General features: G+C 47.5%; 1 protein-coding gene across 1 annotated transcript; it reads left to right on the top strand.

The window, feature by feature from the left end:
• Positions 1–23,103: 23,103 nt before the first annotated feature.
• Positions 23,104–64,569, top strand: LOC144768204 (uncharacterized). The gene is given in 5 exon segments (XM_078651689.1): positions 23,104–24,145; positions 24,148–24,921; positions 61,954–62,643; positions 62,783–63,034; positions 63,113–64,569. Coding segments are annotated over 5 exon segments (3,060 nt in total). The 3' UTR covers positions 63,415–64,569.
• The last annotated feature ends 3,184 nt before the right edge of the window (positions 64,570–67,753 follow it).

The raw sequence follows: 67,753 nt of genomic DNA, 5'->3' as shown, positions 1-67,753 counted from the left end.
CCTTGAGAAAGTGGTTTTGCTACAAACCTTTACACCAGCTAAGAGCAAAAGAAAGTAACGATATTGGTAATAACTTTTTTTAAACCAAGGAATCTGCTCCTGGCTTCCAGAACAAGGGATTCGATGTGGTGTCTTTAAGAGGGGCAGGAACCATACCACTAACAACTAAGTGGGGAGTAATGGCAGAGGCACTGGACCAACTTAGAGATTCAGATGTTTGACATTTGTTACAGGATTGACGTTGTTCAGCTAACCAGATCTAGCCACCTCAAAAGGAAGTTGCAGAAGTCTCAGGGTATAAAGTGGAGAGCTCCCTGTGTCAAATAATACTAGGTGCTGAAGTGGTCTCTACCGGGGGAAGGCACGTGAATCAATCTCCCCATTAAGTTTTTATTTTGTTGTGTCGCACAGTTGGTGCAACAGTGTGAGAGTGAATTATAAATTGAAAGTTTCTGTGAAGCTGACATACAAAGGGACACAGATGAGTTGGAAAACTAGATGAAGTCTTGTAGGAGGTGACAAACAAACAGATTCTCTGAGCAAGAGCAATAACCCCGCCACATAACTTAGTTGGGGAAAATGAATATAATATTTCAGTAAAGGAGGAGGACTTAGAGAAGAGGTCCTGAAGGAATAACATCAGGATCGAGGAGTATATATGCGCGAAGCAGGGGAATACAAGTAAACATGTTAGAGAAATGTTGCATACAATCCTCGACCAGAGATGAAAAGGCTTGGGAATGACGAGGCTATGACACTATGAACGTTTGGAGACATCTGCTTATCACCTACCCTCCCCCCCTGGACTCACCTCCTCTCCACCCCCTGGACTCACCTCCTCTCTACACCCCTGGACTCGCCTCCCCCCTCCCCCAGGACTCACCTCCCCTTTACACCCCTGGACTCACCTCCCCTCTACACCCCTGGGCTCACCTCCTCTCTACACCCCTGGACTCGCCTCCTCTCTACACACCTGGACTCACCTCCCCTCCCCCCGGGACTCACCTCCCCTCTACACCCCTGGACTCACCTCCCCTCTACACCCCTGGACTCACCTCCTCTCTACACCCCTGGACTCACCTCCCCCCTCCCCCCAGACTCACCCCCCTCCCCCTGGACTCACCTCCCCTCTAAACCCCTGGACTCACCTCCCCTCTTCACTCCTGGACTCACTTCCCCTCTTCACCCCTGGACTCACCTCCCCTCTTCACCCCTGGACTCACCTCCCCTCCCCCCCTGCCTCACCTCCCCTCTACACCCCTGAACTCACCTCCTCTCTACACCCCTGGACTCACCTCCTCTCTACACCCCTGGACTCACCTCCCCCCTCCCCCCAGACTCACCCCCCTCCCCCTGGACTCACCTCCCCTCTAAACCCCTGGACTCACCTCCCCTCTTCACTCCTGGACTCACTTCCCCTCTTCACCCCTGGACTCACCTCCCCTCTTCACCCCTGGACTCACCTCCCCTCCCCCCCTGCCTCACCTCCCCTCTACACCCCTGAACTCACCTCCTCTCTACACCCCTGGACTCACCTCCTCTCTACACCCCTGGACTCACCTCCCATCTACACCCCTGGACTCACCCCCCTCCCCTGGACTCACCTCCCCTCTAAACCCCTGGACTCACCTCCCCTCTTCACTCCTGGACTCACTTCCCCTCTTCACCCCTGGACTCACCTCCCCTCTTCACCCCTGGACTCACCTCCCCTCCCCCCCTGCCTCACCTCCCCTCTACACCCCTGAACTCACCTCCTCTCTACACCCCTGGACTCACCTCCTCTCTACACCCCTGGACTCACCTCCCATCTACACCCCTGGACTCACCTCCTCTCTATACCCCTGGACTCACCTCCTCTCTACACCCCTGGACTCACCTCCTCTCTACACCCCTGGACTCACCTCCTCTCTACACCCCTGGACTCACCTCCTCTCTACACCCCTGGACTCACCTCCCCTCTACACCCCTGGACTCACCTCCCCTCTACACCCCTGGACTCACCTCCCCTCTACACCCCTGGACTCACCTCTTCTCTACAAACCTGGACTCACCTCCCCTCTACACCCCCGGACTCACCTCCTCTCTACATCCCTGGACTCACCTCCCCTCTCCCCCTGGACTCACCTGACCTCACACCATCATCAGGGGGTGCAGGGGGCAGGTGTACTGGACTCACCTCCCCACTATACCCTTGGACTCACCTCCTCTCTACACCCCTTGACTCACCTCCTCTCTACACCCCTGGACTCACCTCCCCTATAAAACCCTGGAGTCACCTCCTCTCTATACCCCTGGACTCCCCGCCTCTCTACACCCTGGACTCCCCTCCCCTCTCACCCCTGGACTCACCTCCCCCCCTGGACTCACCTCCCCTCTACACTACCTGGACTCACCTCCTCTCTACACCCCTGGACTCACCTCCCCTTTAAACCCCTGGAGTCACCTCCTCTCTATACCCCTGGACTCCCCGCCTCTCTACCCCCTGGACTCACCTCCCCTCTACACCCCTGGACTCACCTCCCCTCTACACCCCTGGACTCACCTCCCCTATAAACCCCTGGAGTCACATCCTCTCTATACCCCTGGACTCCCCGCCTCTCTACACCCCTGAACTCACCTCCCCCCCTGGACTCACCTCCCCTCTACACACCTGGACTCACCTCCTCTCTACACCCCTGGACTCACCTCCCCTCTACACCCCTAGACTCCCCTCCCCTCTCACCCCTGGACTCACCTCCCCCCTGAACTAACCTCACCTCTACACACCTGGACTCACCTCCTCTCTACACCCCTGGACTCACCTCCCCTCTACACCCCTAGACTCCCATCCCCTCTCACCCCTGGACTCACCTCCCCCCATGGACTCACCTCCCCTCTACACCCCTGGACTCACCTCCTCTCTACACCCCTGAACTCACCTCCCCCCCTGGACTCACCTCCCCTCTACACACCTGGACTCACCTCCTCTCTACACCCCTGGACTCACCTCCTCTCTACACCCCTGGACTCACCTCCCCTCTACACCCCTAGACTCCCCTCCCCTCTCACCCCTGGACTCACCTCCCCCCTGAACTAACCTCGCCTCTACACCCCTGGAGTCACTTCCCCTCTATAGTTAAACATGCAAGTACATTTTTTAAGTGGTGGATATGTTAGTCAGTTATTTGGATTCGGAAGAATAGTAGAAGGATAGAGGAGGAAAAAAGGTTTGTGTTTAGATAACACTTGTTACCCCTAATGGGGTGTTGAAGCACGCTACTCCGGAAGCCCATAAAGGACTAGTGGTGAATTAATATGGTGAAATGTGAAAGTAATCTGAGTGGTGGATATTAGTCAGTTATTTGGAGTGATGGGAAGAAAGGTTTGCATTCATATAGCACTTGTTACCCCTGATGGGTTTAACGCATTGGAGCCAGAACCATAACTGAACTTTTAACTGTGTCCCTGGGGACTCACATTGATACTAGACAAGGTGTGTCTTGGCTGTACAGCACTTCACAATTCTGTGGTCTTGGGTCCTCCGCCAATGATTAGCATTGTGCTGCTCTGATGCACGCGCGCTCATTTGTCACTGGACTGTCTGGCCACTGTGATAGGCGCACAGCACGTCCTCATCGTGGTCGGCGCACGCCCAAGCCAGAAAAAAGCGCACACACGCTTAATAGCAGCCCAAAAATGTGCCCCCCGCCAGGCATGGGTTTTTCCCGCACAAGTGGAAAAAATGTCACCCAATCTGGCAACACTGTCTGTATCTCTTGAACAGATTCACTTCCGGGTGACCAGAGGCAGCTCCGCGCGGAGGATGTTTAAAGCCTCTTTGTTTTCTGAAAGTAACATTACACCGACACATTCCTTCTTCCGGGTCAATCGCGGCAGAGTCAGCACCAGCAGCAGAAGCCGGAGGGAGCATTCGTCTCAGGACAACATTACCCCGCCCCCTCCCTCTCACAATGTCTGCTTCCGGGTCAGCGGTGGCAGAGTCTCCTCTAGTACCGGATCCTGCTGAGCTCCTCAGGCCTGCAGGTAGAACAGTGTCCAGGTCGGCGGGGGTAGAGTCATCACCAGCAGTGGTGCCCAGCCTCGCCCCCTCTCTTCCTGTGAGCCCTGGCTGCAGGCACCTTCACTTTCAGCCGAGGTAAGTGAGCCTCTCACAACCATCTGCAACCTAAGGAGTGTGAATGCAGCCTGGGGTGTACTGACCTCACATCATCATCAGGGGGTGCAGGGGGAAGGTGTACTGACCTGACACCATCATCAGGGGATGCAGGTGTACTGACCTCACACCATCATCAGGGGGTGCAGGTGTACTGACCTCACACCATCATCAGGGGGTGCAGGTGTACTGACCTCACACCATCATCAGGGGGTGCAGGGGTCAGGTTTACTGAACTTGCAGAATATAAAGGCAAAACTGCACATGCAAAGCTCTTTTAATAGGCAAATAATAAAAAATAGTTTTTAGATGTATCCCTGCACTCTTCTCTGTTTCCACACAGGATTGCATCCTTGCTGTGAAGGAACAGGCCTGGTTATGGGACTCTGCATGAGACAAGTAGGCCAGTAGCTCCCGTCCTTCCTTGTTCGTCGCCATTCCAGGCTGAGGAACTGGAAATAGCGCTATTCATGGGAGGAATTACTGGCCGGAATCACACTTAATACTCAGATACAAGTGATGTGGTGTTCATTGAGAATAGCAGACATGCGCAGTCCAGAGAGGGAACTGTGTTTCCAGTTGCACAGTTACATTGGGTAAGATGCAGTCATCTCCAGTTCCTGATAGAAAAATCCTAGTCTGAATTCAGCCTCAACTGTAGGGCCGACCAGGGATGTTGTGGCCACTGCAGGGTTCTCCAGGAGTGCACACCACCTCATGGTAGACAGATACACAAAGTGATTGGTTATGTGTCACTTGTGAGTTCACCCTCCCGACCTCTAGCTCAGTAAAGAGAGTTAATTGTTTTATGGGCAGACAAAAGTAGCCATGATCTCCCTACAGCAGCATCCTGCCTTTAGCAAACTCACTAACTGTGTAAAATGTCATCGCATCATCACACGTAACATACTGAGTTGGGGTTTGCACACCCGTAGTGTGACTGACGGATTGTGGTTCTAACCATAACTTGCAAATTTCAGGTGTTTGTTCGGCTTTAAGTCTTAACCATATATGCATTTTACCCTTGTTTTTAAGTGAATTTCTGATTTTTTTAAAGACCCATTAAGGTGTTTTAACTAGGCCAACTATAACTTCACTTTAACCATATTCAGTGGAAATATATTAGGGATAAAGTACCCCCACCTGCACCTTCTAAGGATATTGCAAGTCAACAAGGTGTTCCATAACCATATAGAGGAATGAGGAAGGCAGAGTTCCTTTATAAGGTTAGGGAACTCTGAGGTGACTTGCAATAATCTTATTATTTATAATCTTATAATTTTGCCCTTTTATTTCTCCTCACCACCGCTTTCCCAATAACACCCCTCTCATCCCTCCCCCACCCTTCCTCGCCTCACCCACACAACATGGCCACCTCTCGAGTTAAGTCTGGAGCCAATTGCTACAAAATCATTTTCCCTCCCAATCAATCTAAAGCTACAATAAAACGACTGAACCATAACACTATTGAACGTTTCCCGGACTCCCTTTTTGTCGATCAATTTTACAATGGTTGTCTTGGGAGGCTCAAAAACGATCTCATTTTCTTCACTCGCGACACCCTCTCTTGGTCCAACAGTTTTTACAATTCCCTCAACGTCACCTCCTCCTCCTCTATCCCCTATGGGAAACAACTAAAAATCTCCCCCTCTGAGTGCTTCAATGGCTACCTCACTATCTCACTCTATAACAACGTTACTGTCATGATCCAAGGCAAAGACACCTGCCTCTCGCTCTTTGACCACCTCTTCCCCTCCTTACTCCCCTCCTCTGCAATCGGGTTGCCCCCTGTCTCTCCTTCCAGCTCCACCCATTTCTCCCTTTCTCCCCCGCCGACCCCACCCCACTCTAACTGGCTGCACTCTCGAGTAGCACAGGTCGGTCCTCTTCCCTCCCCGCCCCAACTTACCTCATCTCCTATTCCTCCCCCCTCACAGCATGTCCCCTCCCACATTACTTCAGCCTTACCATTAGCTAATACGCTCCTCGTCCCATCCGCACTATCGCAATACTCAAATCTCTTCTCCTCCCCCATACTTCTCCCTATCACCCCCCTTCTTAGTTCTCCTCTCCTCCAACCCTCTCCCCCGATTAATTTTCGCTATGCTTCCCTTATCCCTCCTTCCATCCCTCCTCTCCACCCCTTCATCCCCTCGCCTTTCATCCCGTTTTCGCCACATTCCCACTGCTTCTCTCCCCTCCCTCCTACTCCGTCAGTACTGCTGCACTACCCCCTTTCCTCTCCCAGTAACCCCTCCCATCTCCCTCCCTCGGGCCCAGCAGGACTATTTCCCTTCCACAACTTCCCTCTCTTTCAATCCCCCTCACTCGGTCAGATGACCGTTCCCTCACCGCCACCTCTCCTAACTGTCAGGACCTCCACAGCTACTGCACCTCGCTTCCTCCCTAACCTCCTACATACCCATAACGCTACTCAGGCCTCCCCCCTCCTACTCCCCTACCGCCGTGTTCCACACCTTTCTCCCTCTAAACTTGTCCTTAACTCCTCCCTCTCTTGCGACACCAACAATGACAACTTTCCTTTAACGCCCAATGCACTTTCTCCACCTGTGAACCCCACACCCCAACTTACCTCCTGTCCCCCCACCTCTCCCCAACTTACCTCCTGTCCCCCCACCTCTCCCCAACTTACCTCCTGCCCCCCACCTCTTCCTGCCTTCCACCACCAATACCACCACCCCATGTCTCAATCGAGCCACCCAACCTTCCGTGCTCTGCCTCATTCTCACTGGAAAATACGCTAGGCTCTCTGATCACCTCCATCTCCCAGCTTACAGCTGCCATTTCACTTTTATGCTCTAAGATTTCCACCCATCCATGCACCTCTACTCCCTCTCAACCTCCCATGAGATGCACCTCGCCCCTTCACCCCAATACAGCCAAGCCCAACCTCTCGTCCGCAAACGTCTTGAATTCACATAAGCCCTTGAACGCCACCCTCCTTCAACAGACATACCCTAGCAACCCCACTATCTACACTATTCCGACCATCACCTCTGTCAGATCAAAGCATCCACCTAAACCTTCCCGAGCACCCCCACATAAGTACAATATCCCAATCACCCTTCAGAGCCCAAGTGCCCCCGTCACCAAAACAGTCTTGACAGAGCTGCGCTGTATGCTTCACAACTGCAGATCTGCAGTAAAACACAAACTTGAAATCTCCGATACCATCACCCTTCACAAACTTGACATGCTCTTCCTCACTGAGACCTGGTTCAATGATACCTCTCACTCTATTTTTGATCTCCTATTACCCACAGGTTACTCCTTATTTAGGAATGACAGAACTGACAACACGGGGGGAGGTGTTGCAGTCATCTTTAGAAACGCCCTCCAACTTAAGGCCTCTCCAAGCAGTTCCTCCCTCACCTTTGAATGCCTTTCTCTTGAGCTTCAATTGAAACACCGTCCATCACTCAGATTCCATATCATTTACCGCCCACCTCGTAGTGGCCCTTCGTTTATAGAGGATCTCACTGACTTCATCAGCGACCAATATACACAAAGTGACAATCAGACCTTTGTGGGTGACTTTAATCTCCACTGGGGCATTTCGCAAGACTCCTCTGCGAACTCTCTGGCCACCTTCCTCTCTACAAACGATCTTATCCAACACTGCATTGAACCAACCCACTCTAAGGGCGCAATCCTGGACCTTGTTATTTCTAAAGCAGGCATGCTTTCTACCTCTTCCCCATTACATGTAGATTGGTCTGACCACCACCTCATCCCATTCTCTCTTCAACTTTCACACTCTATAACTCTTGGCCAACCCAAGAGGGCCATCTCTTGGTTCCGTGATGCCAAAAATATTGAAGTCGGTCCCCTCTGTGAATCAGCCTTGCTATCACTTCCAAGGCTAGACCCAAACATAGCTGTTGACGATCTCACCTCCCAATGCCTCACAGTTCTTGCAGCTGAAATGAATAACGTCGCTCCACTCAAAAGCAAAAGGATGAGGCCCACTCCCTCAGCACCGTGGTTCAACAAATCCCTTTATGAGGAAAGGAAGCAGCTAAGATTCATGGAGAAGCAATGGAGGCAAGTGCCCTCCACAGACAATTTAGCCATGCTTCGCACAGCAAGATCCAGGTACCACAAGCATATCTTCCTTGAGAAAGCGGCGCACTTCAAAACCCTCCTTGACTCCGCCAAAAATAGACCTAAAAAACTATTCGAACTCGTCAAGTCTCCAAGCTGCTCTCCCCCTTCTTCCGAGGTGGAGGATCCTACTAAGAGAGCAGCGGATTTTGCTATTTTCTTCGATGAAAAAGTGAAATCACTTGTGGATCAGGTCGCTCATCCTACACCTCTAGAGGAGCGCAAATCCTTAGCCATCTGGCAGAGGTTTGACCCCATATCTGAAGATGCCCTTCTCAAGTGCATACGCGAAACAAAGCCCTCCAACCATTCTCTTGACCCTCTCCCCAGTGCCATTGCCGTGGACTTCTATACCCATTCCCTTTCCTATTGGGCCACTCTGATCAACCTCTCTCTAAGGCAAGGCTCCCTTCCTGTCCCCTTCAAAACTGGGCAGGTCACCCCTCTGCTTAAAAAGCCCACTGCTGATGCGAAGGACCTCAACAACTTCCGCCCCATCACTAACATTCCCTTCCTTGCGAAGATCACAGAAAGATGTGTAGCAAAACAACTCTCTCGTCATATCAAGGACAATGATCTTCTTGACAATTGTCAGTCGGGCTTCATGCAAAACTGCAGCACTGAAACAGCCCTACTGCAAGTGGTTGATGACGCGCTGAGGATACTCGATTCGGGGGGGTCCTGTCTTCTAATTCTCCTGGACCTTTCTGCAGCCTTTGACACTGTTAATCACAACACCCTCCTCAATATCCTTCAACAGAGAATGGGCATGGAGGGCACTGTGCTTAAATGGTTTGCATCCTTCCTCTCTGACAGATCCCAAATGATCAAAATTGCGAACAGTCTTTCTTCTCCTGTGGCGGTAGGTCAGGGTGTTCCTCAAGGCTCTATACTTGCACCCACATTGTTCAATCTCTACTTAGAACCACTGGGAAACCTCCTAAGCAAATCCGGGATTCACTACCATTTCTATGCAGATGACACTCAACTCTACCTCAAGGTTGCCTCCACCCATGATCTCTCCTTCCTAAGCTCTACTCTGGACTCCATCCAAAACTGGATGTCAACTCATCAACTGATTCTGAATCCTTCCAAAACTGAATTCCTCCTCTTCTCCTCCTCACTCTCCCCCCCCCGGTTCAATCATGGATGGATCAGCTGAATCTACTCAACACTAAACCCATCATTGTCGACAGCGCAAAATCCCTTGGAGTTATTCTAGACAAAAAACTCAATCTAACCCCCCACATCAATTCTATTGCAAAATCTGCTTGTTACCAACTGCGCCTTCTTTGGGGAATCAGACGCTTCTTCCCGGAACAGGACCTTATAACCCTGGTGCAATCGCTGGTCCTCTCCAGATTAGACTACTGCAATTCTCTTCTTACTGGCCTCCCCAAATCCCACCTGTCCCCACTTAAGTCTGTTTTCCATTCAGCAGCTCGCTTCATTTATGGGGCCAAAAGAAGCGATCATATCACACCGATGTTATCCACCCTTCGCTGGCTCCCCTTCGAGGCTAGAGCTATCTACAAGACCGCTTGTATCACCCACAAAGCCTTGCACTCCTCCTCTCCTCGCTACCTGGCGAATAAACTGAAACTCTCTGGAGGCTCTAGACCCTCACGCAATGCGGAGAATCTTCTACTTGAACCTCCCACTTTCAAGAAGGAGAGAACAATGGCTCATTCCTTTTCAGGCAACGCAGTGAGAATCTGGAACTCACTCCCGCCTCAGCTCCGGACCACTGCCTCCTCCCAGGCTTTCAAAAGGGATCTCAAAGTTCTCCTCCTCCAGAGACACCTCCAAAAGTAATTCACGTCCTCTTGTTATTTGGAGGAAGACTTCCCACTACTGATATTTTCCATGCCCATGGAAGTGCTTTCCCAGGGTATTCCTGGGGTTGGAGTGTCTGCCTCTTTGGAGTATTTTCCATGTACTTGTGTTTGGTGCCCTTGTGTAACATGCACACACCACTTTGCCCTTGTAACACACGGTTTGCTACCTCTCACATGTTTTTATCTTTGATACTTGCACAAGTGCCACCTTGCCTACATAACGCTTGTTCGTGTGCCTGAGTGTCTAGCACCTTTTGCAGTATTATACCTTAAATGATACTTTGTTCTCTCTTGTAACTGCACACTTGTCACTTTTTCCTCCTGTGCACTTTTTACTACCTCATGTATGTTTGGCTGCTCACAATTTTCACTACCTCCTGTATTCTGTTTGCTCACAATTGTCACTATTACCTTTACTACCTCATGTATTTTTGGTTGCTCACAATTTTTACTACCTCATGTATTTTGTTTGCTTACAATTGTCATTATTACCTTTACTACCTCATGTATTTTGGTTGCTCACAATTTAATACCTCATGTATATTGTTTGATCACAAATGTCACTATTACTTTATGTAACGTATGCTGTTGTAATGTTTCTCATTATGTTCCATTTCTGTTCCTTTTGTGAAGCGCTCAGACACCTTCGGGTAAAGTCCGCGCTATATAAAAATGCATAAATAAATAAATAAATAAATGATATGCACCAGGTGGTACTTTATCCCGTATAATAGATGGGCACACCATCACCTTTCCCACAATCCTTGATTGCGTAGCTGCTACATATGCAACAGCTAACATGTTTGCAAACATGAAGAATGAACATAAAACCACCCCTGCCCCTCGACCCCCTCTCACCCCCCTCTCTGCCCCTCGCCCCTCCTCTCACCCCTCGCCCCCCTCTCACCCCTTCACCCCCCTCTCTGCCCCCCTCCCCCTCCTCCCCCCTCCTCTCGCCCTCCTCTCGCCCCCCTCTGACCCCCCTCTGACCCCTCCTTCTCTCAGTCTCACCCTCTCTCCTCTCTCAGGGTCTCGTCTCTTCTCTTCTCATCTCTTCTCCTTCACTGTTGTAAACTCATGAACAGTTTCTTTTCCGGGTCACCCGGGGCAGAGTCGACAGAAGCAGCGATGGAGCTCTCCTCAGGCCTGAGAGGTGAACAGTGTCCGGGTAATTCGGGGCAGCGTCAGCACGAGCAGCAGCGGAGGCTTAATGAAGCCTCCTCTCAGGAGAACATAAGCCCCGCCCCCTCCCTCCCAACAATGTCTGCTTCCGGGTCAGCGGCGGCAGAGGCAGCGTCAGTACCGGATGTTGCCGAGCTCCTCTCAGGCCTGTGAGTATGATAGTTTCCGGGTCACGGGGGGCAGAGTCAGCAGCAGCAGCGAGCCCCAGCCTCCTGCAGAGGAGAGGAGCCCTGAGGGTCTGTCTGTCTGTCCAGGAAGGAGGAGACCTGAGGGTCTGTCTGTCTGTCCATTGGCAGGAAGAGCCCTGAGGGTCTGTCTGTCTGTCTGTCCAGGGGAAGGAGGAGCCCTGAGGGTCTGTCTGTCTGTCCAGTGGAAGAAGGAGCGGAAGAAGGAGCCCTGAGGGTCTGTCTGTCTGTCTGTTCAGTGGAAGGAGGAGCCCTGAGGGTCTGTCTGTCCGTCCAGTGGAAGGAGGAGCCCTGAGGGTCTGTCCGTCTGTCCAGTGGATGGAGGAGCCCTGAGGGTCTGTCTGTCTGTCCAGTGGAAGGAGCCCCGAGGGTCTGTCTGTCTGTCCAGGGGAGAGGAGGAGCCCTGAGGGTCTGTCTGTCTGTCCAGTGGAAGGAGGAGCCCTGGCTTCAGTTACCTTCAGTTTCAATTGTAGACAAAGCAGGGGTAAGTGAGCCTCTCACAACCATCGGCAACCTAAGAGGTGTGAATACAGCCTGGTGGTGTACTGACCTCACACCATCAGCAGGGGGCGCAGGGGGCAGGTGTACAGACCTCACACCATCATCAGGGGGAGGGGGCAGGTGTACTGACCTCACACCATCATCAGGGGGGAGGGGGCAGGTGTACTGACCTCACACCATCATCAGGGGGAGGGGGCAGGTGTACTGAACTCACACCATCATCAGGGTGTTCAGCCTGCAGGTGTACTGACCTCACACCATCATCAGGGGGAGGGGGCAGGTGTACTGACCTCACACCATCATCAGGGGGTGCAGGGGGCAGGTGTACTGACCTCACATCATCATCAGAGGATGCAGGGGGCAGGTTTACTGACCTCACACCATCATCAGGAGTGCAGGGGGCAGGTGTACTGACCTCAAACCATCATCAGGGGGCGCAGCCTGAGGTGTACTGATCTCACACCATCATCAGGGGGTGCAGGGAGCAGTTGTACTGACCTCACACCATCATCAGGGGGAGGGGGGCAGGTGTACTGACCTCACACCATCATCAGGGGGGAGGGGGCAGGTGTACTGACCTCACACCATCATCGGGGTGGTGCAGGGGGGGCAGGTGTACTGACCTCACAGCATCATCAGGGGGGTGCAGGGGGCAGGTGTACTGACCTCACACCATCATCAGAGGTGCAGGGGGCAGGTGTACTGACCTCACACCATCATCAGGGGGCAGGGGGCAGGTGTACTGGCCTCACACTATCATCAGGGGGTGCAGGGAGCAGGTGTACTGTCCTCACACCATCATCAGGGGTTGCAGGGGGCAGGTGTACTGACCTCACACCATCATCAGGGGGGAGAGGGGGCAGGTGTACTAACCTCACACCATCATCGTGGGTGGAGGGGGCAGGTGTACTGACCTCACATCATCATCAGGGGGTGCAGGGTGCAGGTGTACTGACCTCACACCATCATCAAGGGATGCAGCCTGCAGGTGTATGTGTAATGTTTAATAATTGTGAGACTACATGGCCCACTGTTATATATGAATCCCTTCATTTAGCCATGGCTCTTTAAAGAACATTGCATTACGATATTTAAACACCCATATTAACAGTGTTTAGATCCAAGCTACATGTCCCAGAATGCTATGTATCCTTGCTGAAATTCAGGACTTGAGGTGTACTGTGCAAGGGGGTCACTTTGTGACCTTGTTATTGTACATCAAAGATTCAGTGTGGCCTCAGTGTGTGGTCTTAACTCCTTTATATCCAGAATGGGAAACAACCTTTACGACACAACCATTACATCGCACCACACTTACAATGCAGGCATTACATCGCAACATACTTTACAATGCATGATACTACAACGCAGGCATTACAACGCATGATACTACATCGCAATTCACTACTACGCAGGCATTACAACGCATACCATTACAACGCATACCATTGGAGTTAGAATAATAATTTTTATCACTACACTATCCAACACTTACTCTACTGTTGCACCCCCCTGGAGTTAGAATAGTATTTATTACCCCTACACTATCCAAGACTTACCCTCCTGTTGCACCCCCTGGAGTTAGAATAGTAATTTATATCCCCATACTATCCAATACTTACCTTAAATGTAATGTAATGGTATGTGTTGTAATGGTTTGCGTTGTAAAGGTAGTATGTGATGTAATGGAATGCATTGTGAAGGTAGTTTTTTAAAATGCGATGTAGTTTCATGCGATCTAATAGAATGCGTTGTAGTGCATGTTGCAATGTAAAAACTGCGTTGTAAGTGCATGCGTTGTAAATGTATTCATTGTAACGTCATACATTCGTCCAGAATGGGTCCGTTTGGAGTTGTTACTCATTTTCACAAATACCTGCTCAGACCCTGTTTTTTGATGTTTGTATTCAGTGGGAGGTTGTCTCTGCAATGGATTAAGAGGTATGCTAGGAGGAAACAAAAGTATATTTTTACAGAACAATATTATTTTCTTCTCTCAGAATGCATGTCTTTATTAAGCACCTTTGTCCACAGTTCTGTACATTGAACCCTTTGATATCCAGACTTTGTTCCATAAAGTAAGGTGATTGTTTTATTCATAACTAGCATATGAAGCTGACTTCTAGTTAATTGATATACTAATAATTTGTGGGGCCTGGGCAACACATATTTGGGGCTCCCTATTTGGAATACATTTGAACTGATTACAACTTTTAGGCTCATTGAAGTCCGTGTGATGCCCCAAAAATATTTAATCATGTTAAGCCTTCAGAACCCGGGGCCGGCAAAAGCATCTAAAAGCCCAAGCTGGCTATAGTCCACCAGCCAAGTACTATCAAAGAAGCTTGAACAGTCATTGATAAAGATATTTATTTTTGCGTTTGAGTCTATATTTTTTCTTGCAAAAAGTTTTTATGTGGCTGTCCAGTCAGCTTGTTACTCCTATTGCAGGAAATCCTGTTATGGGTTATGTGTTCTAAGTTTAGTGGACTAGTGCATAATATTACAATAAAAAGACTTATACATAAACCACTTGAGAGTGTAACTTTAGTTGCTGAATATTTGTAATTACAAATAAATCCCCTTTCACAATAGGCATTCCTGCTGCAGCAGCGAAATTCCAAGCACTGATCTCAGGATTTTCGCCATCGCATTTGTGAAAATCAAATAACTTTCTCTTTATTTCTCTTCCCCTGCCTTGTCCATCTCAACTTCTGTATATGTGTAAACCTACAGCTAAATGTTCGTGCAGAAACCCGAGCCGCTTTCAGTGGCGGGCCTTGGCGGTGTCGCAAACCCCAAATCTCAACAACAATCGTTATGTTATGTGGAGAACTTGTATCGCGCACGAATCACCGGGGGGCATCTCGGCGCTTTCAGTCAGGACTGCTAATACAGATATGCTTTGAGTTGTTTCCTAAAAGCATAATAAGAGGAAATTCCACGCAGGGCCACTGGGAGACTGTTCCAATATTTGGGGGCTAAGTAAGAGAAGGCCTTGCCACCCGACCTACTGCGTTTGATGCGCGGTACTTGGAGTAATCGCATCGAATGAGACCTCAGCGCTCGGGTGGGTCTGTATCTTACCACTTTCTTTTGCAAATAGACAGGACCTAAGTCCTGAAGGGCAGAAAATGTCAGACAGCAGACCTTAAAAAAGGACCGCTGTTTGACCGGAAGCCAGTGGAGGGATTTTAACAAAGGCAGTGACGGTGTGCCAGCTGGTTGATTCAGAACTAGCCTGGCAGCAGTGTTCTGAATAACCTGCAACTTTTTCAGGTGGGATACTCCAACCTCGGCTAGAAGAGCGTTGCCATAATCTAGCCTACCAATGATTGTCGCTTGGGTCAGCGTCCTTCGATAGGTCATAGGGTTAAAGGGGAGGATTTTTCGTAACAGCTTCAGCATGAGATAGCAAGCCCCGGCAATTAAAGATATATGGTCTTTCATTGAGAGGGTTTGATTCAATTTGATACCTAAGTTGTTAACACTCTGTGCCAGCACAGGAGGGGCACCGAGTTGCGTCGGCCACCAGTCCGAGGACCATGACTCTCCTGCCTTGCCCAGAAGCATAATTTCTGTCTTGCTTGGGTTAAGCTGAAGATAGTTTTTGCCCATCCAATTGGAAATCTCCACATACCCGTACAGAAACGATGTTTATCGGCCTCCCTATCTGGTCCACAGTTGAACACCAGTTGGGTGTCATCGGCGTATGACACTGTTTCGAACCCCAGTGCTTCCACCACCTTAGCCAACGGTGCCAAATAGATATTAAAAAGGGTGGGGCTAAGGCAGGAGCCCTGGGGGACACCCTTGTTCAACCGAATGCTTTTGGACTGATAGGGGCCCATGGTGACAGTTTGCTGTCTGTCTTGCAAAAAACTCTGCAGCCACTTAAAGGCTAGACCCTGAATACCGGCCGAGCTCAACCTCTCCGCGAGCTTCGTGTGTGAGATGGTATCAAAAGCCGCGGAGAAGTCAAGCAAGACCAGAATAGCCGATCCTCCTCCGTCCATAGTCATCCTCAAGGAATCTGTTATGGCCCGCAGGGCTGTCTCTGTGCTAAAGCCCCGTCTGAACCCAGATTGTGAAGGGTCCAGGATAGAATTTAATTCAAGATGTCTATTTAATTGTTGATTAATGTAGCTTTCCAGCATTTTTCCCAAAAGAGGGAGCAAGGAAATGGGGCAATAATTGCCTAAGTCCTGAGGATCAGCTGTAGCCTTCTTCAGTATTGGGCGGAAAAAAACTTTCTTCCGTGCGAATGGAACCACGCCTTCGGAAATCGAAAGATTAAAAATCTTTTGAACCGAAGGGCCCAGAGCGTTTGCCAAAAGTGCCATAACCTTGGGGGGCGAGGGGGGCAAGGGTCTGCCAGGGAGCCTGAGTTAGCTGTTTCCAAGGCTTTAAGGACCTCCGTAAGGGAGATAGGAGTAAAATGTTCCAATAAACATTCAACCTGGTCAGAGCAACCTTCCCCACACCCTTCCGATAAAGTGGGGTCCTGTTTAGGAGAAGGAAAGTTGGCGTATATTTTTTAAATTTTTTGCTGAAAAAAAACGGCCAACGAGTCACATAATTCCTGTGATTCAATTACTGGGTGTTTACAGGCATCCGGTGCCGTGAAATCTTTCACAATGTCGAATAATGCCTTAGAAGAATTATCTGCTCTTTCGATTTGTGTCACTATATACCGGCATCTGGCTGCCTTCAAATTCTGGTGATAAGATACCAGAGCCAGTTTGAAAAGCGCCTTAGATTGTATGGACTTACACCGACGCCACTGTCTCTCCAGCCTTTTGCACGATGATTTTTCCGGTTTAAGCCGGTTTGCCGGTTTCCCACAAACGATGTCAGGGCCACAAGTATTCCTTTTCAGCGTGTTTTTATTTTAAGCCAAGTCACTCTGCGCGTTTCGGAGGCAACCTCCTTGTTCACGAGTACGAGTGCAATGCAAATCACAGTGTTTTTACAATATCATGTGACACACATCTAGGTAATAGACAGTGACAACAGATTCAACGTGTTTGAACGTCCTCGGAGCTGGGAAAACAGACTTGTTTAGTCAATGTTGGTAGATACATCGCGAGACATTGCATTAAAATCATCATGCAGTATGTAAATTAAACATTAGGTCATTGCTGTTAACCTAAAATGTTTCTTGATTGTTTTACGTGCTATTGCAAAAAGCATTAATTCTGCATCGTCATGTGTGGCACCTTGCCATTTCCAACCAAATAAGTGCTGGCGAAAGTTCACTGTGATTATAAGATAAACCACGTCATCTGTAATTTTACGCACTTGGTGTGAAACACATTCAATCATTAGTGCTGATGACCAAGCACGTAGAATTACAGATGACGTGGTTTATCTTATAATCACACAGAACTCAACTCTAAGTTGAGGCTGGGTAGACCACGCATACACAGTTGAATGTCAGGGTTTAGGATGAGCAGACCAAGCATGCACCGTAGAAAATGAGGGTTAAGGATTGGCAGACAAAGCATGCACAAGAGAATTTGAGGGTTGAGACTGGGCAGACCAAGCATGCACAAGAGAATGTGAGGGTTGAGGATGGGCAGACCAAGCATGCACAAGAGAATGTGAGGGTTGAGACTGGGCAAACCAAGCATACACAGTTGAATGTGAGGGTTGAGGCTGAGCAGACCAAGCATGCACAAGAGAATTTGAGGGTTGAGACTGGGCAGACCAAGCATGCACAAGAGAATGTGAGGGTTGAGGATGGGCAGACCAAGCATGCACAAGAGAATGTGAGGGTTGAGACTGGGCAAACCAAGCATACACAGTTGAATGTGAGGGTTGAGGCTGAGCAGACCAAGCATGCACCGTAGAATATGAGGGTTAAGGCTGAGCAGACCATGCATGCACAAGAGAATTTGAGGGTTGAGAATGGGCAGACCAAGCATGCACAATAGAATGTGAGGGTTGAGGATGGGCAGACCAAGCATGCACAAGAGAATGTGAGGGTTGCGGATGGGCAGACCAAGCATGCACAAGAGAATTTGAGGGTTGAGACTGGGCAGACCAAGCATCCACAAGACAGTGTGAGGGTTGAGGCTGGCAGACCAAGCATACGCAAGAGAATGTGAGGGTTGAGTCTGGGCGAACCAAGCATGCACAGGAGAATGTGGGGGTAAATCTGGGCACACCACGCGTCCACAAGAGAATGTGAGGGTTAAGTCTAGGCAGACCACACATGGACACTACGGAGCAGATTTATTATTTTTTAGTGCAACATAGTTCAGCAGTTAGGTGCAGCACTGTGATGTGCGAGGGGGAGAGTGCCGCTCTGAGCCATATTTATTAAATACAGCACGCTGCTGCATACTGCCCCGGCACTAGTACACTATCTACCTAGGGCCACACAAAACCTTTACACCATAGGCGTGTGTGCTGTCTAGCATAGGATTCGTACTGGAAACACACCATTACAGTATACAATCCTATACATAGAGTAATCCTTAAACAGTCCAGAGTTTGTGTTTGTGCTGTAAAGTGCTGCACAGGTTGTGCTTGTGCTGTAAAGTGCAGGGCAGGTTGTGTTTGTGCTGTAAAGTGCAGGGCAGGTTGTGTTTGTGCTGTAAAGTGCAGGGCAGGTTGTATGTGTGCTGTAAAGTGCAGGGCAGGTTGTGTTTGTGCTGTGCAGTGCAGGGCAGGTTGGGTTTGTGCTGTGCAGTGCAGGGCAGGTTGTGTTTGTGCTGTGGAGTGCAGGGCAGGTTGTGTTTCTGCTGTGCAGTGCAGGGCAGGTTGTGTTTGTGCTGTAAAGTGCAGGGCAGGTTGTGTTTGTGCTCTGAAGTGCAGGGCAGATTGTGTTTGTGCTGTAAAGTGCAGCGCATATGCAATGTGTGGAGTGTTTGAAGAAGGGACAAAGTTTCTCCGTGTTATCTCCTTATTCAAGGTTTTTTTATCATAAAATTCACAGACCCTCAGTGCTCTCACAATGCGATATTGAAGCCTTGTAATTTTTTCCATATTTCTGCACGTCGCTGATATATGAAGTATTGCGTGTCCATGGTGGTGATAGAAAGGAGGAGTTTATTTCTTACAGAATGCTCCACCCACAGATCTGCTTCCTCCTCAGATACTGACACCTTCCAACTTTCTCAGCAGCATTCCACATTGGGTGTTGCCTCAGAGACTCTGGGATGTCACAGCTCTGTTGAAGAGACTGCAAGAACTTTGTGTGAAGAGTGAGCTGTGATTATTTGAGGTGTTACATGTGATTGTGCAGATCTGTTCCCGCCCTGTGCCCACCCTGTGTGTAGGTCTCTTGGAGTAGTTGATGCCCGTGAATGGCTTGGACGAAGCCTAACCTTTCACTACAAAATGTATGGAAGTGATTTGTGTGTACGAGACAGTGTGTACGTGTTTGTTTGTGATTGGTCGTCTTGGGTGGATACATTATATATGAGCGTGTAAGCGACTGATCCATCTGATTACTTCTTTCCAGTGTGTTGGTCTTTGTGCCTGGAGAGCAATTGTGTTTCATGTGTGTGTGTGTGTGTGTGCACAGCAGAGCACAATGCCAGTGTAATTGTGCAGCATTGAATATGTGGTTAAGAGATATCTGGTTTGTTACATTAATCCATTTATAAATGAGGTGTGAGGCTGTACCAGTGAGAGTTGGAGTTTGTGTCACATCTGTGAGTACACAATTAAATGGACTTTTTAAAGAGCAATTTTTTTTGTGTGTGTGTTTGTTGTAGAACATTTTGCGTGTGTGTTGCAAGCATTTTGCCAAAGACAAGCCTGTCTGCTACCAGGCACACCTGGCTGCATCCGCTGGGACCAGGAATGACGTAGTATACTCAATATTTCTCATATTCTTAATAAGATCTAAAGTCTTTCAGGTACTCAGATTTTAGTATCCCCCCATGCTTGTCTCAACTTTAGAAGCAAATGGCGTGTATTCCAGCCACACATATAGGGTAATCTGGCACTCAACAGCCCTCACTGCAGACCAACAAACAATAAGACTCTTCTAAATCCTCAGATTGAGGAGTCAATAAAAGCAGCTTTACTAAACCCACCCTCCCTGGCAAAGATAAGGTGGAAATAATCAAATTATTACAATCTCCTAAGCCGGATATCCTGTTCTTAACTGAAACCTGGTTGTCAGAGGGATCTACTCCAGATCTCCAGAAGCCATACCCGAGATGACCAAAAGAGAACAAGCTTAGAGGAAGGAGTGAGATAGCAGTAATTATTCACCTGTGGATCCACACATCTCTTTTACAAATTACTCAAACTGAAGGGGTAGATCTGCTTTCCTTTTTCAAGTTTCGAATTGATGACTTCAACTCGGACTCTAAAGATAATGAATTTGCTGAATTAATGATGTTGAATTTTCACCAACACATTACATGCTCAGGTCACAAAAAATGAAATCCCTTAGATCTGATCTGGGCGTATAATTCGAATTGACTGAATATAATCATCCTTCCTTGCTTACGGTCCAATCAGTATTTGATCAGCGTTGTATTCCGGTAGATTTTTCTAACTTGATCCACAAGCAGGAAGTGAAACCATACACACATGCCAATACATTAATACAGAGCTAGTGTTAACAACACTTTCCAACCCCTCCCCCCTCTTCCCATCAATTGAAGACATTCTCTCTAAAGAAAAATAATCCACTCTGTGGCTTAGACGTGCTAGTGACCCACACCCCTCAAATCCAACAGCGTGTTAAAAACCGCACCAGACCAGTGCCCTGGTACAAGCCAGAGTTAAAGGAGGCGAAACCTGCATTGCGTCGACACTGGCGGGAAAGGGATGATGAAGAGAGCAAAATCACATTTTAAATTGAGCTTGAGGAATATAAAGGCAAACCCGTTCCATGCAAAGTCCTCTTAATAGGCAAAAAAAATCTAAGAAGCAAATGAAAATTGTTTTTTGATATCCTGAATGATTAATCGCCCTCAGATGAAATGAGAACTTTCCTGACTCCTATCGAGGCATTCTTTGACAATCTAAATACTTAACAAAAACATTCTTTAAAGATAGTATAAACAAATACAGCAGCAATAATTCTGAAGTTGAGTCTGAAAATAACTCTACTCTCCTTATCCTTGTTTGAAGAAAATAAACAGGGTTCCTGAATTTATGATCAAGGTCAAATTCGGGTCACCAACTGACCCTTGCCCTCCAGCAGTCATAGAATCTCTGACCTCAGCAATCAACCAATCAGCTTTTATAAAGCGTACCCCAAGGGTATCTGGGCGCTGAGGGTGCTGCGTCTGAGTCGAAAAGCGAGGTCTTGAGCAGTCCCCTGCAGAGCGTTTTCATCAATTCAGCAGCTCAAGCTGTCGCTCCAAGCGCGTTTCATAATGTTGTAGAGCTCACGTTACTGAAAAACCAGGAAGAAGTCCCGGATATAACCGGGAATTATAGGACAATATCTCTGCTCCCTTAACCTGCAAAAACTATTGGTCAGAGAACTGTCTTCAAGAGCTTCCAGGCTTTATAACTATACCTTCTCTCAGTTGTTGATTTGTGTGGGCAGAATGTCCGCCTTACCACTCCAGTTTCAAAATATGATGCAATTTAATGATTACTTGATGAGGTTGAATCAGCTAAAACTGAATACTGACAAAACTGAGATTGTAATTTGAAAGAATAAGACCAATCTTTGGAGCCAACTTTACTCTCCAACAAAAAAGAGATTGTTACCGGAGCCTAAATCCACAGCTAAAAGCCTCTGAGTGATAATCGATAGCAATCTTAGCAAGACCCAGCTGCTGGAGCAGTAGGATCTAAATACAGATTTGTGCTGAAACTGCTTGAGAAAATAACCCCCCTTCTACCGCTTTAGACAAGAAAAGCAATAGTGGTGGCCGCAGTCCTATCTAGATCTCATCATGCCAACCGAGTATTTGTAAGAATGCCCAGTATCACCATTCATAGCCTACAAGTAATTCATAGCGACACAGATTGTTTACTACATGATCTACAGAGGAGGGCACGCGCCACACCTATATTGAAATAACAAATCCCCTCTAAGACCCTCTGCCTCAGCCCTAAAGGGGTGAGAGGTCTAGCCCCTCACTTCATTGCAAGCCAGGTGGAAATGCATACACCCGTACAAAACCAGAGATCGCCTCACTTGAATTTACTTTCTATTCCAAAATTACAGAGGATCAGATCAGGTGGACGCTGCTTTGTGGTACAAGCTCCTTCCATTCGGATCTCTCTCCCAGCGAAATCCATTTAGAATCTAACTTCAAGTGTTGTCCCAGAAATCTGACAGCCCAGAAGCCTATTCATGCTAAATTCTTCCCTGGCCTGATTGGTTGTCTCCTCTTTTATGTATTTCTGATTCAGTTCCAAGAAACCCCAGGTTGAACATGCTCCTATATATGTAATGACATTAGAAGTATTTTGTAGATCCTGTAGAGGTTTGGTATGTTGGCGCGTGCTTCAGTCACTGAACTGAATATTGCAAAAGAGAGGTGTACAGTGCAAGTGAGAATGATAGCGCAGTCTTGTCTGCTAGGGTTTTATAAACCTTTCATTGCTGCAAGGCTGTTACAGTATTCAATTTTGTTAATAAAAGTGTGCAATTTGAGCAGACCAAGCAACAGACGTAGGGCCCGAATCACAGAATGAACTTAAGACTCAATCCTAAACTTACTACTATTTTGGTATTCACAGAATGAACTTACTACTTTTGGTATTCACAGAAGTTCGGATTTTGTCTTAAGTCTGTCTTAAGTCTGTCTTAAGTTTGTCTTAAGACAAACTTAAGACAAAATCCTAACTTCTGTGAATACCAAAAGTAGTAAGTTCATTCTGTGAATACCAAAATAGTAGTAAGTTTAGGACTGAGTCTTAAGTTCATTCTGTGAATCGGGCCCATAGTGTTGAAAATGCATTTCAAATCAATACCTTTCATAATATATGAACTATGTTATGGATATTGTTAAATTTTAATGATTTAATTTTTTGCTGGTTTTAGAAATTCGCAATTTCCTCTGATCACACTGTGTTGGTGAGACGGGAAGGAGTATTTTGACCTAGTTGTCCTGTGATAACGTGTTGTCTTTTCTCTTTTCCTCTCCTCTGCAGACACTTGAGACTTGAAAATCAAAATACCGGAATGGGGAGAAGACGGGCTCCAGGAAAGAAAGTGACAGCGCAGTGTTCACGTGAATCCGTAAGAGCCAAAGTCCCGTCTTTACCTCTCCATGACGTCTCAACTTCAAGATCCCGAAATGATGCTCAAAGGGACCAGGACCTGGAACAGCTTTCAGAGAACCTGCCCCACATTATCCTTTTATCCATGCTGGAGGAGTTGGAAGCCAAACTGGAGAACCTGATGAATACTGTGAAGGACGTACCTTCTAGAGTCGCTGGGCTGATAAAGAAAATCTGGATAGAAAAGGATCAAGGTTCCCTCGATAATGCTGGAGTGACTTTGGAGGTGGTCTGTCCAGCGAGCATTAGAGATTGTGCTGTTAGCTGTTCTCCTGCGACACCTCAACTGGACAGGCCAGAGGAACCGAGCTTGTGTCTTCAGCCAGTGTTCTCTGACGGGCATGCACCAAAGCAGGACTGTACGCTCTCTTCTCCAACCTATCTTCAAGGGCGTCCAGAGGAGCCAAACCTTTATCGACAGCCAATGTTTCCATATCGATGTGACCCACAGCAGGACCAGTGCGTGCAACCTGGGTTTCCAGATGTAAACGAGTCACAGCAGGATGAGTGCATGCAACCTGTGTTTCCAGATGTACACGAGTCACAGCAGGACCAGTGCCTGCAACCTGGATTTCCAGATGTAAACGAGTCGCAGCAGGATAAGTGCATGCAACCTGTGTTTCCAGATGTACACGAGTCACAGCAGGACCAGTGCCTGCAACCTAGGTTTCCAGATGTACACAAGTGGAAGCGAGACCAGTGCATGCAAACTGGGTTTCCAGATAAAAATGGAGTACAGCAGGATTGTACTTTATCCCGGTGCCCTCAGACAGATCCTCCAGGCAGATCATTGGAGGCAAAGCGGTGTCTTCACTCGGAATGTGTTGATGGGCAGGCACCAGTGCAAGACCAGAGCGTACAGACGGCGTTCCCAGAAGAGTGGGAGCCAGATGAGCCCCTGAAGCAAGTACCATCCCCATTGTCTGATAATAGCTGGGACCAGCAACAAACCTCTGCCCACACCCGCTATTTCCTGAAGGACACGAACCACAGCAAAACCATCGTATACAACCCACGCTACCAGATGGGACCGGACCTGATGATCCCTTGGAGGAAGAATTGATGTGTTTTGATTTCCAAGATCCCCAGGAGAACCGCAGCCTACAACCCCTGTCACCTGATGGGATGTCACCAGATGAACACTTAGAGTCTGTTCTGTTGTCCTTTGATGAGTTGGGGTCACAACAAACCCAGTGCCTCCAGCAACACCTATGCTTGAAGCAGGAACTTCCTTATGCGCAGGATTCAAACGTGAACTACGAGCTAGAATCAATGCGTCCTGAAGCACAGGAATCAGATAAAAATGACAATCTAGAAACGGCCTTTACTGATGCACACGGTTCAGATCAGAAGTACAAGCTAGGACCACTGCACACTGCGGCACAGGACCGAGAGCTAGAGTCAGTGCTTCCTGAAGCACAGGAACCAGATCAGAACAACACGGTGGAACCACTGCACCCTGAGGAGCAAGATTCAAATCGGAACTACAAGCTAGAAACTCCCTGTACTGATGCACAGGGCTCAGATCAGAACAACAAGTTACTGCACTCTGAATCACAGCATCAACATCAGAACTGCAAGCCAGAACGGCTCTGTCCAGAGGAGCGGGGTCAGTCTGTTCCTCCATCATTCCTAGAACTTGATACAAATACTGCAGATGAAGACTCATTGGAGAGAGGAAATACAAAATCACATTTATTGCCGTCCAAAGCCACCCCAGGTATGTGTTTCGCTATACATGGACACACGGAGTGCACTAAGGGGAGAGGGGTTGGCCTAACGGCTAAGGCGCTCGACTTTGGACCTGGGGATCTGGGTTCGAGTCTCGGTAACGACGCCAAAAACCTCCTGTGATTCTGGGCAAATCACTTAAACTCCCCATGCCTAAAAATGAAGTGTGCCCTCATGTAACGTAACTGGTGCTATGTAAAGCGCTCTGATACCTGATTCGGTTCGGGTCTAGTTCGCGCTATATAAAACTCTACCAAAAAAAAAAAAACCACAGTAACCTCTTTAGAATGCATATGGGCAGATTTTAGAAAAAGTCTCAGAGGGGATCATTTTGGCTTGGATGGAACCCCCTGAGCAATACTGACCCCCAGAGTACGAGTACACAGGGTGCAGATGTGTCCCTGCACTCTTCTCTGTATCCACACAGGATTACATCCTTCCTGTGCAGGAACAGGCCTGGTTATGGGACTCTGCATGAGACAAGGAGGCCAGTAGCTCTCGTCGTTCCTTGTCCGTCCCTGTTCCAGGCTGAGGAACTGGAAATAGAGCTATTCATGGGAGGAATTACTGGCCGGAATCACACTTAATAGTCAGATGCAAGTGATGTGGTGTTCATTGAGAATAGCAGACATGCGCAGTCTAGAGAGGGAACTGTGTTTCCAGTTGCACAGTTACATTGGGTAAAACGCAGTCATCTCCAGTTCCTGATAGAAAAATCCTAGTCTGTATTCGGCCTCAACAGCAGGGCCACCCAGGAATGTTGTTGTCACTGCAGGGTTCTCCTGCAGTGCACACGGCCTCATGATAGACAGATACACAAACCAACCTCTAGCTCAGTAAAGAGAGTTAATTGTTTTATGAGCAGACAAAAGTAGCCATGATCTCCCTACAGCAGCATCCTGCCTTTAGCAAACTCACTAACTGTGTAAAATGTCATCGCATCATCACACGTAACATACTGAGTTGGGGTTTGCACACCCATAGTGTGAGTTACGGATTGTGGTTGTAACCATAACTTGCACATGTCAGGAGTTTGTTCAGCTTTAAGTCTTAACCATATATACACTTTACCCTTGTTTGTAAGTGAATTTCTGATTTTTTTTAAAGACCCATTAAGGTGTTTTAACAAAGCCATCTACAACTTCACTTTAACCATATTCAGTGAAAATATATTAGGGATAAAGTACCCCCTGCCGCACCTTCTAAGATATTGCAAGTCAACAAGTTGTTCCATAACCATATAGAGGAACGAGGAAGGCAGAATTCCTTTATAAGGTTATGGAACTCTGAGGTGACTTGCAATAATCTTATAATATGCACCAGGTGATACTTTATCCCGTATAATACATGGTCACACCGTATAATACATGGGCACACCATCACCTTTCCCACAAACCTTGGTGCCTAGCTCCTACATACGCACCAGCTAACATGTTTGCAAACATGAAGAATGAACATAAAACTTCTTGTGCGAAAGTAAACATTAAAAAACTGTTAGATATTTGTTGCAAAAAGATATTAGAAATAGTTCAATAAAAGTCCATTTAAAAAAAGCTGCACTAGCTCGGAGAGTGTAGAAACATGCAGAAAGATTCCACCCTTCCTTTATCTAAGGAAACTGATAAACATAATCCCCCTGCTTCTCATAGTAAACTAGTAACATACAGCAGAAGTAATAAAAGCAAAGTTCTGTTTGTTGCTTTAAACAGCTGCTTCAATTATGCTTCGTGACTTGACCTTCTTTTCACATCAGCTGCTGGCGCTGGCAGCAGGCATTGTGCCCTCAGGACTCGACTGTAATAACTTATAAAAGCCGAGTTCTGACGTCTTTTCTTCATAATCACTGACTTGGTGCATCACAAATTTCTGATTATATAAAGAAAATAGAGACTGCCATTTATACAGGGATTACAGAATCCTATGTAATATAATTATATATATACACATATAATGACTGGTGGTCCTCAAATTAAGCCACTAGTCCTTTAAGATAGAGGTAGCTGGACCTTTAGCCCATGAATGGTCCATGCATCTGGACTCGTGGACCCAAATGTAAAAATATATTGGATCCGATTGGTTGAGGGAGCTTTTTCGCCCATCCATTTTGGATACGTAAACCCAAAGTTGGGTCTGCAGACCTGAAGCTCCCTGATTGGCTGGCTATATCTTGAACCATTACATGATGAAGAGACTTGTTCCCCGCATCCTGTAAGAATACTAAAGAAGCCATAAAGAGCTGTGGTGCCATCCTGTCTCTTAGGCAGGTGTCAGCGCAGGCACAGTAATTGGCCTTGTACCCTGGTGGACATTTGTGATGTTCATTTTCAAGGGTCCGAGAACCCCAGGAAAGTGTCCGAGAACCCTTAAAAATAAAAAAAATAAAAACATAAGCCAGGCCCTTTAGGGAATCCCCTGCTGTGCCCAGGCACCGTTGAACACCTGTGCCTGCTTGGAGTTGGCTGAGGGAACTGTTGCGTGTGTATATGATCAAAAAAAGCCAGTGAAAATAAGCATTGTCAAAGCAAATAGGTGTCTCCTATCCGAAAGCTATTGACTTTGGCAATAAGTTTTAGCCATTATGTACACCAGTGTGACTGCTGTTCGGCATGGCAAAAAGTTAGTGGCATGGGGTCAGGTGGGGTAGATAGAAGGGGGATAGATTGGGATAGAGTGGACTGCGGTAGATTGGAGTCAAGTGGGTTAGATTGAATTGGGATAGATTTGGGTGGAGTGGAGTAGATTGATGTGGAGTAGGATGGATTGGGGTGGATTTGAGTGGGATAGATTAGGAAAGAGTGGGGTGAAATGAAGGTAGATTGGAGTAGAGTGGGGAAGACTGGAGTGGAGTAGATTAGAGTGCAGAGTATTGGGGTAGTTTGGATTGCGGTACATTGGAATGGAATAGAATGGAGTGGAGTTATATAGAGTGGTGTAGGTTAGATTTGGTTGGGCTGGGGTAGAGGGTGGTGGAATTGATTGGAGTAGATATGAGTGGGGTAGATTGGGATACGTACGTTTGGGGTGGAGTGGGGTAGGGTAGATTGGAGTAGGGTGGAGTGGATTAGATTAGAATGGGGTTGGTTTCGGTAGAATGCGGTGCAGTGGAATTAGATAGATTGGAGTAGAGTGTTGTGGGATAGATTAGGGTGGAGTGGAATGGGGTAGATTGGGTGGATTGTAGTGGGGTGGATTGGATGGAGTGGGTTGGAATGGATGGAGTGGAGAGGGATAGATTGGGTGGAATTGGGTAGATCGGGTGGATTGGATGGAGTGTGGTAGATTCTCTCTCTTTCTCACCCCCTCTCTCTCTCTCTCTCTCTCTCTCTCTCTCCGCGCTCTTCCTTCCTTCCCTCCCACGTTGTTTGTGGTTATAAGAGTTTCTATTGAAAAGTAATTATTTCTTTGCTAATAACTTTTGACATAGCTGCACAAACTTTTCAAAAAGATGGTTTTTCTGGTTTCTCTTTATTATACCAAATGTGTTTATTTTTGTGGTTTTATATAGTACAATCTTGGCTGAAGGTCATTGAAGCACTTTTCTAAAGAAGACACACCAAAATGCAGATTAGATGTGCCATAAAATAACAGATAAGCAATAGACTAATCCCGCAGATCACGTCAGGGGAGAGAGTTCAAACAGTTAATATCTGGATACATTGGAAAAGTGGATGCAGAAAAGCGATCACAGATTTATTATTCAGAGCGTCTCTCAAATAGGAGGATTTTGAGTTCCTTTTTAATTGTGGCAAGACTTGTGGTTGTTCAAGGTGGTTGTGGGAGGGAGTTCCAGATCCTTGTAACACTGGCAGAGAAGGCGAGCTTTATAAAGCGTTCTTGCCTGAATGTCGCTTGTTCCAGCAGGAGGACTTTGCGAATTCTCGATCCTTATTCAGATCCAGGGATTTTGAGTTTTTCAACCACGTAGGAGGGTGTGGAGTTGTGGAGGGCTTTGTGGGTGATGCATTCAGTGTTACATTCGTCTGTTGCTTCAATTGGAAGCCATTGTAGGATGCGAAGTATAGAAGAAATGTGATTTAAACACTTTGTGACCTGTCACAAAGAAGATAACTGTATGAAGCATTTCTCTCAGTGATGCTAATTTTCTCGGGGAAGGCCAGACAGGAAAGAGTTTCAATAATCCAGTCTGAAAAGTACCAGCGTATGGACTTCTAAGTTCGTCAGGCACTCTTGTGCTTTGATGAGACTTGCTTCTGAAGGTAAATGAGAATAAATCTAGGTCTGTAATTGTTAAGGTTGTTCTAGTCGGCGTCCGTGTTGTTTGATGAGGGGGGTGACTTGGCCGAGTTTGAGGGAGGTTGGCATGGAGCTTCTCGAAAAGGAGGAGTTGATGATTTTGGTCCATGCAGGCGAGATATGATGTGACTGAGATTCTTGACACGCTCAGGAGGGAGGGGATCAGAATTGTGCGATGTTGGTTTCATGCAAGCGAGTAATTTGAGCACTTCTTCTGAAGGGACATAGTCGAATTCAGACCAACTGGCATAGGGTGAGTTTGATGAGATGATCATTAGTTGGAGGTAGGGCCTTGGGTAGACCCTCTTTGCTAGGGGGACATCTTTGGTGTAGGACGGAGAGATGAGGGGGTCAAGAGAGATTTCAAAGTTAGATATTTTTTCAGAGAAGAATGTTTCAAACTCTTTGCAGCGCATGGTAGAGTCATTTATTGAGTGTTGAGGGAAATAGGAGGATTGCTGTTTGATGATGTTGAGAAGGTCTTTAGGTCTGTTCCTAGAACGGTCAAGTTGTACTCAGAAGAAGGGGGATTTTTCTCTGAAGATATGTTTTTTGTATTTTATGTGTTTAGCTCCCTGTATCGCAAGATGTGATAACAAGGGTTGTTGTCTCCAGTTTCTTTCAGCCAATCGGAGTTGTTGCCTCTTTGTTAAGGTCGTTGTTAAACCAAGATCCGGAAGGAATACTTATGATTTCTTGAGTTTCAAAGGGGATTCTATGTCAAGTAGTTCTCCCATTTTTTAGGTCGAGGGACTGTCGCTTCTCACTGCGAAGCAGTGTGGGGCGGAGTCCCGAAGAATTAATGTTTTGGAGTTAGGGGCTTTGAACCCGCCTCTCTCCTCCATTCTCTCCATTGGCTGGCTTCCTAAACCGAGACCAGCCATTGGAGGAGAATGGAGTCACTCCAATAAAGCCCTGTCTCTTTCGGATTCGGGGGCGTGTTTTTTTCGTTCTTTAGCCCTGTGACATCACCCGTCACTCAGAACCCAAAAGCACGCCCCGAATCCAAAATTTTTGGATGTTTGGGGCCGCCATTTTGCTGCTCGAGCAGCGTCGGACATGAGGTAACTATCCCTTGTTCTTAATTTGCGCTGTACTTTCACACAAGGCCTAGCTGCCGCTCTAGGACAAGAAAAAAGTGTTCTTAAGTGCGTAGTCTATTAAACACGGTTCCCACTGCATCAACAGTCTCAGCGACCATGGTCCACTCTCTGGGGTGTTCGCCGCAGCCGGTCCTTGAGTGCATGCACAAAGCTGGGGCTGTGCCTTCCCCGCGTCGTCTGTGCGGTTCCGCCTCTCATTCTCACCCCTCCGGCTGGCTGGTGAGTGGACCTCGGGCTTTCACTGGGATGGGGAAGGCGGGCGGGCGGGCTCTCCGGGAGCCGTCTTTGCCATGGTCCACTCTCTGGGGTATTCGCCGAAGCCGGTCCTCGAGTGCATGCACAAAGCTGGGGCTGTGCCTTCCCTCGCGTCGTCTGTGCGACTCCGCTTCTCATTCTCACCCCTCCGGCTGGCTGGTGAGTGGACCTCGGGCCTTCACCGGGATGGGGAAGGCGGGCGGGCTCTCCGGGAGCCGTCTTTGTTTCTGCGGTTGACGCGCCTTCCCCACCTCCATCGGAACGGGCTGAGAGAGCTTCTTCAGGGAATGGGGATTGGGGAGGGCTGTAGTCTTCGTGTCTGATGCCTTTCGTCAGCTCCCTACATACATACCCGCGAGCTGTGATACCAGAGATCATGCCTACCGGGATACCTATTTAGGATAGAGTTTAAGATTCGCCTTCTTAACGAACACTACAGCACAATGAAGAAAAAGTTCACTTTTCTCCAAGAATCAGCTAACTCTCCGATGACTCGTTGAACGTATTCCTGCCTTTGAACCTGTGCAGCGCTCCGCTGCCTTTTGGCTAAGCTCAATACCATATGCCTACTGTAGTTCTGATCTGTGCCTAACTGCCCCAGCTTGTGATGCTGACCGTGAGCTGCACTGATAGGATCTGTGCACCTAACGCGCGTTGTCAGTTTTACTGTCACCTTTCTGGCATCAGCACTTTAGTAATTTGTGCAGATATTTCAAGGACTTTAGAAAACATTTGATTCTTAAAAGGGAGTCATTTTTAAAATGTATCTATTTACACTGGCATTGCTGCCTTGCGTTTACTCGGGATACTAAGTGTCATGCAAGCCATGCAAATGTGTCATTTGGCTCAGCCTCCGAGAACGCCTTACATCATCCTTCGCATGCAGACATCGGACTGAAACGTTTATGCTTACTCTCCGATCCCCTGAGTTTATGCTTGCCACTTGATCGCTGTACACTCGCTTCCCTCCGATTCAATTATTCCCGCGAGCGGCACGCACTGGTGTCGTCACTGCAAAAGCGCCAGCCTGGCAGCTATGGCGGCTTCCTTGAGTGTACTGTGCTGTGGGCTGGTGGCTACAGCGGTGAGTAGTGAGATTGTATGCACAGGGATAAGGGGGTGCGTAAGTGTTGGTAGCGTACGTTGTGTGGATAATGGTCTCCTGTGATCCTTACGTGTGGGGAGGCAGCGCTGCCTGCAGAGGGCAAACAGGAGAGTGACATTCAACTAAGAATAGGATTTTGTGACTGGGATTATGTCATAGAGGCAGCAGGATACGAGGTGATTCTGAAATTTGTAGTGTATGGCATTTGTCATGTTTCCCGGTCCAGCATTCTTTTAGATGTCATCCGAAGCACAGTGGAGCATGCTTGCTCTGTAAGGCCATTGCTGCGCCTAGGTTTTGGCCATCAAATTTAGGGAAATGCTAATCTTGTCACATTCAGCAGCTGGGCCTGTGCAGTATTGCCTTCCTTCTCCTAGGGGTTAATTAGCCTTCTTTCATAGCGTGGCCTTCCAACTGCTTAATTAGCCAGAATAAAAAGGTCCTTTGTCAAACAAGCATCTGTTGCTTGTTTTTTCTTCTGCCTCGTGATTTTTAAATAGATTGGTCACCATTGTTTAGCGGAGTAAGGCCAGGATATTGTACAGGTGGCTATCCCTTGCCAGCTTTGTGAGTCGCGCACCCACTTTCCTGCAGACCAGTTCGTGGATTGTGAACACTGTGCACCATCGGAAGCGTTAGTACAAAAACTCAAGAGCAAGAAATATAACGTACACTGATCAGTGGCATGTTGTTTAAGGGTTAGTGTTAGGGAGGGATTCACCATAGAAAAAGGCAACAAAGGGAGGACTCTCGGTGGCCCAGCCCTTAAGTGCACTATGGGTCCAATATGGCTTCCTTATGGATTCCCGGAAGGCCTCTCCTGCCTACTATAGGGAGGAGGGGTATTTACTGTGGCACTGGGATGAAATACTAAGGTGCAATCCTCATACTGACGCGATAAGCTACTTGTCATCTGTACAAAACCCCAGGCGTGCACTGTCTCCTATAATAATTATTGTAATATGCTCAATCTAAGCATACTGTGTATGAAATCATGTGTTCATGTGCTTCTAATCACATTTAACACAATTACTCTGACTTTGGAAGGAAAAGCTTAACTGAGAGAGAAAAAATGTGAGAACATTGGAATTGTTGTGCCCACATACTTCATGTTTTTTTGACTCTCAACAGATTATGGTAAGGGGTGTGCTTGCTGCATAAAAAAGCTTGGAATGAGTTTACTTCAACACAGATATCGAAATCATGGCATGTCTTGCCTATTTCTGCATACACAGGAACAATTATTTTGCAATTGCTAATGTTCTATGGTGAAAGTGCCCCCATGCTGAAGAGTGGTGCAACTCCAGTGTGGTGCTGGGCATGAAAGCCACATATGGTTGAGGGTTAAATCTTGTTGATACTTGAGTGTGCACTTTACCTGTATAAAAGGCCCCCTATTAATGCTTATTTAGCCGCTCAAGCCCAATAGAGCAAGAAAAGACAGAAAGCCTGCCAAGCTTTGTAGGCTCTGGAAGGATTTGGATGGCAAAGTATTGGAGGACTATCTGTCAGCCTCCACTTTTTCGCCTCCTACAGATATAAATGAAGCCGCTGAAAGCTATACAAATTGGTTAGATCATGCCTGTACCTCCCTAGTCCAGCCCAAACTCTGCCGCCCTACGCGTATAATACCATCTGCTCCTTGGTTCACCCAGGAACTACGCGATTATAAGGTGTCGTGTAAAAAACTAGAGCGCCAATGGCATACAAAATACTCACAGGCAGACAAAATGATACTTAATGCCAGGCTTAAGACATACAAAGGAATGATTAAAAAAGCAAAAAGCGTTTATCTTTCCGCAAAAATTGAGATCGCGAAGAATTCCTCTAAAGAACTCTTTGAGACTGTGACTAACTTAAGTACTTTGAAATCAGTCACTATTCCTCCTAGCTTGGAGCTATGCGAGACTCTTGCTAAATTCTTCTTGGGAAAGGTAGAGCAAATATTTGCTGCCCTGGAACATCAAGTGAGGCTGACGCTCAATGAAGGAACCCACAAATCCATACAAAAGAACTCACAGCTTTCGGAACTCGTGGAGTTCAGCCCAGTAAAAGTAGAAGAAATAACAAAGCTATTACTAAGAACTAAATCAGGCTCACCCCACGATCCCTGTCCAGCTGCTGTGGCTCAACTTGCAGCCACTCCCATCTCATTTATGCTAACCGAAGTCTTTAACACAATGTTTAAAGGGGGAGAATATCCATTGTGTTGGAAGCAAGTCTCCATTGCACCTTTGCTTAAAAAATCAACTTTGGACATCTCAGATCCCAATAGTTACCGGCCCATAGCTAGACTTCCATTGCCGGCCAAGCTTATTGAGAGGGCCATGAATGCTCAGCTCTGTGATTTCCTCCGATCCTCTCAAGGGCTTGACATGGCGCAACACGGATTTAGGGAAGGCCACAGCACTGAGACTGCCCTTATTAAGTCCACCGAAGAAATCAGGAAGGTGATGGACGCGGGCGGACGGGCAGTCTTGGTGCTCCTCGATTTGTCCGCGGCCTTCGATGCGGTCCACCATAGTATTTTGGTGGACCGCCTTGAGGGGTGCGGAATTCGAGGAGCCGCGCTGAGCTTGTTGAAATCTTTCCTCTCGGACAGGGTGCAGGTGGTAGCTCTGGGAGACTTTGAATCTACTCCTTTTACACTCCCAGGAGGGGTTCCTCAGGGCTCCTCCCTGAGCCCTACCCTCTTTAATATATACATTTCCTCCCTCGCCCCGGTGATTCGGTCATTTGGCTTTGAATTGACATCATATGCAGATGATACACAAATTGTGGTATCTCTGCTCCCGGGTCGAGAGGAAGGAACAGCAGCAAGATTTCAGGACTGTATGATTGCAGTAAGTTCATGGATGGCTAGGAATTGCCTTAAATTGAACTCCTCGAAAACAGAGGTTCTTCTCTTTGGCAACGAGACCAACTTATGGACCCCAATTGGTGGCCCCAAGAAATGGGAGAACCACCCATACCTGCCACGACAGTAAAAAATCTGGGGGTACTCATTGACAAACAACTTTCTTTTAAAGCACAAGTCAATGCCCTCTCATCCTCTGTTCACTGGATAATAAAAACAATTAGGAAAATTCTCCCCTTTCTCTCCACTAGCAGTAGGAAAACTGTTGTGACAGCATTAGTGCTGTCACGCCTTGATTACTGCAATAGTCTGTATTTGCAAGCACAGCAAGGGATCTTGAATAAGCTACAGACGCTGCAAAATGCTGCTGTCCGCTTAATTACGGGTCTACCCAAGTTTGCTTCCGTCACTGGGGAACTGAGCAAATTGCACTGGCTCCCAGTACGGAAACGTATGATGTTCAAAGCACTGTGCATAGTGTTCAAGGCAGTGAATGGACTAGGTCCGTCTTTCCTTCAACAACACTTCCAGCTGTATAAACCAGGCCGACATTTAAGATCATCCAACAAATGGCTTGTCAAGACTGATCGTATTAGGAAAGTTCGATGGGGAGGTCGCAGTTTTATCTCCGGAGCAGCTGGTATCTGGAATAAAATGCCCCTCCCCCTAAAACAAAGCACTGACCTAATGACATTTAGGAAGAACATTAAAACATGGCTTTTTAATCTATAGGGACTAACATCGTATGGAGAAAGTATATCATTTCAGCGCCAGGACACCTGCCCGGTAACAGTGCGCTTAATAAATGGTAAAATAAATAAATAAATAAATAAATAATGCTTCAGAATTAAGCAATGTCATCTCTCCCCACGAACCTTCAAACTTGAGTATGCTTGAGGCGTATGATAAACTTCGAGACTATTTGATTCTGAAATCCAGTTTTACTGAGAAGAGCAATTGCCTGGAAGTTTAAGTCCCTAAGAAGGTATGGTCATTTTTGAGATCCGTATAAGGCGATGTGCTTTATCCCACAGCCCAAGAAGACATGTTTGGGATTGCGACGATCCTTATTAATGAAAAAGGGCTACTTCGAAGTTAATCACAATACCTAAAGAACTGTGACAGACAGCTAAACTGTGTTCACCCTACAGTGATTTCCAAATTGGTGGGGCATGATTCTCTCTCGTGTTATGGAACCATTCTGGTGCTTGGTGAGTGTAGAGTGCAGATTCAGAGTGTAGAGTGCAGATTCAGAGTGTAGAGTGCAGATTCAGAGTGTAGAGTGCAGATTCAGAGTGTAGAGTGCAGATTCAGAGTGTAGAGTGCAGATTCAGAGTGTAGAGTGCAGATTATGAGTGCAGAGTGCAGATTGTGAGTGCAGAGTGCAGATTGTGAGTGCAGAGTGCAGATTGTGAGTGTGTGTGTGGCTTTGTGTGTGTGGCTCTGTGTGGGTGTAAATGCAATAGGTCATGCATTTGCATGCGATTAAGCTATTGGCATTGTAAATGACAATGCCATTTATTTATGATTTTTTTTAAAAACAAAAAAAAATTTAATGAGCAATGCCAATAGCTCTACCTTTAATAATGCCGAGACCATTGCATTGTAAATGCTTGTCTGTTGTAGTGGGCGGTGAGATCATCACCTTGGAATTTTGGAACTGACTAACGCTTCTAACTCTGCCTGGGAGATTCAATGTATGTTCCTCGCTCAGTGCTTGTGCCGGGTATTTTGGGGATGGGCCTTTGGTTGGATGGCATTGAGATTAAAAAGAATTAGGTGGTGGTGAGTCCAGTCAGTGGTTAGGATAGAACGGAGGGATAAGGTGTTCTGCTTAGAGATGATTGCATCAAGGGTAGAGTCCTTGATATGAGTTTGTTTATTGCATTGTTGGGTGAGATCGTTCGCTTCCAGGAGGGTGGATAGGGCTTGTACTGTTGGATCATCGGCATTGTTCAAGTGCAGGTTCAGGTCTCCTAATAGAATGTCTGTGTTGCCTTTAAGGCAGTTTTGCGTTAATAGGTTTATTTAGTCCTCAAAAATGTGTCATTTTTTACCAGGTGGGTGATAGATTACATGAATTTTGATAGATTGGGGTCTTTGGACAAGAGTTGAACTCCTACATATTCAAAGGTAGGGTATTTCGTGTTGAAGAATGGAGGTAAGCACAGATAGTTTTTGTGTATAATGGTTAATCCACCACCAATACGATCTTAGCGGTCCTCCGGATGATTGAGAAGCCCTGTGGGTTGAGGAAATTGATAAAATAGGATGAGTGGTCGTTCAGCTGGGTTTCAGTTGAAAAGCAGCAGTCAATTTTGTGTCCTAGGATGGTTTCGGCTATTTGAGTGGCATGCTTGACTGCTGACTGACAGTTTAGTAGCATGCATAGGTAGTGATCTTGAACCAGGCTGACAGGGTTGGATGGTTGTTATTTGGGTAGGCTGCCTGGGAGGGTGAGTGGTGTTCAGGGTTCTAGTTGTGCCAAGGATGACCGGGATCTGGCGGCGACAAGGCTTGCTCGGGGCATTGTCATACGTGTTGCTCAGCATTTCAGCTTCCCGTAGCGTGATTTCAGTCGTGGTGCATCTATGTTTGAGTTGGTGATGGATATAGGGGATAGTTTGTCTAGGGGTAAAGGATAGGGGATCAGAGTGTATGTTTGTGGCAGGATCAGTGTTCGCTATAGATGCGTTAAGCTGGGGCAGGAAGTAGGTAATCTTTGCGTTCTTACGAGATTTCATCCAGAATAGTGTTGATTGTGAGTTCAAGCTGGGCTGTTGTAGGGATCAGTTGAGTGGCGTTTGGGTCAGTGGTAGGAAGTGAAGTGTGATGGAGCTCGCCAGAGTTTGTGGCGGAGGCTAATGCAGGAGCGACCCGTGCAGGTAAGAGTGGTGGGGCTGGGTGGGGGGATTCAATAGATGACAACGAGGAGGAAATGATTTATTTAATTTTCCCTTGTCGTTGTCTGTCGCATTCCCCCAGACCCCCACTGCTCTTACCTGCACTGGCCGCTCCTGGGCTAATGTAGTATCCAGCCTGCTGTGGTTAGAGGACTGAGACGACTCCAGAGGGATAGATAAGTCAAGCTGGGCAGTGGAGGTGCGCCATGGAGAGGGGGTAAGTAGTTTTGGTATCAAAACAGAAACTTCAATGCGTCTGGGGATCAGAGAGGCTGTAGGGGGGGTAGAGGTGGGGGCAGTGCGAGGGGGTTTGGTAGTAGAAGGTTCAGCTAGTAGATGAGGGCGTGCATGGGAGAGGGTGGAGGAGTGGTGGTGGGAGCGAATGGCATGGCGGCACAGAGAGGCGGAAAGTGGAAAATAGATTATTTTTTTCAGTGGCTTGGATTAGGATGTTCCCATTTCTGTATATATTTATGGACCGATCACCGCTAAAGTTCTGGGATAGGGATATAGTTTGTTTAGATCCATAAGGGACATTGGCAGCATTAGTTACATGAAGGTGTTGAATGACGTTTTCTCTCCTTTTGGCGGGTTTCGTAGTGTAGAAGATGAAGTCCATTTTAAGACTTCCGTGTGTTGGATTGTAGAAGATGTCTGTTATTAGTGTCGCTGGGTGTTCTTTAAGGATTTTGTGTTTGTACTTTTTAGCAGCATGTTTGGAGAGGTTTTGCAGAAATGAGTTGGGGCGTATCTTTCCACGCTCCCGAAGTTGAAGTGATACTCAGAAGTTGTTTCTGGGGATAACCAAAGTTAGACTTCAAGAGACTCATTCAGAGGTGTGCATAGTGGTCAAGAGGCAGCCTCCAACAGCTGAGGCATTGGGGCCTTCTGTGGACGGTTGGTGGGCACTTCTTTGGAAGAGTGGGATACGAGTGTCAGAGGCGTGTGAAAAAGGTCACCAAGGCGATCTGGTAGGATTCCTTTGAGGAAAAGGGGGCCTTGAATGCCGAAAAGCGCCAGAGGGCCTGTTGATGTCACTGGGTTCTTAGTGGCCATGGTATCTTGGAGCTGGAGGTTGTGATGGAGTTTATTGGTCAGTCTGCAGAAACGTCCTTTATATTCGAGAGCATATATACAAGTTATACACCTACATCATAGGTAGTATATCAATATCAGCATAGACTAGTAGACATCACAAAGGATGGGTCACTGCTATAGGCACATGATAGGATAGGAAGCAGCATCAACTTGAGATAACCGTATATGCACGAGATAATATTGGAAGAAGATGGGCAAAACAATCCCCATGTACGCTTAGAATAACAGTGTCGATATAAAGACACAGTTTACTCGCAAGAGAACATCTTGCACTTTAGCATTGTGGACCTTGGTTGAGAGTTCATTTTAATGGTGAGATATGTTAGGAGGGTCACTAGGTGTTATTGATGTAAATTGTCTCTGACACTATAATTTTGTGGGACTTTGTTGAGAGTTGTTTTTATTGGCATGAAGTATCAGAAGGGACAGTAGGTGGCACTGGGACCTCATTTATTCTTTTGTGGTCTGGAGTCCAATATTTATACCTGGCGCCCACTAGTAGGTGTTTCTAGAGGCTTCCACCTCCATAACGTGTCAGGCATCCGCTTCCTCCTTGCCCTGGGTCCAGCTTGTCTGGAGTCACGAAAGACCAGCGATAACTGGTGGAGAAGTGTGGCTCACTGGTTAAAGGAGGCAGACCCTGATGCAGAGGTCAGACCCGGGACAAGGGTTCAATTCCCGACGCGGCAGGGTCTTGAGCCCAAATGTCCACGGAGTCGATAATTCTCGCCTCGGTGCCTACTTGAATCATGGGTTCACACTCTGCAGCTCTGGGCAATAGCTTGCTTAATCTCCACTACGGCGCCCCCGCGGCGGGATGCCTGGTCTTCACCTTGGGGATGCCCAGTAGGGGTAATCTCGCAGGGAAAGCCAGGACGGGTTCCCAAAGCAAGCGCTAAGAGACCTGTCGGTGATTTGGCGCTATATAAATCGAAATTAAAATAACATAACATAACTCCTTTGTGAGAGTTCTCATGCAGAGCCTATGTGATGTGCAACTGTGATAAGTGACAGCTGCTCCCCCTCGTTAAGTCAAAGAGGCTTATCCTGCCAACACCTCGCTTCCAAATGAGCAGAGAAATACTGAAGCCCTCAGCGAAGTCCAATGGCCATGCCTTGTGGCCAGTAAAGAAGTACTGCAAGATCAGAGATGTTTGTTGTGATTTATTGTTGTCACAATTATTCACCTTTCTTGCGCCTGAGACGTAAAATCCATTACAGACAGGCAGACGTCACGTGTTTTGACATAGAGACTTTTTCAAGGCTGCAAGAGGATATACAAAGTATCTCACACAATTGTAACAATGACATAGGGATAAGAAATGCAGCTGTTAAGTCACCACCACCAGATAGAACAAGCAGAACACCGTTGTGATCCTGAAGGATACCCTGTGAAGAGCCAAGTGCATATGGTGAAATCCTAAAACAGATTGTGCCTGATGATCTGACCATGCTAAGTTATTGCAACTTGCTGTAAAACCATACTACTCCCCGGATAAAGTCATTGTTAGCTAAACCAACAGTAATCAAATCTGTTAGCATTCCAGAATAATCAAGTAGAACGGTGTCTCCGATTTCCAAAAAATGCTGTAATCCCCCCAGATTTGGGGATACTAGGATATAATGCGCAGAAGTCCAAGGTAACCAGTATGTTGCTGTCAGTGTACTCAAATTTTTTTCTTATTGCTTCATCAACCGTACCTCCCTTCTGCTGCATACACCAGAAGCAACACTACAAACAACACCCTCTCCTTTCGCCGCTTCAGCCGTGCCGTTTAAGGCTTATTTTGTAACTTTAAAGCTTAGTGCAGCGCTCGCTCTTCCCTAGACTCCGCCCACTTTTCATCTGTTTTGGACTTGGCCCTTTTTGCATGTTCACCCCTGAACTTTTTGCCTTAAGCTCTGACATGCTGGTAGTGATTTTAGACCTCTGGGCACTTTAGCTCTGTTGCCCAGTGTAGAGTGCGTGCGCTGTCTGAGTGCCTGTGGTGAGATTGGCCTGCCCTCCCACAGGAATGCATGGGGGGATATGTGTGTCCATGGTAATCCCTGGTATGAGAGGAGTGCAGGGGCGAGTTTAGTATGTATGGACTTATGAAAATAAATGCTGTGCAATGGTGTGCAAAGATTTATGGTGAGTGGTAGAAAAATGCCACTATTAGAAGTTGGCATTGCTGTGTGTCTGCCTGCCTAATGTGAATTGCATGTCTGGCTTGTGAGTGACAGGGGCTGGATGGTGTAGGTGGCTCCAGGAGACAGGGTGAGTCAGCCCAGTGATGAATAGAGAGATCTGCATGCAGATGGAAGAGAGGAGTTGCACCTGGGACCTGAATAGGGCTGTGCCTTCCCTCCACAATGCTGGCTCCGCCCCCTGTGGTGCGTTTGATCACTGAGCCCCCACCTAACAATAGGGAAGAGGAGCCTGGTAAACCGAGTGCTCCAAAATCAATTGCATCAGGTTTCCCAAGCCCAATGCTGTAACACAAAGGAAATTGTCCTATAAATGTACGGGCTGTGACCCCATGAAAGTGTTGTGCTGTTCTTACTTTGGGCGGACACTCTGTCAGGAGGAACCGCCCTGCATGCTGGCCTTCCCGGCTGCACTTTGCTGGGGTCTCCCCAGCACCAAGGTCTCTCTTATTTCTGCCTTTTTGAGGACTTTTGTGGCCTAGCGCCTCGTGAGCACTGTATTTGGGTCACCTAAGGGGAGAGGAGCAGGCCCTTCCTCAGTGCGAGGCTGCGAGGGAATCCCAGCGTGTGGGATACCCCCCTGAGCTCCTTATTGAAGCGGGAGCCCACCCCGCAATTGTGTGTGCTGCCGGCGGGTGCCCACCCCGCAAGCACCTTTATTGAAAGAGCGTGTGCCCACCCCGCATTGCCGCTATTTCCACGTATTAGTACTTTAAAAAAAAAAACAAAGTGTGAGCCCACCACGCCGGTTCTGCCCCCCCGACGTGAGGCTGCCGCCGCCGAGAACACAGAGGTTCTACAGGAGGGGCCCCCACGCTGCCCGCGGCGACGCGGAAGCCAGGCAGAGCTGTAGGAGAGTAGGGTCTGCAATCCTATGGTCACCCCAGATTTTTGCTTTTTGCTTTTTGCTTCACTGGTTTACGACTTTCCCTGGCTGTGGGCCTGGTAATCAGACCCACAGCCTAGCTGTTCTCTCTCTAAATTGACAACCATGTACTTTAGGTGCATTTACCAATTGGTACTGGGCCACCTTATCAGTCCCTGTACAGTGTACCTTAGGTACCCAGGGCATAGGTGTACCCAGGGCCTACCAGGGGCTGAAGCATGTATTATGCCACCCCTGGCTGGCCATCTAAACAGACACAACTGGCTGGTAAGACAGCTGGGGCAAGGTGGTGTAATCACCCTTTGCTGTCGATATAGTATACCTATATCTAACCTAAAATGGACACATATACTCCTATCAGTCACTCCTATGGCAGGCCTTATCAATCCTGAAGGCAGAGTGCTTGAAATTATGTGAGATGGTGCTCTGGCATGAGCTGAGCCCATCTGCAGCTTGCGGAACCAAGTCCTAATAGCTGTTCCATGATAACGCTATACCATATACTCTTAAGTGCATTATAATCCTCGCGGTTGAATGCTAACTTTGGTATAGCATTATCAAAACATGTCGAGTAAGGTGTCATACGAATTGGAATACTACCCCATCGCCCATTCTGGCGACGGGGGTAGCATTCCACCCTTTTAGAGGGACATGACATGTATGTAACTGCGAACCCCGGTTAAAGTTAATTCAAGCCTTGGCATCACAAAATGGATGCTGCCACCACAGACACAAGTCTGATCTCCTGCTGCTGGGAGTCCTTCCAGAGAGGGAGGCTCGGACAAAGGGTTTCCTGCCTTGGGAGGTGCTAGCACCACCCAGACAGGATTTTGTGTATTGGGTAGGACAGGCCTGAAAGGAATGAGACATGCCTGGGGCACACAAGGTGTCCTGTACATACACCGGTTCAAACCAGTTGCTGGGGCATCCCTGCACCAGCTCTGGCGCGAAACCGGACAAAGGATAGGGGGTGTAGCCACCCCCCTTCCTTGTCCCACCGATGGGAGGGACCTAGTCACAGTACAGCCCCCTTTAGGAGAATAATGGTAGGAGCTGGTCCCATTCCAAATTAGATTATCCTGAACAACTTTACAAGAAGAAACTCTGGACTTCGACGTTCTGCTCCACAGAAGACTGAAGAATCTCCCTTGTGGGCAAGGAGTGTCCACCCTGCAACTGCAGGCATTCAAGCGTCCATCGGCTTCACTTTGTCGTCTTCCCTCGAGGATCCAGACTTCAGAGCCCGACGAGACCCGGATTCCCAGACCTCTCCGACCTCAACTCACATCTGCAGCACAGCTGAGACCCGTGGGTGCGACGAGACACGTGGGACCTGCCATCTTGAAGAAACTGCACTTCGCTTCCAGCACGACTTCAGAGGCATCCTCTAGTAAGTGCTTTGGGGATTGCGAAGCCCCAGCCCGAGCAGCTCCTGCACCGAAGACCAGCCCCCCAGCATCCACGAGATCTGCATGGGGCCCTTTTGCTTGATTGCTGCTCGACGCGTTATCTGGTCACTTGTGGGCTGGCTAGTGACCTCCTAGACGACGATCCTTGAAATCTTCACTGCTGGTCTGGTCGCTCCAGACTGGCCCTTGCTCCCTTCCAAAAGAGGTGCACCCCGGACCCTCCTGGTCCACTCCAGACGCCGTTTCCACTCACTGCGTGGGTTGCCTTTTCCAAGGCCTGTTGACTCCAAATCCGGATCCGACAGCGAGAGCCTGCGTGGGACAGCTCGTGCCTCCATCCTGGTCGTCGAAGACACCTCCTGGTCCACGTGGCTGCAGAAACAAGCGTCCACTCTTCACCTGATCGCGACGACGACATCTGGTTCCTTCCTGGTTCCACTCCATTCACTGGCCTGTGACTTTGAACATTGTCCCCTCTGCTTTCCGGTCCTCTTCTTCCTCGATCCACCCGTGGATCGCACCGGACATCTTCCACCTGGTCGCCTGCAGCATCTTTTCTTCCAGGCTCCATAGACTTCAACGCAGAAACCCGACACGACTTCGCACCTATGCACCCGCAGCCCGTGGGTGAGGTAACAAGAGCATTTCGGTGCTCAAGGGTAGATTAACTCTCCTAGTGTCCAGATTCACAGTCGTTTTAGTCCTAACCAGTCAGGGTTTTTCTCGAACTGTACTGTCCATTGTCTTTGTTCCGCATCTCGCGTGTGAGTTCACACTCTGCACACGTGTCCCGTGGGCCTCCTATTACTTACCTGAGGTTAGGATAGTGTAGTCCCAGCGAACCTACAGCCTCTGGACAGCTCCATTCCTTCTATCGATTTCCTTATACCATTTACTTAGTATATTGTTTGTCGTGCCCCTAGAACACCATTGTGATTTTGTGCAACTTATCGTATTTTTCCTAAGAGATTGTCATGTGCTTAGCCCTCTGACCTCATAAAGAGTTCAGAAGTGTTTGTTATTAATAAATATACTGTTTATTTTCATAACAACCTGTGTGGTGTCCTTTCATCTGGTATTCAAGGGGTTATATGTGGTAAATCAGCTGGCTTCACCTGCCAAAAGAGTTTAGCCTAAGACTGCTTTGTCCATGCTACCATTAGGATAGCTGGTCTATAAGATTGACTTACAACCAATCACCATAAGGGTTGTTTGGACTGATACAAGGTGATCACTAGAACTAGTGAGCATCATATATCAGGCCAACTTCTCACATTGGTGGCAGCGGTGGGATTTGAGCTTGCTGTTGTTTTTACCAAATATAATCTTGAAATATCATATATCAGGCCAACTTCTCACTAGAGCGGCCTGGTTGTGGGCGGGGCGCTCTGCAAGAAGCCGGAAGCAGACGGGAGCCTACCCCGCGCTCCTGTGGAAAAAGGAGAAAGGAAGCGGGCGGGAGCCTACCCCGCGTTCCTTGGACCAAAAGAAGAGAGAGACCCCCCGACTAGGTGAGGAGGGTCCCAGGGTTGGGAGAGAGACGAGTCACGTTGTCGGTGCCTGCTCCCACCCACCGGAACCCAGAGAAATCTGCCAGTGCAGCCCCAGTGAGTGAGGGGGGCTGAATGCACCGCCGTGTTGGTGCCGTTCGAGGCACATTGTTGGTACTTGTGGCATTTTCTCATCTGCGCCGCAGAAGCGGGTAGCTGCAACGTTTTGGGCCCATCTCCAGTCTAATCTCCAACTAGAGGCCCCTGCTCTTCCCCGTGTTGGCCAGATTTCGTTACAGTTGCCCCGCGTGACAGTGGGCAACTGCAACATTTGGGGCAGAGTTTATTTTCAGAGTCCCAGGGCGGGACTCCCATGTGTACTTTGCCCGTCCTCATTGCTTGTGGGGCATTATTTTGGGCGCCAGAGGCACAGTGAGTGCCAGGACCGCCGGTGCATTCCCACAGCTGCCCTGCGAAGCGCAGGAAAGCTGCAACTTTTGGTCCCATTTATTTTTTTAGAATCCCAGTGGGGGACAGAGGGTGCCAGTGCCCATCTTTTTAGATTGCACAGCTGCCCAGCAAGTAGTGAGCAGCTGCCATGTTTAGGCCAGCATTCCTTTGGGGGCTTCTCTGAATGAGGTAGGAGTAAGATGCACTCCTTTGCCCAGCACAATTGCGCACTGCGAATTCCGCTGCATTGGCAGCAGCCCTGACATTTGGGACATAGGGCATTAGAGCCCCTGAGAAGGCCAGTTGGCCAGGGGGACTAATAGGTCGGCCTACCACCAAAGCTGCGGCCTAAGGGGCTCAGAACAACTCCTTAGACAGCCATAACATACGGAGCTCCGATGGAGAGCCAGGACGAGATCCAAGCTCCAAAAGCCATTAAGGCTTACCCCGAAGCCAGCACATCACGAGGTGCTAGAAAAGCTCTGTCTGATCAAGTTCCACAGGAAGTGCCTGAGAGAGCACTACTGTCCTCCAATGTATACACGGCTGCTGCATTCTTAAAACTGCCAACTGCGTGTGATATTGCAAAAAAAGAGAATATTGGCGATCGATGGATAGATAGAGACTTTTGAAGAGTTCTTAGATGCAATAGATGAAAAAGAGTATAAAGTATCTTGAGAAACATGACCGGTGAAGGAGTGAAAGAAGCCATGAACAAGAATTTGCAAGAAGGTGAAAAGACATATGATCAAATGGAAAAGGCCTTTAGTGTCAAGTTTTAGCCAGTGACAAATGTGAATTATAAAAGATACATATTCAGCCAAGAATGCCAAGGACCAGGTACGACCATTGATGAGTTTGTTCAAAGACTGGATGTTTGGTAAAGCACTGTAAATTAAATTAATTTATGATGAGGAGGCAACCCTCCTCGGAGTAATCAATGGATGTCTGTTGTATGCATTTCAACGACGAATGCTGATGGAAACTGAGCTTGTATCAAGTCCTCAAGGCTGCTTGCGCTGACAAGAGTGCTTATTGCCAAGTGACTGACATGGAGGCCGTAGGCGCCCAAAGTGCGTCGGTCATGAGCACGAAAAGTAAGACAAGGTTCAAGGCCAAGGGGCACAATGTCCTGTCTCCACAGAAAAAGAAAACGTGTTACAGACATGGACTGTCATTTCCACACGAAGGTAAATATCCTGCAATTGGACAGATATGCATAGACTGTGGTAAAGCGAATCATTTTGTGATGACTTGCAACGTGAAGATAAAAGTAAGTGTGTTGCAGCGTGAAGACAAAATGTCCGACCAAACGCTACATCAGTGACATTCGATGTATTCCCACAGATTCAGACAATATATTATTTTTAAATTTTTATAACTCTCAAGACACAGATTAAAATGTTGACATGTTAGAGGAGTTATTATCATTATACAGTAGCAGGTCAATTTCCTTTGAAGTAATCCTAATGGGGGACCTAAATATTCATCCGTGCGAAAATAAGTGTGGGAGTAAGATGTATGAAGGTCCACAGTTTTCGGCACATTCTCACTTTGAGCACACCAAACAGGGGAAGTACCTGGAACTTTTTTTAGCTAACCGGAATCTCTATGAATCGGGGTGTGGTGAGGAGGAACGTGGGATCCCCACATTTAAAGGGAGAGATAGAGACACGGGCACAGTCATTGATTATATTTTTTAACTTCTTTTTTGTTAGGTTTAGTCCTTAGGTATTTTACAGAGGTCTCAACCTTTAGTGATCACAATCTCGTGATAATTGAACTATCAGCAGTGGGAGCACTGTCTTTAAGATCTGATCCCCAAAGGAAGGCAAGAGAGGTTATACCAACGGGCCAAGGAAGGAAACTAAACTGGGGAAAAGTGGTCCCTGAGACTTTTATATCAGAAATCTTACAGAATTCAGGGGCTGAGATAAACACTTGCCTAGATGAAACGGGACAAGGTCCAAATGTAATAAATGCATTTAACATTATTTGTGCACATGTAAATCAAAAGTTGACAGTCAAGAATAAACGCAAACCCAATTTGGAGAATAGATGGTTCGATAAAAAGTGCTCATCTGCTCATGCAGCACTCCTTAAATCCCTCAAGACCATCCCAAGGGATAGGGGGTTGGTAGCCCAAAATAGAGTAGCCTATAAACAAGCCGTATGCATTAGAAAAAGGGAATTACGAGATGAGGCATGGACTGATCTGCTGTCACCAGAAGTTTTGAAAAACAGCTCTAGATTTTGGGAAATAATAAATCAGCCACTGTTTGCAAACAATGTTAATACTGTGTTAGATTGTAACATCACTGATGAGGCCTGGATCGCCCACTTTGAGCAGATATAAAGCTTTCCTCAAAGTGGAGATAATATCATGAACCAAGCAGTGAATCATGTCGCACATTCGTTAAGGTTTGAGACTACAGAAATTGAAAGGTCGATAGGGGAAATGACTAAAAATAAGGCCCCGGCCCGGGTGGGGTCCCTGCGGACCTGTTCAGAGCCGCACCCAAGCTGTGGGCAAAAGTCCTAACAAATGTTTTTAACTCAATAGGGCATGATAGCATCCCCTCTACATGGGCCACATCAATAATCATGCCAATCTTTAAGAAGGGTTCTAGACAGGACCCCACTTGTTATAGACCCATTTCGCTGATCGACTCATCTGTAAAAATCCTGGGTCGGGTTCTGTTGCATAGACTAAACGATAGCTTGGCTGATAGAGGTGTCCTGTCGAAAGCTCAGTATGGTTTTAAATCAAAACATAGTACTATAGATCAATGTTTGAATTTACACCTTTTAATTAACAAGTACACTGTGGCCAGGGAGGGGTCCATGTACATGGGGTTCATGGACCTCTCCTCGGCATTTGACTTTGTAAATAGATCCAAACTTTGGAACATCCTGCTCGAAATGGGGGTAGACGCACCCTTAGTGCACTTCATAGCAGATCTGCACTCAAACCTTACGGCCAAAATCAGAGTGAATACAGACGGAAGGTGTACTAAGCAGTTCAGGTCAGATAGGGGCGTTAGGCAGGGGTGCATTTTGGCACCCTTGCTGTTTACACTCTATACAAACGCCCTAGAACAAACTCTGGGGGAGGTCCCCGCAGACAGTCCGCGTGTGGGGGAAATGGTTATACCAGTTCTCCTATACGCGGATGACGCGGTTCTCTTATCGCAAACCGGGGTAGGCTTACAAAGACTGCTGAATGTTTTTGGTTCCTTCATGCAAAACCTGGACCTGAAAGTAAATGCCAAGAAATCCCAGGTTCTCATTACAGGAAGAAGTATCTCAAATAACAAAGTAAAAACCTTCTTCTGTAATGGTGAATTGGTTTGTAGGGTCCCTACATTTCCCTATTTGGGGGTGGTCTTCGATCAGAAGGGCACTTGGCGGGCACAAAATCATAGCCGCTCGCTGGCATTTATGAGGACAGTTTCAAGGCTTATGGGGTTTAGTAAAAAACTGGGAGCTAAACCAACCAATGCAATCTTAAAAGTATATGAATCCAAGTGTCTGTCAGTTGCAACTTACGGTGTGAAATATGGGGTTACACAAGCGAAGAGAAACTACAACTAGTAGAGAACAAGTTCTTAAGAAGTGTACTCTCCGTTCCTCAATCAACCCCTACTTTCTCAACTCACACAGAGTTGGGACTTGGGTATATATCTGATCGGATCAAAATCGCACCTTTGATTTATTGGTTAAGAATATGGTTGAATGGTGAGATCACCTTAAACCATTCAATAATTAGGGATTGCCAGAGATTGGACAAAGTACATAAAATTTCCTGGCTGGCATACATAAGAGCTGGGTTCCAGAGAATAGGGCGTATTGGTTTATTTACTTCCCCGGAAACAATAACCAATAAAGATATTGCTTTAACAAAAAAAGCCCTCTTGGACCTTTTTTCCCTAGAGCGAGAGGAAACAGAGATGGGAAAACCCAGGGTAAGGGAAAACTATGCATTGGTCACCTGCATAGGACCGGAACCATACTTGGTCATAGTAAACAATCCCTACCATCGGTTCCTCTTGACCAGATTTCGGTTAAATCTAATTCACTTTACTCTGGGTGTTTATCACAAATGGTGTAGCCCAGAACAGGCAGATCCTTGCTCATGTGACGATTTCTCCGCTCAAAACACCTTACATTTTTTTATGTTTTGTGAATATTTTAACGAGTGTAGGAGGAAATATTTATTACCAATTCTCAGAGAAGCAGGATTTGTACAAGTCAGGCCGGCACTCGTGTATTTAAAACAACTTAGCACACCTAAAATAATGTTTCATGTTGCTAGTTTTTTAATTGCGGCCAACCGAATCAGGAAAAAGAATGCCACATCTCCACCGCTCTTAAACATTTGTGAATAGTAGACCCCATGTTTAGAAAAAATACCATTAAGGGCAGGCGGACACCATGATACTCATACATAAATGTGGTTTTTAGGAATATTTTTTATGTTTAAAGTATTTTATTAGAAAGGTACAGTAGCATACAAACACAATCATACAAAGATGCAATTGTCGCGCCAGGAGGCGTCCAGGAATGAAGTGCCATTGTCCCAGCCCCAAGAGGCTGCCTCGACCTCCTGCTCCTTGCATGGGAATGTGCAAAAGTAACAGAGGAACAACGCCCAAAATTCCGTACCCTCCCTTGATTAAACTAAATTCCCCAACAAACCCCCCCCCGCCCTCCCTGTCCAGTGCTGCGTAGTATGGAAGTGAAGCGCCATTCCTATCATCCTCCCCGTCCATGACCTCGCCAGTGGGGCCGTATCCTCCCCTCCCCAATGGGACAGTACATTACAACGGAGGTGTAAGCCTCATCAGTCTCAGGTATCGGGGCATGTAATTTCCTTAAATTCCGTGGCCAGTAGTGTGTGAAAGGGTTGCCACAGCTCCTCAAAGCAAGTCACATCTCCCGCTAGTGTGAGCGACAGCTTTTCCATCCCCAGAACATGCCACAGCCTGTGCAGCCACCCCGTGTGAGAAGGAATGGTGGGCGTGCGCCAGTGTATCAGTATGTTCTGAACCGCTGAGCCCAGCATGATGGCAATCTGCCGTCCCCTCCTAGATTTCAGCGGGTACATCAAGCCATTTGGGAGACCCAGCAGGGTATACGCTGGAAATCGGGGCAGTTCAATCTCAAAGCATGCATCAATCTCATCTATCACTGTTGACCAATAGGCTTGCAATACCGGGCAGTCCCAGAGGATGTGTGTCAATGTGCCAACCCGCCCGCAATCCCGCCAGCATTTGTCACTTATGAGTCGGTTCATCTCGTGCAGTCTTTCCGGGGTGTGATACCAATAGGTGGAAACCTTGGTGAAGGTTTCCGTGAGGCCTACATGATAGGCTGAGTGTCTAGCCCTGTATGAAATATGTTCCCACTCCTTATGGCTAAGTGTCCTCCCCAGTTCTCTGTTCCAGCGTTCTCGACCAGGAATGTGGAAATAGGAAGATGGGAGTTGGAGCATCCTATAGAGGTCAGTTATGAGTTTGGCGTCCGAAGTGCGAGTCACCAGCCATCTTTCATACGGCAGCAACTTCCTGTCCGCGGACTCTCTGATATGTGGCTGCAGGGCCCAGTGTCGAACCTGCCAGTACCTCAAGCGGTCCGTCTCGGACATCTGATACTCGTCTTTAAAGCTCTGGAAGGGGATAACCCCCTCGTCTGCATACATGTGGAACAGCGCTCTGCAGCCCTTTCCCCTCCAGTGTGAGAAGGCCCCCGGCTCCGTCCCCGGTGTAAAGTCTGGATTGTCCACAATAGGTGTGAACGGTGAGGGGAATGTAGTGAGTTCGAATGCACGATAGGTAGCGTCCCATACTCTCAGCGGCACCCGCGTTACGTAAGAAGCATAGAGATTCAGGGGGCGGTGTAACCTGCGAAGGAACGGTATTTCCTGTAGAGGGCGCCCAGCCACCGCCTGATCCTGGAAGAGCCAATGTTTGTCGGACTCCCACCTACTCCATTCCACTAAGTACCGCAATTGAGATGCCTGGAAGTACTTGCGGAGATCGGGGACCCCCAGTCCCCCGGACTCCGACGCCAAAGTCGTAAGGGCGCGGCGCATTCGGGGCTTACGGCCCTGCCAAACAAAGCGGGACACCTCAGTTTGCATCTGCTGAATCCAGCCTTTAGGGGGCTGCAGAGGCAGTGCTCGGAATAATTATAGTATTTGGGGTAAAACCGTCATTTTGATCGCTGCAACCCTGCCGAGCCAAGAAATCGTCCCCTTGTGCCACCTCCCCAGCTCTTCCTTAACTTTCCTACCCATCGCTTTGTAGTTGATGGAAACCATTGCTTGCAACGTCGGAGCCAGCGCAATCCCCAAGTATTGCACCTGGTCCCGCGACCATCGCAGGGGAAAGAGTCTCTGTAGATCGCTTCTCGTCGTCAGCGCCAGGGACACGTCCAGAGCAGTTGACTTCTCCACATTCATCCGAAACCCAGCTACACTCTCAAAAGCCTTAAGCTCAGCCATACATGCGGGCAAAGCTCGCCTCGGGTTCTCCAATGTGAAAATCACATCGTCTGCGTAAAGGCTTAACGCGTGGGTGTAACCACCCATTCGTATCCCAGTCACTTCCGGATTCTGCCGCACTCGTTGAGCAAAGGGCTCCATGTAGAGCGCGAAGAGGAGGGGAGAGAGGGGGCAACCCTGTCTCGTTCCGCGTTCGATATCGAACCGCCGGGAACTGCAGCCGTTCACTCGCACCGTTGCAGACGGGAATTTATAGCAGTTAAACACCATGGTCCGAAATTTCTCTCCCATTCCCAGCCTCGCCATCACTCGTTCGAGGTAGGGCCAGTGCACCCGGTCAAACGCTTTCTCAGCGTCCACCGAAAGCAACATCCTCTCCCCAGGAACACGCGAGGCCTTTTCCAAAATGTGTACTATCCTTTTAGTGTTGTCCACGGTTTGTCTTCCTGGCACAAAGCCAGACTGGTCCGGTTCAATCAAGCCGGGGAGGTACTGTGCCAATCTCGTCGCTAGGATCCCCGTGTAGATTTTCAGATCCACATTCAATAAGGAGATCGGCCTATACGCGCCGCATTGCTTCCTGTCTTTCCCCGGTTTGGGGATAACCGACACCGTCGCCTGCAAGAGGTCCGGAGGGATAGCCCCTGGGTCTGAAAAGGAGTTAAACAGCCTGGTCAGGATAGGGGCCAATGTCGTGCAGAACGTTCTATAGAAGAGGGTAGTGTAACCGTCCGGGCCCGGGGCCTTGCCTAATTTAAGTCTGGAGATCGCTGCTATCACTTCCTCAGTTCTAATCTCTCTCTCTAAATAAGTTGCCTGCTCCGGGGTCAGGGACGAGAGGGCCACCGAGTCAAGGTAAGCCTCCGGGTCCTCCATCCGCACTTCCTCCGCTGCATACAGGTCAGCATAGAACCGGCGGAAGGCCTCGGCGATTTCCGCGTCGCCCGAGATCCCCTGCCCGCGTCCCCCACTAATTCTTTCACCTGACGATTCTGATGGGCCACTCTCAGTTTGGCTGCCAGTAGGCGACCACATCGATCCCCCCCCGAATAATAGGCGTGCTTGAGGCGCAACGCTGCGTATTCAGCCCTATCTAAGTCTAGTGAGGACAAGAGTTTTCTAGCTGCCTTCAACTGCTTCCAAACTCTGGGGGCCCCAGTGCGGCGATGTACCTGTTCTAGTTCCCTGACTTTCTGTGTGAGCTCATCCCGCTTTAGTTTCCTGTCTCGATTGTCTGCAGCTGAAATCGCTATAAACTCTCCCCGTAGTACTGCCTTAAGAGCTCCCCATTGGGTCGACAGTGAAGTATCAGAGTTGGAGTTACGTAGCTGAAAATCTTTCACCGAGTCCATGATACTCTGCACTACCGCCTTTTTATGTAGAAGCGTATCCCGAAGCCGCCAAACTCCCCTCCGAGCAGGGCTCGGCGGGAGAAGGAAGGTCCCCGAGACCGGCGCGTGGTCCGAAAGAGAGATGACCCCTATTTCTGAAGTGGTGGCCAAGTCCCGAATAGGGCCAGAGACCAGCAGATGATCTAGCCTAGCGTATGTCTTGTGTGCGTGCGAGTAGTAGGAGAAGTCCCTATCTGACGGGTGAAGCCCACGCCAGAGGTCGTGCAAGTCCAAGTCAACCAACTGTGTCTTCACTGCGTGCAAGATTTCCCCCGTTTGTGGGTATCGTTGCGCTGACCTGTCGTTTGAGGAATCAAAGACCAAATTTAAGTCCCCTCCTAGTATGATATGCCTGTCTGGAGATGCTGTGATGTCCTCCAGTGCTTTGCGTAGGAAGCTATCCTGCTGTTCGTTTGGCCCATAAACCGTGCCCACTGTGAACACTAGAGTCCCCAATTTAAGTCTGTAGGCCAGAAGTCTCCCTCTTTGTTCTACAAACTTGTGCAGCACCTCCCCCTTAAAGGATTTGGACAAAAGGATAGCCACCCCAGCTGTTTTGGTTGTGTTGGAGGAAAAGAATTGCGTAGGGAAATGGCGGGACCGCAACCTGTGACAATCACCGGCTAGTAGGTGGGTTTCTTGGAGCAGACAGACGTCTGCCTGGGAGCTTTCCAATAAAGACAGGACGGCCCTCCGCTTCGTGGGATTATTCAGCCCCTTAACATTCAGGGTAAGTACCTTCAACTCTGCCATGGACGGTCGGGACTACCTTGCCTATGTGTGTGATCTAGAGCGCACGGCATCCTGATGACGCACAAGCTAGCGTGTGAGTCTGGACAGATACTCGCAGACACCTTGGGAGCACTGGACAGGGCAACCCCAAACTTCCCCCCCCCAACTCCCCCCTTCTCAACCCCCAACACTCCCTCCCCCCCAGCCCCTCAACTCACACCCCAACTTTCCAAACCTCCCCCTCCCCCTCCCTTCTTCAACTCGCACCCCAGCCTCCCAACCCCCCCCCCCTCCTCCCCAAATTTCCCAGAACTTCCTGAAATAGTCCCAGACAAGCCCAAGCGGACCAGTCCGTGGAATGTTACCTTAGTGGACGTCCAGCCACACGTGTCCAATCCGTCGCTCCCTCCCCCCCCACCCCAAGCCAGCAGTTGGATTGTTGCTATGGAGAACTCCCCCCGGAGCACATTCAAGCGGTCAATGCCACCTCCAGCGCATCTCCAAGCTCCTCAGAGGCTGTCCGAACTAAATCCTCTCGTGCTGCCCTGATAGCCGGAGAACCCGGCCTACGTGACACCTCCGTTGTCCGTCTGCGTGCCACTCGTTGCCATCCTCCGTCCGCTGTGCGTCGCCTCCTCGGCGTGTGGGAACCCTCCTCCTCCGCAGTGATGCCCAGGATTTCGCAAGTGTCCTGTAGGGAACGCAGTTGGTGAGTCTCGCCATGCCACTTGAAAATTATACGGAAGGGGTGACCCCAGGAGTAGGGCGTGTCGTGCTGCCTGAGGAAGTCCGTCACAATCTTAAATGCTTTACGCTTCTGAAGCGTGAGTGTAGACAGGTCTTGATATAGCGCTACAGGGTGATCGCGAAAGGTGAGTGAGCGTGCTTTCCGTGCCTCCACCATTATCCTCTCCTTCAGTGGGAAGTCCGGGAGGAATGCCAGAATGTCCGGAGGAGGGCCATTAGCCCTTCTGGGGGGTCCCACCCTGTGTGCTCTGTCTATTCTTATGGGGAAATCATCCCCTTCGCCCAGGACTGTTCGAAAGAGTTCCTGCAGGTACTTAACTATATCCGGGTTCTCCTCCGAGGATGGCACACCTCGGACCCGTATGTTGTTCCTTCGTGACCTATTCTCCAAATCCTCATTGTGTAATTGGAGGTCTATGTGCTGTTCCCTAAGGGTCAGCACTTCCTGCTGCAGAAAAGTGATCTCCTCATCTTGTCTGTGCGTGGAGCTCTCTACTGTGGCCACCCTCTCGCCTAGGTCGTCCACTTCCCTGCGGATTTCTCTCACCTCTTCTGCTACTTCCTGCTTCAGGGCCTGGAAGTCCTCCCGCAGTGTGCCAAACAGGGATTCCAAAAAGGATCTGGTGACAGGGGGTTCCGCCACCGCACCAGACTGCGAGCTCCCAGCCGCTCCAGGTGAGGAGGAGTTCTTATCTCCCTTGTTCTGAGGTCTACTGAGCATCTCCGGCAGCGTGCGATCGTTGCGTTTACTGCCCCGTTGAGCGGCCATGATGCAGGCCCTTCCACCGGCCTGTGCGCCTGTCGCCGCCTTGCGCCTCACCGACCGTCTCCCCTCCAAAAGTCTGCCTCCAGTCCAGGGCGGGCGTTGGGCTGTGTCACCCCCAAGGACCGCAGTCGATCAGGCGCGATCGCTGCACCCCAGTTCGAGGCGGGGGAGCCGCGCTCTCCGCTCTCAAGGTGCTCCCGGTGCGGCGCCAATGGGGCGGGCTGTGGCACAGAGGCCTCAATGCTGTGTCGATATCCGCTGGGACCCGGGGTCACGGCACGCACCTCACCATCATGGCCCCCGGTAGTGCTCCACTTCCACTCCTCCGAGGCCCTCTAGTCGTTCTCTCGCTCCCGCCTAGGCCAGACACCAGTCGTGGCGGCCCCAGGCGAGGGCTGCCGCCTGGGCCCTTGCTGTCCCCCCTCCGGGTGCACCGAGGTGTCTGCGGCGGAGAGGGCTGCGCCGGGGGGGGGGGAGGGGGTGTCCACTGCTCCCACGCCCGTAGCTCGGCCCGGTCTGCTGTGGGCCTCGTTGGTGGTGTCGCACAGAAGGAAGCCGGCGCCGGGGGGCCGTGGGGGCCGCCGGTCCGTTAGGTGCAGGTGTCCTCCCAGCCCCGACCAGCGCTCAGTAGGGGCGTGACTCCGCTGCCTGCCTTTCCTGGCCTCACGCTCCGCCCGGAGAGGGCCTCCAAGCCGGGCACTCGCGTAGCTCCCACCCCGGCCGAGTCAGCGCCCCGGGGTGGAGAGATCACCAGCCCTCAGCCAATGGGCCCGCTGCCCCAGGTACTCCGCCCGCTTCGCTGCTGAGGGCACCAACCTGACGACGGGGATCGGCAGCTCCAGTCAGCGCACCCGCTGTTCGGACCATGTTCTCTCCGTAGGACTGAGCGAAACTCCTCGGCCTCAGCACGTCGCCATCTTGGACCTCTGGGGGAAGGGCGGAAGCTCTCCGGGTACCCCGTCGTGCCGAGCCGCCACTACCGGCTCCATGGTCCGCCGGTGTAGATCGGCTCCGCCTACTCTGGCCGGTCAGGTCCCCGCTCTCTCGCCGCCCCGTGGTCCGCCGCTCAGTCGGGACGGAGGCGCCTCGCTTGGTCCGGTCGGCACCGGTCAGCCACTCGACACACCGAACTCGGTGAGTTCGCGCTCTGCGAGGCTCAGGCGGCGGTTGTCGGGCAGCCACCGACTTCCCTGATAGTTCAGCTTCACTATGCAGCTCCGGGGGGGAGAATTAGCGTGAAGTAGGGCTCGGGGCCTTGGATGGGATCAGGAGCTCCGGCGAACACGTCCTTCTACTCCGCCATCTTGGCCACGCCCCAGGAATATTTTTAAATAAAAAATGTGATACAAATTTAAAATGTACATTTTTATATCATATGGAATGAATTTTAGGAAAAACGTTGTTCTATTTTTAGAAATTTTGTAATCCATTTTATATCTATTGTAATTGATTGTATATTTTCTATTCTTGTCTTTATATGATATTAATTTATCGAAAATAAAGGAATTGACTGACTGACTGGCATAGACGGTGGTAAAGCAAATCATTTCGTGATGACTTGCAACGTGAAGATAAAAGTAAGTGTGTTGCAGCGTGAAGACAAAATGTCCGACCAAACGTGTTACAGACATGGACTGTCATTTCCACATGAAGGTAAATGTCTCGCAATTGGACAGATATGCATAGACTGTGGTAAAGCGAATCGTTTTGTGATGACTTGCAAACGTGAAGATAAAAGTAAGTGTGTTGCAGCGTGAAGACAAAATGTCCGACCAAACGCTACATCAGTGACATTCGATGTATTCCCACAAGGCTAAGCGGTCACACCAATTGAGGCAAATCGACACAAGATGAAGTTGATAATCGTCTAAATCATCGAGAAAGAATTCCTCTGTGTCTGTTTACAATGAAAGGGACAATGATAATTGTGCAATATTGATGTTTACTTCAAAAAGGCATGTACATATGGGGCTAGTCGAATGTGAGAAAAATCCAAAGTGAAGACAATTCAACATGAAGACAGCTGTGCGTCGATAAATATTATGCCGCTGGAAATGTATCGCAAATTATCTCCGGTACCACAACTTACGAACTCAAAGACTAAAGTATACTCATGGGCTGCCTCAACGCCCTTCAAAAGTCAAATAAAAATGTTGTAGCCACGATGAAACAGAAGAAAACTGTGGTGAATGTGCCTATTCATGTACTTCAAGGAACAGCTTCAAGTGTTTGCTAAATTTCCATAGTGCTGCTGATATGGGACTGATATCAGTGAACTACACTATGAATGCTCATCATCAAGTTGTAAGTCGATTTCTTTCATTATTTTATTGGTCGGGAAAAGTCAAACAATGAAAGTAAGATTACACATAAATGAGAATTTTCATCAAAGACAGAGACGAGTTGTGTTTCACTTGCAAGAAGCTGTTGAAAAGGAACTTCATTTTTTACTTATATATGGCATCATTGAACGCTCCATTGGTCCGACACCATGGCTTTCTCCCCTTGTAACAGTGCCTAAAAGAGACAGTGAAGGACCTGTACGCATAAGTGTTGACATGCGTCAGGCCAATAAGGCAACTGAGCGAGAAAAAACTCACAATCCGCACATTGCTGATATAATATCTCAATTGAATGGAGCAGAGTTCTTCTCTCGACTCAACCTAAATAAAGGATCTTACCAATTGGACCTTGAAGAAAAATCCAGATACATTGCAACCTTTTCTAGGCATATTGGTTTGTTTTGCTAAAAGCGATTGAGTTTTGGTATTTCCTCTGCTGCAGAACTTTTCCAAGACGTCATTTGACATATCATATAGCCTGTAGTCAATGTATTTAACTATAGTGATATATTGTTATTGTGGGGCTGCACAGAAAGAGCATTGCACAACTCTCATGCAAGTATGTCGTTTGCTGAATGATGCAGCCTTAACTCTGAATGCTGACAAATGTGAATTCCACAAGAAAAGCTTGACATTCTTCAGCCATGTCTTTTGTGATGGAGGTATGAAACCTGATCCATCTAGAGTACAAGCATTGTCTACTGCCAATCCCCCACAAAGCATTTCTATCTTACGATTATTTCATGGAACGGTCAATTACTGTTCTAGATCCATGCAAGACTTTGCTATGGTCATTGCACCAGAACTAACCAAAAAGTATGTATCTTTTCATTGGTCAGATGAGTGTGAGAAGAATGAATGAATGAATTTAAGTTTATATAGCGCGTAGCTCCCCTGAGGCCTCCTAGCGCTTATGGACCGAGCGGCAGAGGAACAGCAATGTTAGAGCGATCCCTTGAAGAGATGGGTTTTCAGGAGCTTGCGGAAGGCCAACAGAGCGTCCAAAAAATCAAGCAAGCCTTTGAGAATGCCATTGAAATACCCGACTTTGATCCCAAACTCCATACAGAGGTTGCAGTTGATTCTAGCCCTGTAGGGTTAGGTGCAATCCTTGCACAGCACAAGGGACCGCCAAATTACCGAGACATATTGTGGTACATGCCAATAAGAGCCTGCAACAAACTGAACGTGCATACGTGCACCCTGAGAAAGAAAGTTTGGCACTGGTTTGGGCTTGTGAATAATTTCCACGTGTTTGTGTATGGAAAGCTCTTCACATTAGTGGCTGATCACCAAGCATTGTTGATGGTATTTGGCAATCCCACAGCAAAAATGCCTCCTCGAATTGAGCGTTGGGGTTTGAGGTCACAAGAATACAACTACACGATTCTTCATCGTCCAGTGAAAGATCAGAAACTGGCTGATTATGCCCTGGTACCCCATCTAAGACAGTGGAGGATTACATCAAATTTATTGTGAAATGGAGCACACCAACTGCCTTGGCTTTAGAGCAAATATTCACTGCCACAAGATAAGGTAGTGGCATGTCAAGATTAAAAGTTGTGGAACCAGTATTCTAGACCTCTCACTAATGACAGCGAGTATATGAAGTTCAGAAATGTAAGAGATGAACTTTCAGTAACGCAGGAAGGCCTCATTCTGCAAGGTACATGGATTGTTATTCATCAAAATCTCGGACAACAAGTAGTCGAATTTGCCCAAGAAGGAGATCGAGGAATAGTTGCCACTAAGAGAGCTCTCCGTGATCGAGTCTGGTTTCCGTATTTTGACCAAATGGTCAAAAAATAATTGAAGACTTGTCACATATGCAACTGTCTTTCATCTGAAGTTAGTCAGCAACCTTTGATTGTGTCAGAATTGCCCATCATGCTTGGGAGAGAATTGCTATTGATTTTTTTATGGCCCTCTGGATAATGGACATTATCTTCTAGTTATTGTTGATCAATACTCCCATTTTCCATTGGTAGAAGACATTTCATCCACTACACATGAGCAGGGTTATTCAAAACCTAGATGGCATCTTTGCGACATGACTTGTACCTGCAATCTTAAAATCTGATAACGACCCACCTTTTAATAGTCGAGAATTCAAAAACTTTCTAAATCATCTCAATATAAAGCATCAAAAAAAGCACTCCCCTTTGACCCCAGGCCAATGGTCTGGTAGAACGCCTCATGAGTACTCTAAAGAAATCTGTTCAGCATTCTGTATTGGGGAAGCTCGACCTCGAAGGTGTTTTGAACACTATTCTTTGAGGTTACCGTTTGACCAACTCACTCAACCACAGAGGAAACCCCTGCAACTATCATGTTTGGAAGAGCCATGACAACAAAGCTTTTCCAATGGGAGGGGCTGGGTGTGACAGGGAATTCATCTGCATTCATCTGCATGCTGATAGTCTTCTTGGGCTGGGAGAGAGGTGATTCACACTTTCATTTGAGTAAGTTGTGTTCTGCCCTCACTCAAAGGGCTGATTTACCCCCTACTGATCGTCTGGAGCCAGGAATGGGCTGCAAGGGACTGTTGCACACTTCTGAGGGTTCATTTGAAGTCACCCGTTCATCAAATACATTTTTGAGTATATGTACTGGAGCTCTAATCCCATGTTTTTAGACGCTGCTTGGGACTTGAAGCCAAACACTGTTGGCTCTACAAACTGCTCATTGCCATGAGAACTACTGTGCTGCCAGGAGCAACCACCATTTCGACTAACTGCCCTGTTGTGTTGACCTGCTGCTGCTGGGCTGCAGGAGGGACTGCCAATCTGCTACCTAACTGTATGTGCTGTCTGCTGCCTGCCACCTCCTTTTGTGCCCTGACTGAAGTGCTCTCCAAGGGTTTGTTTGACTGCCCCCTGTTCTCTTGAGATCTCAGGGCCATCAAAGAACGTGTTGCCTCTTTTCTCCAAGACTTCTGCTGAGTGAGCCCATTATACAAGGGCTAGCATGTCGCCAGTGCACCCTTCTGCACCAAGGTAAAACTTTGTGCATTACAGGAGAGTGCACCATGGGCCTGCAGTGCAGCCCTCTGACCATCATGGGCCTGCAGTGCAGCGCTCTGACCAGGGGAGTGCCTTTGTGCCTTCTAGGGAAGTGCTCCATGTTTTACAAACCAGCATGTGGTGAGCGTTTTTCTCCTGGAGGCATTACCAGAGAAACAAACACGTCCTTGAGCCAGCGTGCTCACTGCAGCTGAATTGTACTGTGAACCTCGCCCCCGGAGTCTGGCAAGATATCACCACTGTCAGATGCCACCAAGAACAAACTAGTGTGTCCCCTCTGGTCATGAGACTCGAGGAACAGCCCCCTGAAGACTTTCTCTGAGGTGATACAGTGCTGCGTCCAAGGCTGCAGAGCTACAGGAGCTGCACACAGCCTTCAAGGCAGGCCTTTCGATTACACGTTGTTCCGTAAAATGCGGCGGCCAGCATTCTGAGGCTCATTCCAGCCAGCCTTGTCCTCTGGTTTTAACGTGTATACTGCTCGAAGCTCTCAACATCGGGTCCCACTCCTGAGACATGACAACATTGTTAGCAAGTTACAGATGCCCTGATGACAGTGACCCTGCACCCACAAAGGTACTGTGAGGCAGGTTGGGTCGAGCAGAGTGGTAAAGCCGCCCTGCTCTCCTTCACGGGTGGCTTGGTTTCCCTTGGGCAAAGAGACCCGATTCAAGTGGCTCCGGTGGGCTCCAAATTCGCAAGAGCGTGAGGGGCATTTCTTGTTCAGCATTGTCTCTGCTCTGGAGATGACCTCAAGAATGGCGCAGGACCGTCCATACAGGAGAACTGCTGGAAGACTCAATCTCCATTACTGTTTGGCGTTTAGTAGGTGCTCCTGCGCCGTACGTTTGGTTTCTAAATGCAATCACTTCAACCACGTTCACTACAGTTACCATATGAAGTGTAATAGGAGCGCAGGTGTGCTGTTACCTATGTTTTCATAGTAATTTATGTGTTTTCTCTATCAAACCTGCATTATTTGCACTAACGGTGTGATTTAAGTCATGTTGGTCTTGTTTGATGTACAATATAGAATGTATTTTTACTTAATCCTGCGTGGATTCCCTTTTCTGATTTACTCACTGTGTTGCTGCACTAGTGTGTTGCACAAATGCTTTGCACATTGCCTCTTTAAACTAGCCTGACTGCTCTGGGCCAAGCTACCAGAGGGTGAGCGCAGGTTATCTCAGGTGTGTATCTGGCTCACCCTGACTAGAGTGGTGGATTCTGCCTGGCTTAGGTGCCTACCCTAGCCAACCAGAAACCCTATGTCTAACAGTGGTTCTTGTGAATCACTTGATTTCCCAGCATGCTCCTGCTGCAGGACTAGGTCAATGCACTTTATGTAGGAGGTCTAGCCACCATTTGTGTCTCAAAGGGAACTGTGACTCTTTTTCTTAGAACATAATTTTTTTTCCCTGAATTGTAACTGTTCACTTCTCCATATTATAACAATGCAGCTTTTTCAATAAATATTTTCCATGTGTAATTTTCAATGTTTTTTCTATTTTGCAGAACAACAATCACATCTAGAAAGTATGAATGTGAAAGAAAGTCATAAAGGTTCCGGAGGAAAGATGAATTTTACTAAAAATATCTACTTAAAAAAACGGCGCAGAATGCACATGAGCGAGAGACGCTTTGCTTGTAATGTGTGTGACAAAGGATTTATCAATGAGACACTTCTTGTGAGGCACAAAAAAGGACACACCAGCCTCAGGCCATATCCATGCGAAACGTGTAAAAAATGTTTCACTCAAAAGGCAACTTTTTTACAGCATCAAAGAACACACACTGGAGAGAAGCCGCATCACTGCACAGTGTGTTCCAAGCGCTTTGCTTATAAGAAAGGCCTTGTACAGCATCAACACATACACACAGGAGAAAAGCCTTTTCACTGCACCATGTGTGAGAAGAGCTTCAATCAAAAGGCAACTCTACTAAAGCACCAACTTATACACACCGGAGCGCGACCTCATCACTGCACTGTGTGTTCAAAGCGCTTTTCTCAAAAGGGAGACCTCGTACGGCATCAAAGTGTACACACAGGAGAGAGACTTCATCATTGCACTGTGTGTGAGAAGCGCTTTTCTCGTAAGTCGACCCTTGTACTGCATCAAAGAACACACACCGGAGAGCGACCTCATCACTGCACTGTGTGTTCAAAGCGCTTTCCTCAAAAGGGAGACCTCGTACGGCATCTAAGTGTACACACAGCAGAGAGACCTCATGTGTTCCAAAACCTTTTCTGAGAAGGCAACCCTTGTACTGCATCAAATCGTACACACAGGAAAGAAGCTTTATCACTGCACTGAGTGTTCCAAGCGCTTTGCTTATAAGGGAGGCCTTGTACATCATCAAAAAACACACACAGGAGAAAAGCCTTTTCGCTGCACTGTGTGCGAGAAGAGCTTCAATCAAAAGGCAAATCTACAAACGCACCAACTAATACACACTGGAGAGAGACCTTATCATTGCTCTGTGTGTTCAAAGCGCTTTTCCCAGAACGGAAGCCTTGTACGGCATCAAAGCGTACACACATGAGAGAAGCCTTTTTACTGCACTGTGTGCGAGAAGAGCTCAAATCAAAAGTCAAGTCTCGTAACACCAAACACACAGGAGAGAAACCTTATCACTGCAAAGTGTCTTCCAAGCGCTTTTCTCAGAAAGAAAGGCGATGTATGGCATCAAAGTGCACATACAGGAAAGAGGCCTTATCACTGCACTGTGTGTGAGAAGAGCTTTACTGGTAAGGCACATCTTCTATGGCTCCGAAGTTTACACTCCAGTGAGAGGCCTCATCGCTGCACTGGGTGTGAGAAGAGATTTACTCGAAAGGCACATATGCAACGGCACCAAATAATACACACTAAACTGAACCCTATCACTGCACAGTTTATGCCAGAAACTTCACTCAAAACGAAAGTTTCTACAACACCAGTTAATACAAACAAGATAGATCCATTTTCACTGTAACAATCTTATGTCCTGCTTACCCCAAAGTAAGTTTTACTGGAATGTTGTAATTTAGCTAGGGCTTATAGTCAAAAATACCTAATGGCCAGTGTTCCCTGTAGGGAGTGTGCATATAGTGTAATAACCACGAGTGAGCAAACTCCGTTGCGAAGCGCATACACTTCACACATCACTGAGGCACAATTTGCAGCTTTTGCTTTTCAAAAGCGAGCAGCGTGGAAAAAAAGATCTCTTGCGTGAAGGAGCACAGAGAGCAGATCTTGGGCCTAGCAACATACCACAGCGGAAGAGGGGAGAACGTTGCAGCGTGTCTCTTAAACGGCAGGAATCGGGTTGCCGAGGTTCACAAGTTGTGCAGCATCTTTCTTCTTCGCATGCCGTTTGCTGCACTAGTTTCTGAGAGAGGTTGCAGGACTTTACAGGCAGCTGTGGCTCTCCGGGGGTGATCCGTCCCTTTCAGATTCATTTATTTTAAAAGGCCATGCACTAATTAGCATTGTTCGGTATTTAAGGGCATGATGTGCGGCATACTGATGTTTAAGTCCCAGCTAAAAGTGTTCAAAAAGCAAGCACTCAGTGCATAATGGTATGCCTGTGCTAAACGTATTTAGAGAACTAATTTCTGACCCGGCCGCAAGCATGCTTAGTCATATGTGCCCGCAGTGAGGCAGCATCATTCAGATGAGTCATTTTCCCGGCTCCGTAATTGCAGCTCTGGTCACCTGTGAAGCGTGATTGCGAGCAGCCATACAAGAATGTAAGGAGATATGATCGGTAACCAATCACACCCTTGTGTTATTTCTTTATAAATGTCCAGATCGTTTTTCACTGCTAGTTGAGTCTATTGCACCAACCAAATATAGGATTCATTTACTACCTCGCTCACGCCGTTACATGAGGGCACAGCCGCAACACTCTCTCGCCATCTTACAAATCACACACTAAACTACTACTTACACGTCACAACAACTTTGAGCTCACAGCTAGGGCTCTCAGCACAGCCCCCTATTTGCAGATGCCAATGTGCTAACAAATCGAAGCCCGATGCCCCTCTGCAGCACACAGAGGTACTCGCCTCGCGGAACAGACTTGCTTCCGTCTTCAGCCCAAGTGCTGCTCACTCTTTTTGGTGCTTGATTACCGTTGGAGCTGCAGAAAGAAACAGGGGTTCTTTTCCCTTCCCTTCATACCTTTTACCACATATGTTTAAGAGTTAGTAGTTGAACTGTGGTTATTGCAGATGTATGTAGACCTATTTTCCTAAATAAATCCTGCTGTATCTTGCATTTCAATGGGTTCGAGTCAGCATTCTGTGCATTTAAGATCCCCTCCTATAGGGCGCACATTTATTTTTGTGTCGTTCTGTAAGCTCTACAGCACTCAGGCTTCGGTAGTGAAGAGTGCGGCCACAACCAAATGGAAAGCAGCTAACCCACTGAGCAGCCCTGTATCTATGAGTGCCGCCAGGTATAACTTGATTTACCTCCTGTAAGGAGTAAGTACTGTGTCCAGACTGATTTTTTAATTTCTGTTTTTCAGCCCAGCCCTTTTTTGCTTTCCTCAATAGAAGAATGCAAAATACACCAAGACTTAGGGCAGGATGAACTAGCATCAGGAATACCGATTTCTTATTTGCGATACTCTGAGTCGCAATTTGGAAATCGGGATTCGTAATGTATGAAACTCTTTTGAGTTTCGTTAGTGATTGCTAGCGAGTGCCAAATAGACCTGCCTCATGCATATTAGTGAGGTAGGTCGCAATTTGAGACCCATTTGGAATCAAAACCATCACAGAGATGGAGCCTACTGAGGTCAGCAGACCACCATGTCTATGATTTGGTTTTTAAAAAAGCAGTCTGTTTTTTTTTAATGCAGCCTATTTTACTTAAAGGATAATGGGATGCATTTAAAATGATAAAAAAATAAGCAGTCTGTTTTTTTTTTATGCAGCCCATTTTCCTTAAAGGATAATGTGATTCATTTAAAAAGAAAAAAAATGAGCTTTTTCGTTTAATTTTTTAAGAGTAGACAGTGGGTTCCGTAGGACAGCTGCCTGCTCTTAAAAATATTTGTTATCCATTCTTCAAAGGACCCCTACCTATTTGCAAATGGGTTACCACCTACTTCAGGGAGTCAGTAAAATTTGACCTTGATTCAGTCGCAAAACATTCATACAGCCCCTGCAGATTCAGTAAGTGGAAGAAATGCCGTAAACACGCCCCTTTTAAATACTAAATCACACACACTAATTGCAAGTAGGTAGCATGTTACCGAATCACAATTTGTATTTGGTACATTTGTAAAAGCATTTTTGTGGTTGGACGTTTCCGACTGCAAAAATGCTTTGTACAAGGGGCCCCTAATGATTTACTCCCCCAGCAGGAGAACTAGCCAATAGGGCACTAAACTAATGGTGCAGCGCCAGCTTTGCACGTGTGCAGCAACAGCGGTGGCATGAGTACTGGCACATTTTTTTTTTTAAACAAATGAATCACTGCAAGCATTCATTTATTTGTGCTCCTCATGATTGAAGATATCTCTTGCAGCCTTAGGCTTGGAGATATTTTGTTTGAAGTCCATGTTAGTGTTTTCCCAGTGGATGGCAGATGCTCCTGCTGTTCTTGGTCCATTCATCACACACTCCAGCTGGTGCTTGCTGACTCTATATGCTTCTGTGCACTTTACTAACGGTGCAGCAGGTGCAGTGGCACGGGGCCCAAGACTGTGAGGGGCCTGTTTACCCTGTAAATTACTGTATATTAGCAGCCCAACAACAGTCAAATTGGTGATTTCTTTTGATTGCACCTGAGCTTATGACATCCTGGTCTTTTTTTTAAAAGATTTTTTTATTAATTTCATTCAGCAATCAGTTGTGAATTGAGCATGGTACATAGCATAATGGTTTATACAGTCAATACACAAATAATAACGATATATTTGCAGAGAGCACTTGGCATAACGTAACATGATCAAATCCAATCATATCCATTTTGAAATAGGAGCCCAAACTTTTTGACCAAATGTATTCCTTTTTAAACCTTTAGATCTATAAATCGCCATTTCTAGTTGATATATCGATAACAATTTTAATTGCCAATGATTAAAAGCTGGAGGCTCAGGATCTAACCAGCGAGAAGTAATACAAAAACGAAAAACTGACATACAGATAAATAAAAAGCCTTCTTCAGGGCTGATCTTATTCTTATATGATCCGTTTGGAGACCAAAAATAATCATTTCGGCAGTTAATCTTATAGTAATCCCCAAACTATTATTCAAGAAAAATTCGACATCTAAGATAAATTGAGAAAGTTTTGGGCAGTTAAAAAACATGTATAGAATCAGCAGCTACTGCATCACATCGTTTACATTGATCCCCATTACTGACTTTCCATTTAGCCAATTTAGCCGGAGAGTAATATAAATCATAAATTGACATGAAATGCTGGCTTTGAAGTGAGCCATTAAATAACATCCTAATCGATAGTTCAATAGATCTACGTATATCAACTTTTTCAATTTCAAGTTTCCTCTGCCATTTACTCTCAAACTCAAGTCGTCATCCAATTGATTTACAGTCATCTGATAAACAAAACCTATTTTCTTTACTTTTCTACTGATTTCTAGAATATTATTTTTACTCATACATTTATGGTCAAGAAGACCCTTAGATTCCAGAAAGCTCCGTACCTGGAGGTATTTGAAAAAATAATTTCTAGACAGTTTATATTCTAGTTGTAGAATAGAGAATGAGACGATTTGAGTGCCTTGATAGAAGTCCCCCAATAAACGAATCCCAGCTAGATGCCATCTTTTCATAATTTGGTCATTAAAAATCTCAGGTAACATACGATTATTCAAAACTGGAGAGAAATAGTTTAGATCACCACACCGAATAATTTTCTTTTTTATCTGCCTCCAGATTACCGAGGCTGCTATTAAAGTTTTGAACTTAGTCTTTTTATAGTAGCTGGGCTCTACAATTCTTACTAAACATTGAGAGACTTCCTCACCTAATAGCATTTCATAAATTGAAGGGTGGATCGGTTCTTCCGTGATAACGTCTGGAGAGATTAATATCCCCATTTATCTTAATGAGATAAGCCAATAATATAGCCTGAAATTGGAGATCCCCCAGCCACCCTTCATTCTCGGAAGAGAGCACCATTTCAGGGCCCGTCTGGTTCGATGATAACCCCAAAGGAACCTGGATGCCATTCTATCAATTTTAATAAAATAAAAAGACGAAAACAAAAGAGGTGTTGTTCGAAATAAATACAAACATTTTGGAAAAATCAACATTTTTAATATATTAGCACGGCCATAGAGTGAGAAATGTA

This window comes from Lissotriton helveticus, chromosome 1_1 (genome assembly GCF_964261635.1).
Source record: "Lissotriton helveticus chromosome 1_1, aLisHel1.1, whole genome shotgun sequence".
NCBI lineage: Eukaryota > Metazoa > Chordata > Amphibia > Caudata > Salamandridae > Lissotriton > Lissotriton helveticus.
The sequence above is the reverse complement of the archived record's forward strand: the minus strand, read 5'-3'. Positions and strand labels throughout refer to the sequence as shown.